General features: G+C 46.1%; 2 protein-coding genes across 12 annotated transcripts; one reads left to right on the top strand and one right to left on the bottom strand.

Moving 5' to 3' along the window:
• Positions 1–10,941: 10,941 nt before the first annotated feature.
• On the bottom strand, positions 10,942–47,178 carry Sfxn1 (sideroflexin 1). Of its 8 annotated transcripts, none has more exons than XR_015640920.1 (11): positions 47,091–47,178; positions 33,227–33,401; positions 30,114–30,284; positions 28,222–28,320; positions 27,174–27,249; positions 26,527–26,612; positions 25,580–25,707; positions 22,718–22,767; positions 14,536–15,368; positions 13,627–13,674; positions 10,942–12,917 (listed from the first exon to the last, which is right to left on the bottom strand). XR_015640920.1 is itself a non-coding variant. In XM_087591239.1 (11 exons), exons 1-11 carry the CDS (start codon positions 46,833–46,835, stop codon positions 12,821–12,823), a joined length of 1,062 nt encoding a protein of 353 aa, XP_087447365.1. In that variant the 5' UTR covers positions 46,836–47,178; the 3' UTR covers positions 10,942–12,820.
• Positions 47,179–64,778: 17,600 nt separating this feature from the next.
• Drd1 (dopamine receptor D1) lies at positions 64,779–69,533 on the top strand. Of its 4 annotated transcripts, none has more exons than XM_087589766.1 (2): positions 64,779–65,168; positions 66,107–69,533. In XM_087589766.1, exon 2 carries the CDS (start codon positions 66,545–66,547, stop codon positions 67,883–67,885), a length of 1,341 nt encoding a protein of 446 aa, XP_087445892.1. In that variant the 5' UTR covers positions 64,779–65,168; positions 66,107–66,544; the 3' UTR covers positions 67,886–69,533.
• The last annotated feature ends 2,191 nt before the right edge of the window (positions 69,534–71,724 follow it).

Consider the following 71,724-nt stretch of genomic DNA (forward strand, 5'->3'; position numbering starts at 1 on the left):
ATGAATTCGGCCAATAACTTCTTTCTGCATGCACAAGTCCTGGTACAAAAAACCATGAGTAATGTGAAAACCCAAGGCAACCAAAATTCACCTAGAATTCAATAATCTTACTGTAATGGCCCCCATTGAGAGTGAATTAGATAAAAAAACATCTAAGAAATTAAAGGAAAGAACCCCCCAAATAATTATAAATTTGTTCTGTTAATTCCACTGAACAAGAGTAAAGACTGCCGACCCATTTTGTGGTGGATTGATCAAGCTTTCCTTAAGTACAGGTCTGTCTCCCTAAAGCAGGATTTGAAAGGACAGTGAGGGGAAACTTTTTAGGTCTCTTTTATAGGGAAAAAAAATAAAGTGCAGGCTGGGGATTTCCAGAGGAATTTGGTAAAGTAAGGGCTTCACAATCGAATTACAGAAGCAGACAACAGATAAGATTATTGGACAGAACATCTTGGCAGGACACGTCAAGATTCCTTGGCAGAACATCTTATCAGGGTAGAGTTCAGGGTATGGTCAAATTCTACAGGGTAGGGACTCTTGTTATCTTTTCCATGTGGGCTTTTTAGCCCTTTCCCTTCCTTTAATTCATCCCCTAATCTGAGGTGTACAAATCTGAGCTTTCCGTCTGGGGACCTGATAGCCTAACGAGCCAGAGTCCTTAGGAGTCAAGTAATCTCTAAATAGTCTTCTTTACCCTTGGCAGCCAATAATAAGTCATCCACAAAACCAAGTAAGGCAACTTCTGAGTACTTACTGTGGAGACAGCTTAAATCCTGGTTAAGGGCCTCACCTAAGATGGTGAAAGAATTGTTGAGCCCCCAAGGTAACTGGATCCAGGTCACTTGTCCAGATCTTCACAGATCAAGGTAGACCCAGTCAAAGCCAAAGATGAGATGACTTAGTTTTGACAGGGGAATGGAGAAAAATGAATCTTTTAACTGCATCCCAGTTGAGACCTGATGCTCCAGTAACCGTATACTCAGCAGCACAGGAACTGGGAAGAATTGGGTGAATAGTCTGCATGTTCACCTCCCTTAAGTCCTGTACTGGGTTCTCATCTTGGGCTCCTGACTTTTGAAGGGGTAATGAAGGAGTGTTCCAGGCTTGGGTTGAACATGCCTGCCTCGAGGAGGCATCAGATGTGGATCCTGACCCCCCCTCTGGCCTCTGAGCTAATAGGGTACTGTTTAATTTGGATGGTCATAGTCCTCGAGGTCAGATTGTAACTGTGGGATATGTGCTTGACTAGGCCAGGGAATATCTTCAGCCCAGGCAGTGGAAATATCTTGTGATTGTTCTTTTAGTTACTCCTCTGGATCTTGGGTGGGCCTAGGAGGAGGAGATATTTCTCACTTAAGGGGCAGGTGATAGTCAGGCCTGTGGATAGGCTACCTATTTGCAGCTTGGGCTTGTAATGAGATGGCTTATAATCTAAAAATGGAGTCAGGTGGGTCCATCAGTTCAAAGAAAAAAAAAAAACCGAATGTGTCACAAAGGGACACACATGGCTAATGAAATAAGGAAGTCAATGCAAGATATGAAAGAGGAACTCGATAAGGAGCTAGAAACACAAAAGAAAAATCAAACTGAAATACTGAAAAATGTGTTGTGAAAAGCCTCAGTAATGCCATGGCTGGGGGAGAAGATGGAACATTTGAGCTTGAGGACGAGGTTGAAGAGTCAACATTCCAACAAGGATAAATGTAAATTAATTTGAAGATAGTACTGAGAGCTTTTCAGATGGTTGGAACACTTTTAAAAGACCACATTTAGGAATTACAGGATAAAAGGAGTAAGGCATTCCATCATAAAGGCACAGAAACAATTTCAACAAAATTATAGAAGAAAAATTCCCTAAATGAGGGGAAAGGATGCCAATCCAGCCACAGGAGTCATTTACAACACCAAACGAACAGGACTGGAAGAGAGCTTCCCTTGGCCACATTGTAACTAAACCACTAAATACACAGTGCAAAGAAAGATACTGAAGAAAACAAGAGAGAAACACAAAGTCACATGTGAAGGCGGCCGCTCAGATTAGCAACAAATTTCTCAACAGAAATGTCAAAAGCCAGGAGGGCTGGGAAGGAGGCTTTCCAAAATTTAAAAGACAGCAACTGCCAACCCAAATTAATATAGTCAACAAAATTACCTGTCATAATTTAAGGAGATAGCAGAGCCTGCTATGAGAAAAGACAGCTTAAAGATCTTGTGCATTGTAAGTCAGCTCTCCAGAGGATGCTGGGAGGAATTTCTTGGACTGAAGAGAAAGACAAACACATTCACGAGGCACAGAGAGGAACCAACCACTCTTGAATAGTAGATAATCAACAGAGGACTCGGGAAGACACCAAACACTGCAAATCAACAAAATGACAGGACACAATATACACCTTTCAATAATAATTGGTTGGTAAGGGTTGCATTCCTCATCAAAGGACGCACATTAGCTGAAAGCCCAACTATCTGTTGACTGCAAGAAATGCATCTTACCATAAATGACAACATCTTATGGCATTAGGCGAATCCAGCTTCTTGATGGGTTGTCTCAGCCAGGTGATTAACAGCCCAAATTGATTAACTCTGGGTAGCCTTAAGGCCAGAAGGAAATAGCTTTTCCTTAATGAGCTTCGACAGAGCTCTCTGGTCAAAGCTACTGCAAAAGGACAAGTAGAGTCTAGCAAAGTAGAGACAATGAGAGGCTCTAGATGCTATCTGATAACTAGCTACTGGATTGGTGGACTCAGGAAAGTTAGCACATCTTAAAGGTTTAACTGATGGTTGAAAGAATGTTAGGTTAGACACAGAGATGGGCAGTGAATGGCTACTAAGGGGACTAAAGATAGACCATTATAATCTGGCCCTGATCTGTAACACTCCAACTCTCCAAACTAACAAAGTTCTAATCAGTCAACCAGTCTTGTAGAATCCTTAACATATAGATGTGGTTCTTCCCCCAAACCCCCCACTGGGAACTTCAGTTCATCGGACCAAGGACTTGAGAAGATGGTAGTCTCTGGGAGGTACGTACCCAGAGGTCTGCACCTGCAAACTGGTTCTAACATCGAAACTTGAATCAATGTCAGGTATGTTTTTCTTGGATTTCCTGAATAAATGCAAGTTTATTCAACAAATGTTAAGTTTATACTTAGATTTGTTTGAGGAAACTCCCTAATGGGAATGGGGAGACAGACAGACTCACAGACAGACAGAGAGACAGAAAGGCTAACCAGCCAACCTAGGAATTGAGTCATTTCTTTCTTTGGCTATTGCTCTTTACAGGAAAAGTAGAAGAAAGACTTACTGGCCATAAGTCAAATTAACCCCTTTGGTTACCATGGCACCTTCTCTCCCTGAATTGATATCTCTTCTTAAGCTACATTTCTTACCCTTTTAGAAAAAAAATGGCCAGAAATGATTAGAACGGAGACAAAGAGACTGGGTATCTTGAAAGGTAAAGGCATCGCAGCACTGAATTCAATCACCCCTTTTATTATGCAAATAGATTCCCATTGAGTCTACCTTCCATGCATAATTAAACGAAACCTCTCAGGATAAATGGAGCTCTGAGGCAGAAGAGAAGACACAGCATTTCTCAAGTCCCCTCTCCTCAGAAGCCAACGAGCTGTCTCCCCCCCCCACCCCCCATCGCTTCCGTTGTTTTCTTTAAAACCTGGTCCATATTCCCTGGGGAAATTCTCTTTTCGATTATTGTTTCTGCCCAAGCTGAAAACAGAACCAACCAATCTTTCATTACCACGAACTTTATCATTCCTGACCGGATGGAGCTTTGCTTCCCACGGCTCACAGGTTTACCTATCACTTCCTGTGTGCCAGGCATGGTGGCAGGCTGTCTTAACGCAGTACATCGTCTTCTCCTCCCCACAGCTGTGCAAGGTGGGCTCTTGCTCTGACCGTTTTTCCAGGTGAGCAGCATTAGACTTGCCCAGGACAGGCAGTCACTCAGCTGATGCCAAAACCAGAACTTAGATCCATGGTAGGTTCAAAGTGCTGACTCACAGTACAGCAATTCGTAGAAGCCTGTGAGCGTCTCTCCAGAGCTCAATCAACTCAAGGGGAAAAAAAAAAAAAGGTTTACTTGAGGAAAAAGGCCCTGAGCCTAATCTCCATTTCTGCAAACGTACAATGCAAAATGCACATGCAAAGGTGGAATACATTCAAAGTATACTTCGATAACGTTGTGGTATGTATGACTGTGTCATCCCATGTCTTTGTTTTTCTGGACCCTGAGCTTCCAGAAGCAGAGTCATACACAGGACAACTCAAACCAATGGCTGACTAGATACCACTCCAAGAACAGGGTAAAGAGATGAAGAGAGTCTGTGCTTTGGCATCTAGTCCTTGCCAGGACTTGGCTTTAAAGTGGACTGTTTTGTAATCATTCTCCCCACTGAGAAACATTTCCTCCTGGGCAGAGAAACTATGAAGTGATGGCCAGCGGGCCGTCAGAGATCTTTCCCATCCTTGGAACAAAACTTTATTACATAATGCTACCTACCCCTTGAATGTTTTACAGACTTAGAAAAGCATCTTGACAAACTAGTAAAAATAGTGATTGAAGAGTTGAACGAAAGAACCACATGTGAGCAGGGGGAAGACATGGCCAAGAGACATACACGACTGTCGGGTAACAGTTTCATTGGCAGGGATGGGCTCCCTCTTTATAATTTGTTAGCTGGGGGAGTCCCCTCTCCTCACATAGGCTATCACCACTGGTGTTGGGTGCCTCTTTGAACTAGATGCTACTGATGAGGTCACTACGTTTTAGCATAGTGCTACAGGGGGCTCTGAATTCTGCTGGGGTTGAGTTGGCATTGACAACCCTTCTCAAGTATGGATCCTGTCTGCTGCATCATCAACAAGCAAGGCAAGTTGTGCCTGACGGTGCAGTAGTGGCACAATTGTTATGGCTGTAACTAACTGCTTTCTTGCTTAGTGTGAGATCCACTCTATAGAAAGAAACTCACAACTAGTGCCACAAGATAAAGACTTGTGGCTGGGAAGGCCATAGGCTCTGATGTTTTGTTAAATAGGTGTGGTGTACGGTGGGGGCGTGGTGGTGATGAACCAGATAATTTCTGGATGATTGTGATCTATGAGTCAGGAATCCAGGATCTTGAGGTACAGAAGAAACTGGGATTCTGGGGCTTTGAGAGCAGGCCATTAGCATACATGCCAGTGGCATTTCGAAACATGATGAGGCTTCTGGGTGACATAGTGAGATCCTGTCTCAAAAGAGGTGAGCTCCTACACACCTCCCTCCATTGTTCTGGGGTTTAGCTGCAAGAGTGATTTCCTTTGGACATAGACAAGTGCAGCGCAATGAGGAGTGTGGTGAGGACTTGGAATGATGAGGTCCAGCCTTACAAATGGTGAGAGACCATGGGGTGGGGGTACTAAGGTGCCCTAGCCAATACCTTGGCTTGACTACCAGGCATGCACATGACTGAAGCCACGTCTGGTTTCCCAGCAACCACATTCAGCTCCTCGCACGAGTCTGGGTGAGACCAGGAGAGGCAAAGCCTGGCCAGCTACAGGATCAGAAGTAGGAGCTTCTTAAAGGAAGTGATTGTAGTAGAGCGCTTGCCTAGCAAGCACAAGGCCCTGGGTTCGGTCCTCAGCTCGGGGTGGGGGGGGGGAGTGATTGTAATGGTTTGTTATGCAGCAACAGACAGGGAGCTTCCATGTAGCAGAATAGGCACCTTACTAGGAGAAAAGAGACTTTGCTGAAATCTTACATTGGAGTCCACAGCCATTGTGCAGCATGACAGTGAGCTATGGCCTTAGGGACATCTGCTGCCTGCCGTAGGCAGCTCTGGGATGTCTTGATCATTAACATGGGGACAGAGACTAGTCCTGTCCATTTGGACAGTGGCAGAAGGTAGGCTGAGGGCTGGGTGGGGAAGGAGGTGGCTGGGGCAGACAGCGCTGTGTTGGGCAGGGTACCCTGTCCAGAGGTCTCTCTGTCTCAGGGTGGCTGCTGGGTCTTTCGAGTGCCATGCCCCTCCCCCACACCCCCACCTGTGAGGTGGCGATTTCTACAGACATTCACAGGCTTGTGAGGGATGAAATGACGTGTTCTCTAGAGAGGAATAAGCTGACTTTCTGCAAAATGGGGCTCATTGATGGTTGAGATTTACATGAGAGAGAGAGAGAGGAGAGCTCGTGCCAGGAAGCTCTCCACAGTGCTGGGCTGAGTACAACTGTGTGGGCCTTAATCTGCTTCCTAGCATTGCCAAAACCACCGAGCGATTTCTGATCTGTTCCTGTTACTAGAAGGTCTCAGCCAGAGATGCATCTTAAAATAGAGTCCCAGAGCTTAAAATTCTAGTCCGAAGCCCAAGCTCTCACTGAGAAGGGACCAGAGCGAAAGACCCCTTTAATTCCCTCTCAAATGAGCTTGGAATTGGGATTTGGGGTAAAGCCGTGTGCTGACTGTATACTCAAACATCAAGTGCTCTAATGCTCAGTCAGCTTTCAGTGACGTCCCATTCCTGCCACTCTCTGTCCTTGTCCCTCCAGAACAGCACCCCTCACCCCTGCCCCAACCTCTGGCTCTGTTCTCAGGTGAATGGACTCAGACCTGCCTCCTCCAGTTTTTCCTGGGAGGCTCTGCTTAAGCACCTAGGGATTCCTTTGTTCCTTGTGCTAAGTTCAAGACATTGCCTTGTCCCACTGTAGCAGACCTATTTCACATGGTGGCTTCATCTTCCTCCCCCTCTTTCTCCTCCCTCCTCTTTCTCCTCCCCCCTCTTCCTTCCTCCCATTCCCCTCCTCCTTCCTCTTCTCCCTCCTCCTCCCCTCTCCTCTCTTCTCCCTCCCCCTCCTCTCTTTTCCCTCCCTTCCCCTCCTCCCCCTCCTCTCTTCTCCCTCCCCCTTCCCTTCCTCCTTCCCTCTTCTCCCTCCTCCTCCCCTCTCCTCTCTTCTCCCTCCCCTCTCCTTCTTCCCCTCCTCCCCCCTCTCTTCTCCCTCCCCCTTCCCTTCCTCCTTCCCTCTTCTCCCTCCTCCTCCCCTCTCCTCTCTTTTCCCTTCCCCCTCCCTCCCCCTCCTCTCTTTTCCCTCCTTCCCCCTCCCTCCCCTCCCTCTTCCCCTCCTCTTCCATTACCACCACTACCAGCTCCCAGCACCAGCACCGCCATCACCTTCTCTGATGCCTCCTGGCCCGTGACTCACCCACACTCTGCCTTTAGAGCTTCCCACCCTCCCTCACCCTAGGTGGCTCCTCTCTGAAAGTGGATTCCCAGCCATGCCTTTCTCATCTGAAATTATTATTCAGTTTGTACCATGGGGTTGGGCCCGTCCTTGTTTCAATAGAACTGGTATTTTCCTCCCTATTTTTAGCTTTAAAAGGCTGTTCTCTCATATTACCATCTTTGTCAGAGTCGCTACTCCTGTAGTCAGCATTTTCATTATCAGAGTGGCACACCGTCTACTATAAAAAGGGAAGAGAACAGAGCCTGGCTCCTCACTGCTGTCAGCCCTGTCGGATCTGCGCTCCTGGCCCTGAAAGCAGCTGGATGACTCTCCAGGACCACCCGAAGCTCCCAGAAGCAGCAAGGGAGCTTTTCCATTTGGAAAAGGGGCCGAGTGACATAAACAGGCCACTGGCCCAGGGTTCCCTGGGAATCTGAATGTTCAGACTGCTCAGTGGAACGGATTGGCCCACGTTACAGATGAGGATAAAGGCTCCGAGAGCCAAACTGACACGACTCATGTCGCAAAAGCAGTTCTAGCACTGGACTTTGAAGGAAGGTAGCCCAGTATTGAGGCCGAAGTCATGCTGTCTCAGGTGCTCAGAGCTCCCAGGACTGGGATCCGTGGACTCTTCCCAAAGTTGCTGCATGCTGCTCTCTGGGTCTTCGCACAAGTGGAGTTCCTTCCCTTCCTGGTGATTTCTGTTCCATTGGGGATGGCTCACTAGTGACAACTTGGGCTTGCTGGGGGCATAACTCGTTCTCTGTCCCCTTCCACAAAAGGTTCAATGCTCCTGAAATACTGTCAGCACTGGTGACACAGAGGGCAAGGGCAGGGCCCAGCCCACCTTAGTCTGGAGTGTGACCGTGCCTTTCTCTTACTTCTACTGAGACCCTCTTTACAATGTACCTTTAAGAAATGTGCACAGAGAAGAGTCCATTCTGCCCACGCTACAGCAATAGCTACTGCTGGAGGCGTCCTGTCTTTTCCGAATCTCCAGGACCATCCGCTTACCAGACCTGGAATATTGGGGGCCCATGCTTGGGGCTGGCCTGTTGCCGCTGGCCACCAGCAGACAGCTGGAAGCATCTAGCATCAGCCTTGAGATCTTGTAGGCAATGCTGCCCTCTGGTGTCACCTCGAAGTACTGCCGTTCCTTTCTGGTCCAGAGCTGGGTGGGATCTCAAAGCCTGGCTTTGGCCTGACAAGGGATGTGAGAGACACATGTCTCTCATTGGCCTGTGGCTTACCTATTAGGCCAGGCTGGCTGCCAGAGAGCACGAAGATATCTGCTGGTCTGTGTCTCTCCAGTTCTGGGTTACAAGTGATTATGGGCTAACACCCAGCTTCTTATGTAGACACTGGGGATCGAACTCAGGTCTTCATGGCTTTATGGCCCTTTTTCTCTTCAACCTCAGATTTACAGAGATCACCTGTGTCTGCCTCTCAAGTGCTAAGAACAAAAGTATGTACTACTGTGCTCTACCGTAGAGTTATTTTTCAACAGCAACAAATATGTCCTGAATTCAAGAAACAGAAGAGGGGAAAAATAGACCTCAGGCCACCATCAGTCTTAGTGCCCAGTGGCAGCCTTTCTTCCCAGCTTAGTTTATACAGTGACAGTCAAGTGTACCTATATGTCTATTTCACAAGACTTTAAAAAATACTAAAGGACTTGGGTTCTGATATCTTCAATTATTCCTATCATAGTACATGCCTATTAGTTTTTGCTAGGAAATATCTTTTTTTTTCTTTTTTTCGGAGCTGGGGACTGAACCCAGGGCCTTGCGCTCGCTAGGCAAGTGCTCTACTGCTGAGCTAAATATCTTACCACCCTTGGGGAACATCGTCCAACCTCTCCCCTACCCTGACCCCTTCCCCTTCCCTAACATACTCCGTTCACGCGGCTGGCATGGGAAAAGCCAGAGGGCATGAGAATGGTATTTATTTGTAGAACTGAAATAATTTTTTTTTAAAAAAAGGAGGCATGCAAGTTTTATTAATCTTGACAGATATTGTCAAACTGTTGCACTCTGTAGTCAGGAACACCCATTTTCCAATAGGGCCGCAGACAAAATGCCTAGAACTCTAACTCAAGAGTATTGAGCGTGCACCATGCCAGGCAGAATGCTACGTGAGCCCTCATTACCACGCAGGGAAGGAAGCCAGGCTACATGCCACCTGAACCCTCCTTACCACCCAGGGAAGGAAGTGCTGTCTTCGCATTACAGCGGCAGGAACTGTGGTTTAAAGAGCTTAACCTGCATCCATTTAAGGACCAGAGCTGAATCCAAGCCAGCAGAGTCCAGCCACAGCTTGAATTCTCCCAGCCAGTGTTTCTCAGGTCTGTGTCTGTCAGAACCACTCAGGGATAGTGTCTGACGGGAAGTATAGAGTGGGGATGAGAACGGGTAGTTCTCAGTCTCCAGTGAGGTAACAGGAACCACACTGTGTTTAGAGACCACCTAGCTTTGCCATTGACTGGGGTGATTTCAAACTCTGTTATATAAACTACGTGCTTCTGTCAGAACAGAAAAACAGACCCTTTCATGGTCCTCTAGGTGTTTCAGGAGAGGTCTGTGGTGATTTTTTTTTTTGGCATGTTATACATACTTGTTACTGTGTAGTGTGTATGTGTGCACATGGAGGTAGGCTTCAAGTGTCTTTGCTTGGTTGATCTCCTTTTTTTTTTTTTTTTTTTAAGGAAAGAGGGTCTCTCACTGAACCTAAAGCTCTCTAAGCTAGGATGGCCAGCCAATGAGACTCAAGGAGCAGCTGTCTGTCTCCTTTCCACTGGAGTTATAGGCATCGCCTACCTCTCCTGGTTTTTCACATGGGATCTGGGATTAGAACTCAGGTCCTCTGCTTGTGAGGCAGGAACCTTACAGGCTGAGCCATCTCCCATCTTTGGGATCTTTTCTTGATTCCTGACTTCTGCTGTCATTGTTCTTTACACTTCTTTATGACAATTCTTACTTTTAGTGGAGAAGATGCTCAGAGGAACCTTCGGGGAGTTACTATGGAGATGGCAGACAGTTACACTGTAACTATGGGGAGTTACTATGGAGATGGCAGACAGTTACACTGTAACTATGGGGAGTTACTATGGAGATGGCAGACAGTTACATTGTAACTATGGGGAATTACTATGGAGATGGCAGACAGTTACATTGTAACTATGGGGAGTTACTATGGAGATGGTAGAGTGCTGTGCCATGGATGGTTACATTGTAACTAAAGATGGGAAGACTTAGACTGTGTGAGGCCAGGGTGTGGCCTCCATGTACAGCAGGCTCTTTGTACATTTGTTTTCCCTGTTTTTCCTCATTATCTACCATAGTCCAAAAAAGATTACACAGAAAAGTCCAGAAGTAAATAATCCGTGTGTTTTAAATAACATCTTAGAACACTGTTATAGCTCACCTCTCATCATTGTAGTTACCACTGTTAAACTTGTGTCTAAGTTATCAATGGTATTTTACTACTAGTATACATATACTGGACAAAACCCTACTCTTAGAGGGCTGTTTCAGGTTTCCTTTGGGCGTCTCTGAGCACGTTGGCTGTGGAGAGAGGGGTGTTGCTTCTGTGAGGTTTAAGAGGATGGAAGACAGCAGCCCAAAGCAGAAACACACTGTTAAGGGACCGTTACTAACAGATGTTGCAACTGGGTTATTTGTGATACTCGGACGAAGGCAAGTAGGTTACTACACTCAAGCCGCATGCTTCACGGACAAATAAGAGTCGTTTATTTTCATTCTGCATTTATTTGACAGTTCATCCAGTTAAACTGAAATGACACACTGACTCTGATATTGGCAAGAGACCTCGCTAATACTGATATCTGCCAGCCAGTCACACACACATAACTATCTCTCGTCAGAGAACTATCAACAAGTCACCGCACAACATTATTGCACTTCATGTGGCTTTTTTCTTCAGGAAAAAAAAGTATTTTTAGAAGATCAGCAAAGATTGCCAATTTTCATTCATTTGTTCTTTTTTTTTTATAAATCATGATTAAACCACACAGTGAGTATCACTATACAAAAGCAGTAAGAGGCCGACACTTCACAAAACAAATTCAAAAGAGCCCAGCTCCATGTCTACTGCGCGTTTCTCACTAACTGGGCCGACACTTGGTGAGTTGGACCATCTTCCAACTGAGTCTTCACATTCTCAGAGCTACACACGCACTGGGGCAAGGACTCTGAGATTGGCTTGATGAACAGACCTCGAGGCCTTCAGCTTCTTCTGAAAGTGTTCTTTAAGCACCTGTGGACTCTGCCTTGAGCTCCAGGCTCTCACCACCGTTTAAAACAGAAGCACTGAAGGCAGTGAGGCTCGTCCGAGGCCAGAGTGCCACAGGGAGCCACTGCATTTCAGGTGGTTTGGCGGTCATCGCCACAGAAGATTCTAGCAGCATGGGGGAGGGCTGGGGGCTTCAGATCCATCCATCCTTTCAGAGGAAGGAGAAGCACAGACACAAGGCACACCATATTTTCTTTATGAGGAAATTCAATCTGGAAACATTGGGAAAAAGAATCTACAGAAACTAGATAGTCTCTATTTTTGTGGGGTTTTTTTCCACGTACAAATATCTGAATTAACAATGATTTTTCACTCAGCGTAACAAGTGGCTTGTCTATGACGTGGAATAGCCACAGACTTCCAAAGCAACCTCAGCTACACCCAATATGTCACATGTAAAAATCACCATAGAAATGTTGACATGCCACAAGACTTCATGGTCTTCAAACAGGGTGGAACGCAGCACAATGTGCACAGTTGCTGGACTAGTTTGTGTGGTTTCTGTATATCTTCCTGAAAGCCAAAGAAATTCTACAAGGATGGGGGGAAAAAGGCATATAGGGACTATGGTTTCACTTCTGAAAAACCGGTCACCCAGTCAATGTCACATTGTACTGGTACTGAATAGACCATTTCAGTTAAGTATTTGATGGAAATTCATGATTATAAAGTACCTGTGAGGTACAATTAATATTTTAAGAACACTAAACACATTGAAGAGTTGAAGAATCCAGGATGGCAGGGAAGGCATCCTACCCTGGTCTATGGCTGACTTCAGGAAGGTGTATGGAGTGTTTATGCTCTGAACCTCAATTTTTTTAATTGAGGTTCTACTTTGGACTGGTCCATTGCCAAACTGGAGATATAGTTTCCTTAGTATTTAAATTTGGATATTTTGTCTTAGACCTTTTGTGTTTTCCCAATTCATTGCTGAGACCCCAGTGGGAGAGAAGTAGAAACAGAATGTGATAGTTGAGCTGGTAACCTTTCCAATGATTGATAACCAGTGTTTGCTGAGTGTGTAACTGGAGCATATATGCTATGCCCACCAGAGCTTTTGAAAGCTCAAGGTGGGGGCTTTGGAAAAAACGGCATCATTAAAATCTACCAGAAGGGTATTTTTTGTAAATTACAACATGATTCAAATGTCAGGCTCCTGACAGGCAGCTTGACTCTAACACAGATTTTGCAGAGGCTTTTGTAGCGGGGAGTGCCCAGCACACGTATTTCCTCACTGCTTGGCTTCAGGAGGTTCACAGATGGCAGGAGGTGCCTCCAGCACTTGATCTTGGCTTCACAGGCCCTTGTTAAAGTACACACGCCGTAATTCAGGATGACTCTTTTGGATGCTGGCTTGCAAATCATCCTCCAAGCTTGTCACAGACATGGAACTGGGACAAGGTAGAAGGAAGAAGGTTACCACAGGGGTAAGTATGGGAACCCCTCCCCCCCATGCTAGGAAATGCAGGGAGAGGACACAGGTTCAGAGACCCAGGGTTGGCACATGGCATACAGCAGAAAGGTTGCACATGGGCTACAAAAACGAGCATCCTGTTCTCTTCAGAAAAACAGTCGTCACTAACGAAGAACTGTAAGAAGCCAGTGGCTAAGCCTGTTTACCTCTTATTTCTAGCTGAAACCGTCTCACTGCTGGCAAGAGCACAGGGCAATGACATTCATAGACCTGGATGACCACAGCACTAGGACTGTAGATGGCTACCCAAGTGAAGAGCTATGGGCAGGGAATCCACACTAGTGGATGAATGCTCAGAAATGCCTGCCCATGGCTCCAAAGAAACGAGTCACACTAAAGGTTATAGAAGCCAAAGCAACCCTACAGGAGGTAGACTGATTCTCACAAAGGCTAAAAATGTTCCCAGAGGTAACAGTAGGGGGCAGACGAGACCTGGATAGACAATCTTAAGGCCCCACAGACCAGAGCTGGCTCTCCAGCCTCTTCCTTTCAGAGGCTTGGTCTGTCTGGCCCCTTTAGAGAGACAATTTCTTGTCACTGAAATCAAATAACTGCACCTGTGTCCCCAACTCGTTTGTAGGATCAAAATTGACAAGAATTCTTAAAAAAAAAACATCACCACCTACCTCTTCTGAGGAAACAGAGCACAGCACAGGGGGGTGGCGAACACCAAACTTAAAAGACAAAACGAAATGGCAGGTCAGCAGGCTGAAGTGGTCACTTCCGGCTTCCTTTTCTCTATATAAGTATTTTAATAACAATCTCTTCCCTTTCTTTAGAGCACAAGATTGCCTTACAAATGTTGACTGATCACCAAAATGACAAAAGTAGCGAAACCATAGATAGGGTTAGCTGAGGTTTACAGGACGCCTAAATATGTAGGAGGTTCCTATACAAACAGTTTCCACCTTTCTATTCACTGGAGTCACACATTCCAGGCACTCCAGGTTGGTGCCATTTTCAAAAGTTTTCTCTTGTATCATCCAACCTTCCATAGGCATAAAAATTATATTCCTACTGGCTGGTTTTGTGTGTCAACTTGACACCAGCTGGAGTTGTCACAGAGAAAGGAGCCTCTCTTGAGGAAATGACTCCATGAGACCCAGCTGTAAGGCATTTTCTCAATGAGTGATCAAGAGGAGAGGGCCCAGCCCATGGTGAGTGGTGCCATCCCTGAGCTGGTGGTCCTGGGTTCTATAAGAAAGCAGGCTGAGCAAGCCAGGGGGAGCAAGCCAGTAAGCAGCACCCCTCCATGGCCTCTGCATCAGCTCCTGCTTCCTGACCTGCTTGAGTTCAGTCCTGACTTCCTTCGGTGATAAACAGCGATGCGGAAGTGTAAGCTGAATAAACCCTTTCCTCCCCAACTTGCTTCTTGGTCATGATGTTTGTGCCGGAATAGAAACCCTAAGACAATATACGTGTAATTTCCGTGTTGGCTATCATAATCATATAGAATACACACACCTATTGAACAAATACATGTATGACACGTAACAGTAGTAGTCAATTTTTTTAAAAGGTTAATTTCCACTTACCAAAAGCCAACCAGCGTGACTTGAATTGGTGCGCTCATCCACGGGAACCTCTGTGTTGAGAAAGACACAAGCGTGAATACTTTCCATGTGCTTCTTCAAGGCAGTGTCCTCTGCTGACTAAACACCATGCACATGGTGGCAGACCGGATGCATTGGGATTAGTGAGATCCAGGGCAGCAGTGCCACTCGGGTTAGTCCTGACTTCAGGGACACGTGCGATGACCAGGCAGCAGCCACCACACCCCCAAGTGTTATTTGTCTCGGTGCACGAGGTAGGGGACCGGCTCATTAACATTTATGATTTATCTGCTGCTAGAGAGGCAGAGGAGCCCAACATACAAACTTGAAGAGACATGAACTCGCACTAAACTCGCTGCCTCACCACCACTGACTAACTGTGGAGAAAGCAGGGAGAGCCCAGGGTTTGTTAGGATGCAAACTAACAGGTCCCTCTAAGGGTGAGGATGCAGCCAGGAGCCCAAGACAGTGTCCAAATGTGAGAGGAACCCAGCAGACACCATATTCCACATTCTTTCTCAGATTTAGTTGCTGTCAGTAGGTTAAAATCCTTTCCGGAGTGAACTATCTTTGTAGGCCAATGAAGGTGTAGTTTGGTACTTGAGAGAATAAACACTGTTAGACATTTAGCTTTTAAAAGGGGAAAAAAAAACAACACAAAGTGCAATAGGATACAGGGTTATCTAAGTAAGACCACAGAAATCCCTGCGAGAGCTGTGAGTTGGCTGGGATGTAATCAGACACCTCGGTTCTGAGCCACGAAGTTGTTGCCAGACACGTGCATAGGAGGCATACCCTCGTGTCCAAGGAGACTCCTTTGGTGAAAGGGATCATCAGGAAAGTCAACATGGATGGAGGAAAAGGAGGAAGGAAGATGAATGTCATCAAAATGAAACCAATCCACACAGGATATGCCTTAACCAAAATGATTGAAAAAGCAACCTATTGTCATGTGTCACTGAAAGACAGGATGCATTTTGAGAAATGCATCCTGGGGCCAGGCTGTCTGGGTACTTACTAGGACCCACTCCTAAATTCAGGTCACTGGGCCATATGGTCTCAACACATATGGTCTTCCTACCTCTATACAAATGACTGGCTGTTTAAAGAGGGATTTTCACAGGGAGATGATACATTCTTACCCAAGATCCTCTTGGACATGAGACTCCCAGGATGGCACCCAGCCATAGGGATGGGACAGCAGGTTAACTGGTGGGTGAGCTCGTAAGGGCAGATAAATTAGATTCTGTAAGCTCAGGCTTCTTGTGGCCTCTTGTCTGCCTAAACAGAGCCAGACTTATCCAAGACAGCGCACTTGTATGTCACCTCAGGATAGATAAACACAAACTGAAGGCCAGCTTACGTTGAGGGTTCTTCGTAGTGACAAGGACGCTGGAAAATTGTGACTTGCTTGCAAAACGGAACGCATCATCATCCCTGTCTCCACTACCTCATCCTGCCTGTGCCTCAAAGAGAATTTGGCCTGAGGCCCAGAAATGAAAGAATGGAGGCTATTGGATCTCTTACTACACACACACAATCCCTCAGAGTAGAGACAAATCTCTCTTAACAGACTGGAAAAGGGGGTATATTACACACACAAAAACCTTCAGATGAATCAAAGATAACAGTAAGTTTAGAAGATCTACTATCTTCAGGCTGATATGGGTTGGGACACATAGTGACGTGGATGGTTTTCGATGTTAATGTGAGTTTCAATTCCTTTCCCCTAACAGCTCCTTTTCCATTAAATTTATCGGCACACAATCAACATTATCAATCAATTGATGGGTACAATGTAATTTGTGACCTTATGCACAGCGATGCCATCACACTAAAAAATAATAACTCCATCTATCATCTTAAATGCCTTCCATATTCCCCATGCCCTTCCTCTCTTTTCCTAGTCTCTGTTCCCTGGTAAAGTTGTCACTTTGATCTTACTATATATTAATATTCCCTAGCGTTTGAGTATACTATTTTTTTTTGTAGAGTCTCATATAGTAGTCCAGAGTGGCCCAAGCAAACTCATTACAAAGTTAAGAATGACCTTGAACTCCTCCTGGTCTTCCTATCTCTACCCCTCAATGGCCGGCATTACAGGCATACATTACCAGGTCTGAATCTCGGGCTTTATATACAATGTCTACGTTTTTGTGTTGTTACTTTGGGAATTAGTCAGACTGCTGCAAGTGTCTATAATTCATTGCTTTTCACTGAGGAAGTAAGAAGTGTTCCTCTGAACAGGTTGACACACTTTCCAGTTGACTTTGGGGCCGTTTCCAGTTGGAGGCTGACATAAGCAAAGCTGTGATAAACTTGCTCCTTTGTGGACGTTTGCTTTCATTTCTTTCAGGGAAACCATTAGAAACGGCTGGATTGCGCTGTATGTTCGTATAAACGGCTAGCACGATTTCCAAAATGGCTGCCCTATTTCACACGGCTCTGAGAGCTCCAGTTCCTACACAGACTCGTCAACACGTATTACTGTCAACTGTCAACTGTAGCCATTCCAACAGGTATTTCATGTGGAATTTCATTTGAATTTCCCCAATGACTACAAAAATCCAAGAATTTTCTATGTGCTATTTGTATGTGGGTATCGAGGTTTCTGCTGAACTCTTTTGCCTGTTTTTGCATTGTGTTACTTTTCTTGAACGAGTGTTTTAATCTTAACAGAATTCCTGATTTACTTTCTTACCAAAGAGTTCCTTGTTACTTGTCTTACCCCATGGGTTTTGAAAGACAGAATTTAAAAATGTGTTGAAATAGTCTAATTTTTTGTTTTTTTTCTCCCTTTGGCCTTGTATTCAAGAAATCTTGGCCCAAACTGTTGTTCAATGATATTTTCTCTTTACAGTTGAGTTTTACATTTAGATTTCATAAACTGTGGAGGGGTAATTTGCATACAGGATAGAATCAATTCCTTCTGTACGACCCAACCACCCACAAGTCCCCACGAAGCCACGTTCTCTTCTCAGGAAGTTACCGGACATGTGCCACCAGGTGGTCCTCTGTAAGTCTACGCCAACTGCAGTTCCTCTGCTTTCTCTGTTACCCCAAGCTGAAGTCACCCTGTGCTGTGGCCTCTGGTCCTGCACCTTCTTCTTGCACCGAGAGCAAGGCTCATGCCCTGCTTGTCTGATTTCTACTTCTGTGATTCTACCACCGAACACTGCTTACCACAGGCTTCTAGCAAAGGGCCCAAGACTAGATAAATACTGCCTATGAATAAGTAAAGAACGCCCATGTCCAAGACGGTCATGTCCATTAGCAAACAGTCCCAAACAGCTACTGAGCACACACAGCATAGTCTGTTATCAAACATAAAAGATCCAGAATGAAAAGTCCTAAAAGTGACATCAGGACCCAAATCTATCAGTTTTACCCCCAATGAAAAAAGTACCAGGCAGCTGAGGCCTCTCCTTCAAGACAACTCTTCAAGGATACATTGTAATTTAGGCAGGGAATAGCTGTAGGGATTTTGATGAGTCACCAGCCCATAGCTGGTTTGTTTTCCCAGCCTTCCACTTGGAAAAGATGAGATGTGGGGGAGGATGAGTCATGTTGAATGTTCCCTGAGACTTGTTTAAAAAGCCGAGAATGTTCAATTCGGTTTCACATTCTTCGTAGAGGAGTTTGGTCATCACAGAAAAAAAAAATCTGCATTTCCAAAATAAACGATGAAAAAATGCTTCAAGCTACAAACAGGAATGCTGATGTAGTCTGTGGTGAATGTTTGCATAATGGTCACACTATTAAACACACCCCAAGTGCAAAGATAATATGTAATAATGTGAACTTGGGAGTGTTGGGGGTGTGTGGGCCAGCTTTGAACTTGGGAGTACTGTGTACATGTGGTTCTTTCGAGAACACGTGGCTTTATGGTTTCAAAGTAGCATGTTCCCTTGGAATGGAAACAATTCAGCTACAACCAGATTCTCCGTAGCTGCTCATGGAAGGATCCAGAACTATTCTAGCCACATCTTTCTAGCTTGCTACTAGGACTCCAAAGCCAGTAGCTCCTTTGGGAATTGTGATGGAGGATGAGTGAGGTGGGTTACTTCCAAATTACAGAAGACTGTGGACACAGGTTATGCCACACACTATAACGTAAGATGGGTGGAGGGCAGCGATGGCTCAGTGGGCAAAGACTGAGACCAATCCCAGGAGCCAACATAACGATCGAAAGAGAAGCAACTCTAAAAAGCTGTCTTCTGGCCTCCACATGTGTGCTCATATATACGTACACAACAATACATTTTTAAAAATTAAAAAGGGCGAGGTGGGGTGACCATGACATGTGTGTCTTTGACAAGTATAAGATGATGTGGACGGTGTGGACGATGTGGCTCCGATGAGCAGAGTGCTTGTTTCGTCTAATGTCTTTCATGTAAGAAATTGTCAGGATATACACATCCAGGAACTTTGTCTACCATAGCCAGAAAAATATGTGCAATATTAGATCTTCTGTCCAGTGCCTGCTTTGGTAAGATTAGAGTTACCATGGTAACTATTCCAACATCGAGATCCCAGGACTTCAAAGGCATGAGTGAATTGGAATACAAAGAACTGACTTCACAAAGAATTGACTTCATGTCTTACCCCCCCCCACACACCCCCACGGCCATTTGTCCTCCATCAGAAAGATGCAAACTTTCTTATGAACGGATGCAACTCCGAGCCATGATATCAGATCTACACCGGCAGCCAGCATGCTCTGTGTCCTTGGCCAGGAGTCAGACTCTTCTGAATAATGTCCTTCCTAGAAGTGGTGAGATTCTCAGCTTCTACGCTACTGTCAAGTTGTGCATTATGCACTGTCTGTGGAGTCTCCCGTTTAATATGTTTGGACTGCGGGTGACCCTATAGAACTGAATCGTGGGTGTTTACCGCTAACTGGGTGTGGGGTGACTCCAGGAAAGCTTACCCGGACTGATGCTGCGATTGAAGGCAGCCTGCACACTTTCCATAGTGACACAAATCGTGATGACCGTGACCTGCAGGTCAGACTATCATTGGCTGTTCTTTCCTTGCAAAGGCTGTTACTTTTATGCCAGAAAATGAACAGAGATAGCAATAGTCAAGAAATCTAGACACACACACACACACACACACACACACACACACACACACACACACACATATATATTTGTGTTTATGTGTGTCTGTATGTGGGTAAATATACATGAATATAGATACAGATGTCCCAGGAGATCAGAAGAGGGCACTGTATCTCCTGGAGCTGGAGTTAAAGGATGTAGGTGCTTGGGAGAAGAAAGTGAGCCCTTAGCAAGAGAAGTCTTAACCACCAAGCCATGCCTCCAGGCCTAGCCTTGCCTTTAAAGGCTGATATCACTTGCCTTTGACAGGAGCGGGTGTTTGCCTTCTTTAATATGTTCTCGATTCTCCGTTAACTTTCAAAGTTATCTACGCCAGTGCCTTAAGATAGGACCAAGCAAGCTAAAAGGCTGATTGGGTCAACGTATATCCTCAGTGTGGATGGTGAAGATGGGGTGCCTTCCCAGACCGAGCCGGCAGAGAACAGCTCAGGACACTGACTCCGTGTCTGCCGTGTGGATCTGTCAGGAGGCTCCCTCGCCACCCCACTCCCTCAGCGTCTGAATCCAATTCCTGTACATCAAGCAGAGACTGACAGAGGAGGGCATATGAGTTTGTTTTCAGATTATCTGAAAGCTATGGAGATTTCTGACTGGCAAACTGCGTACGATGCCACCATTCGGTGATTTATAGATAGAAGTTCTATTCACTTAATATATAAAAGTATATAAAATAAAAAAGTTCCTAAACTTTGTACTAGAGAAAAAGACTTTAGTAAAAGTTTTTTTTGGGTATCCTCAAAATAACAATTTATTGAAGTAGATTAGTGGCAAAAGAGGACACAATGTCATTTTGTTCTAGATGTCAACTCCCCTTACCCAAGCCCCCCAAGTGGTTGCCTGGAAGCTTGGATAGCGCCAAGCCGGGCATGTACCACATTTCTGCTTACATATAGTTTCCTATGACCACATTTAACATAAATCAGAGATACTGAGCTAACAATAACAATATTGGCAGTAGCTAATTACACAGTTATTAGTTCTAAGAATAGGAATTATTGCAATACAACATAATGAAACTGCCAGGAGCACAACCTGCCTTTGGGGCCGTTACTGAATAATTGAGGGACACTCAGAAGCAAGCACTGTGAAACTGTGGCAGCTGACACGAGCAGAGAGGTGGCTGCCAGGTGACTGACAGGCAGATAACATGAACAGCATGGACACCCTGCACAAGAAGCTAATTCACACTCTAGACGGGATGCAGAGGACCATTCAGAAAGGTCCATTCACTATTTAAGACATATGCATCACTGGTTCGTGGAATTTTCCACTTAGTATTTCTGGACTGTGGGTGACCCTAGGTAACTGAGGCCTAAGGGATCCACTGCCGTGTTGACAGGCTCACTGCGTAAGTATGAGCTACTATTTTGCCTTTTTGTTAATTTGAGGCTAAGGCCACCAGCAGCCTCCCGGGTATGGTTTTCCAGAGAAGCAGGAGGGCTTCCTCTGACAATGCTCAAAGAGAGAAGAGACATTTTGTCAGTACCTAGCAGTCTGACACTATTGCACATTGCTACATTAGAGTGACAAAGCCTTGGTGTTTCAGAAAGTATAGCTTGTGGGTTTCAATTCTTCATGTCCCCAGGGGTTCTGGGAGCACGGCTTAGAGTTCCTTTCCCTTACAGGGGCCCGGTGAGGTGCTCACATTGTCTCCTCACAGCATATTTTCTTGGCTTATACAGAGAAAGTTTCACCTGTCATTTGGTCTTCCTTTCCCTAGGTGTCCAAATGGGGTCCATGAATCTATGAATATTCTTAACAGCCTCATCCAGAAGCACCTGGTCTGAGACAGCATCCCGTTTTCTCAGCTTTCTCAGCTTTTATGAATGACACACCCTTGTTCTCACAGTTCTGCTTTTAAGACTCAAATGGTCCACCCCAAGGGAGCTGCTGTGCTTACCCACCCCTCCAGGGAGGGCCAGGACCTCAGTTCCTGAGTACCCTCCACACACAGCAGGATACGAGAGAGCCATCCCAATGGGGTAATCCTTGACCCCATAAACACAATCTGGGGGACACAGAGAAGGTGCGCACAATACACACTTCCTTGCGGAACATTTCTAGGCCTTCAGGTCAAACAGTCGATGGATTAATAAACTGTTAGATGTGCTGACTTCCAAAGAGAAATAAATGCTAAATCCAGTATTCCATGAAGCTACCTCTCCAGACCTTTCCATTACCAATGTAACTTCGCACACTCCAGAGTCCCCGCCATCTTCCCACTTCACCCAGCTAGGTATGCAGCAGACACAGCCGAGTAGAGAGACCTTCTCAGAAGCAACTTGTAACTTTCCAAGGGAAACTGACCTTCAAGCTGTCACTTGGGAGCAACTTTGTAACTTTCTAAGGGACACTTGTAGGAAGGCACAAAGTTGGCCTGGCCTAGCTGCCTAGAGAGGCGTGCGCCATAGGTTTTTCAGGTTAGAGTCCCTGGTTCCTGGGGCACTGTGTGCCTTCAGGTAGTGAAGTGTTGTGTGTCTCTGTGTGTTCCCTTAGAAGCCAAGGAAGAAGGGAAGCTGGCCAGGACAGTTTAGATATTAACCTTGTGTACCCTGTATGGCTTGCAAAGGCTATTGTATCTGGGCAATTCCAACTGTATCCATCACGGAAACTGTCACTGTATTCTGTCTCTGAGAAAAGTATAAAAAGTCTGATTATGCTCAACAAACTTGTCACCGCCTCAGTCTTGCGGAGGTGCCTCCAACCCAAGCCTGGCTTAATTTCTCGCCGGCCACATCAGGTAACTTGGCCTGGTAAGTAAGCACAGGCACCCACAGTCGCTCAAACCATTCTGTTCAGTGTGAAGTCTGAAGAGAACCGAAAAGGACTCACAGCCAGGCGCGTGGTGCACACCTTTAGTCCCAGCACTCGGGAGGCAGTGGTAGGTAAATCTCTGTGAGTTCAAAGTCAGCCTGGTCTACACAGTGAGTTCCAGAATAGCCAAGGCTGTGTAGAGAAACCCTGCCTCAGAAAACACAGAAACAAACAGAGAAAAGAAAGAAAAGGACTCATAGAATGACAGCAGACGGAACTCGTCTTACCTTCAAAAAGGCTTTCTTCTCCAAGGTGTTCATGATAAACGGAGGGATGGCTGTAATAAAGACAGGGCCACTTAAATCTGCACTTATTGCCTGTTTGCAGTGGAGTTTCCCACAACAATTTGAGAGGAAGCTGTGTCCCTTCTAGGCTAGTTTTACCCGGGCAGAGAAATCTACTGGAATAATCTTTAAATGATTGAATTTAGGTTTGCTGATTGTTATACATCAGATGCAAGTTGCGTTATCCCAGCACGCCTCACAGATTTAACCAACGGAAATAATAACAAAGAAGGGAATGGGGGCTTAGAGATGGCTAAGTGGTTAAGATGAGAGCCGCACGCTCTCAGAGAGGATCTGGTTTGGTTCCCAGCACCCACCCACACCCAGCCACTCACAAATCGGCTGTAACTTTAGGTCGAAGGAATCTTTAGCCTCTACACACATGACCGCATGCATGTAGCATACATACAACATACACATACATAAAAGTACTTTTTTGCCTTAAATTTATAATATTAGACACCAGGAATGTTTTTCTTTCTTTGTTAGCAAAATAAATGTCATTTTCCTTGGGTGTCTACCATGCAGGGAGGGCAGCTGGAAGGGTCCTGCTTTGGCTCAGATGAAAACTGTTCTGGACATTTGAGGCACCTTGTCAGCTGGAGATCCTGGAGCACTTACCCAGTTTCTCAGAGCCTGAGTTTCCTGTTTTCCCACTTATGAAACAGGGACCACTACATTAACCTGGCTGTTCTGTGGGAGACAGCACCCGTTCGTTAGCTCAGAGCCTTTAGCGGTGTAAAAACATGTTGACTGTTTCAGCATGCCCATGACTCTCACAGATGCCAATGGCACGGAGAGACTGGGTCTTCTCTGGGGAAGAAACAGTGTGGAAAATAACCAAGCTTCTGGAAGCACAGGTGCTGACTTGGCTGACTGTGGCAGGAAGGCATCTCAGAAATGGGAAAGCCTCAACCCAAAGCACATGCGGAGCTGAAGCTGAGGGGACACTGAGGCACGATGCTGTTTTAAGGAAGTCTGGAAATCAGGGCTCCTGAGGTGTGCTGGGGGCTCATAGCCTTCTCTTTGGCAGTGACAAGCATTGGTCTTGGACTCAATGGAGTCTCTGTATGTTGCGGGGCTGTAGTTTCCTAGATACCTTCACAGACCACACTGGCATCCCGCTAGAGTACAGAGGGGTTCTTCTGTTCAGTTAGACAGAGGTGAGTTAGCTGAAATGCAATATCGCTCATCTCTCAGTACTACAGGGAAAGGCATCCAGGACTCCTTATCGGGACAAAGTGCATGGATATTCAGCCTTCATGGCTGGGTCATCTCTAGGTGACTTGCAGCACATAGTATAACATTATACTATGTTTCATTGTATCCCCGAGGGATAATAAGAAAGTGGGAGTGTGTTCAATCCACAAGTGTTTTCCTTTTTGAAAGTCGATTAGGTCTCTGGATGCACACAAGGTTAATGGGAAACTCCTCAGTTTTACTTTCTGCACTTTTCTTCTTTTGTTGCTCATTTGGACTAGCCAGTTCAGCACATCATGTGACAACAGTCAAAATATCAGCAAGCAAACCAGGCAGCAGCTGACAACACCCATCATGGGAGAGCATCTCCTAATAACCAAGTGCTGTTTCCATGGAGCTCTGGCGAAGAAGTTCAAGCACATTTACTCCTGGCTTTCTTCCTTTGTTTTTCCTGCAGAGGTCGCCACTTCCATTCGCTTCTGTCAGAGAAGCATCTCTAGGCCCTCTAAGCAGCCCACTGGGTAGACAAGAGATTCTCCAAAGGTCTTAATATGACACAGATGTTCTCTCAGTGTATGCTGACCCCACACCATGTAAATACCAGAGTAGGGGTCAGGCGTGCATTTTCTAAAAGCTGTCCCCAGCATGACATTGTCCCATGCTCCGGGGAGAACTTCAGTAGAAAGTATTCTCCACAGACTTTGGACACATCTTCATAACATTTAGATAATCCACAGCTCACTCCACTTACTCGCATCCCCACATTGGTCTAAGGAGGCATGGTTTGCTGCCTGTGGTGCTGAGACAGCTTTCTGAACAGTCTCCACTCACCCCTGCAGCCCCCCTTTAACCTGATCTCACATAGCACCCATGTTCACATAATTACCACGTTCGAAACTGTGCATGGTCCTCTATTGTGCAGAGCTTAGAATGTCCCAGTCGCCAGCCCCACAGTTGGCCCGAGGAGCCTCCAGTCTTTGAGGTCTCTTAAAACCCTCTCTCCTCCAGCTAAACCTGCCTTTGCACAATGCCTCCCACACAAACGGCAAACTCCTGCTTCCCCAGTGATGGCCGCTCTACCTCTGATGCATCATGTCTACCCTGTCCCTTGCCTGTGGGCCATGCTTCTTCTATTCCCCACCATCCCCTTTTCTTAGCTCTTAGCTCTGAAATATTCTCAGATCAGAAACTTATCGAGAACCAACTAATGTCCTAAGTAAATGGTCAGCCACTCTCAGGTCACATGACACATCAGTTGGAACACACACCCACTATATCATGAAACCATTAGCAAGATTGCATGAAATTATGTTTCGACCCCATGTACAAGACGCGTATGAATCATGGATAAACTTCGAATTTAACTTTGGGCCTTATCTTCAAGACAGCTTGTTTTATGTTCCAAAACCCAAACAAATTCTAAATCTGGGACATTTCTGAAAGCCCCAAGCATTTGGGTAAAGGCTGTCCCGTTTGTAGTCCATATTTTCTTTACTTGGTCATTCAGAAGGTAATTTCCACAAGGGGAATCGTGCTTGCTGCCCTGTTTACTGATACATCAGCGCTTGGTATAAACCACAGGGCAGGAGCACCAAGCTCACTCACCCATGCCAGGGGCCGCCATGAGGATCCTGGAGATGACCACCTGCGTGATGGCTTGCTTTGCTGCGTTGGTCGATTCTCCCAAGCGTGTGCCATTCTCATCAGTGACAGGAATACCAACCTTGAGTTCCCTGAAGGGTAGAACACACACAAAGCGGTTCACAGATGCCTTCGGGGAGGATCCTGAAGGAGGACTCTGTTGAGAAAGATCAAGTGCCTCCTTCATCCAGTTTCCCACTCGAGTGTCATTTCTGGCACTGATAAGCCTATTTTTAAATACCATTAACAGGTTCAAGAAGCCACCCGTGATAGACACAAAGGGAAAATAATACAAGGACCCCACCTCCCCACCCCAAGGATGTACCTTTCCAGTAATGATATGATTTGAGGGGTGGATATGCTAGCTCAAAGGTGAGGTTAATTTCTATGCTCCTATACAGATTTGAACAACTTTCTAAATCAGAACTAGACACAGCACATAGCGTTTTTGAGTGAACTCAGGCACTGAAGTCAGTGCAACATAGCCCTGTTAGATATTCATTAGCTACAGTTCCCAACACTGGGAGCCCAACTCTTATTATAGCTCTGGTTTTAATACTCTTCTTTTATTTCTATCCATTCTAAGAGACTGAAATCACCTTAAGCTCCATAAGAAAATTCCAAGGAGGGAAAAATAACCAAGAAACCTTTGCTTTGCTCTCTGGTCTTGATCTTATAGAATTCTTTCTTTGCAGAGAGTGTAGGCTACAAACACACCTTTGAAATAGGAAGGGCAAGATTCTAAGCCTCTAGGCACTTTTAGGCCCACTTCAGTAAGTAAGAACCCAATGGACTTGCCCTTACAATTCCCATCCCAGAGTATTTCAAAGCAGAGCTCAGAATTCATTTCCTTTCTAAACTCTATTGTCAGGCATGAGGGCGGCCTTGCCCGGCCTAAGTGTTCATCTTACCTTTGTCTCATCAGCGGGATGTTAATGCAGTTAGCAGCAGCTACAGCAGCGAAGGGAACAAAACGTCCTATCAGCGGCGACACATGCTATAGAAAAGATAATTCCGGAAGCATTGTCTTACTTTTCCTAGATGGCTGAATGGAAATGCTTATGTCCTAAAAGCACGGCAATCCTGGCTGGATAGAGCCAGGCCAAGAGGCCCTCAAACTTTTGGCTTAGAAGCATTTTTGTATCACTGGCAAGGACGCATAGAGACAATGTATCCATCTCAGACACTTGGATAGCTTAGTTTAAGCGCTGAAAGCACACGGATGTTAGAGTCCTCAAATTCCAGAACTAAGATTTCAGATGCCAGCTCTACCTTTTCAGGGCACATGCCCTGACTCCCATTCCAGTCTCAGGGGGGCCTTTTAGAGTTATTAAAAACATTTAATAGTTACTCCTCAGAGCTGGGAACAGACCAGTCTTGGATGATGTTACTAAGTACAGCCCTTCCTGGATCAACCAGAAGATACAATTAAAATATGCAGTTGAAGATGGCTACAAGAAAACCGAGTGACTGGAATCCCTGAGAAGTGACAGAGGCACCCAGAGTGACAGATGAGAGTAGGTTAAGACATGTTACCATGGAAATAAAGCTACAGTACCTTGGTTAGGGCATTGAGTCCAAGGGCTGTCGCCACGGCGCCGGTTGTTGCAGAAACATAAGCCGTTCCCAGCTCACTGAAAAGAATAAGCCACTGTGTAAATGACAGGTAACATCAAGAAACAGAGAGCCTGTAGAGAAAATCTGGGGTCACTCCTTCAGCGTGAGAATCCAGAAACAAAGCAAACACATCCCTAAAAATGGGCTACAACCCCAGACAAGCAGACACGCAGATGAGGCACACACGGAAGGTGAGAAAGGAGCAGAGCTGGGAGTGTGAGGAAAGCCACAGACTCAGGGAAGCCTCTGGGCTAAGTGTCCGAGGCACATTTGCACAGATCAAAATTATTGCTCAAGATCTGAACGGACACACAGAAAGCAAAGGGCAGAACTGCCACTCTTACAGTGTTAACTCACTGTATAAAAATTCCAATCTCATCTCTAATGTGCAGCTGAGCCTGAACCGTTCTGCTCAGCATGAGAAACACCACTGGGTGGCAGGTTTCAGTGTCCTTTGCTTCTCTTGATGATAGGAAGTATTAGGAGTCAAAGGCAATTTTCAAAAATAAACAGGGAAACGATTTCTCTTTCAAATATTGTGCGAGTGATGTCTATGGTTTTATTTATTCAGTCTTGGCTTGTCCACACCTCCCACCCCCACAGGAGACAAATTCATAAGCCCATTGCTTTCTTTGGAATCCAGAAATGAGGCACTTTTTAAAAGCAAAGCATCTAGAAATGTCGCACAACAGCAAGGTCCCTTCATTTTGTTTTGAGACTGGTGGCTTTGACTCATGCAGCCCAGTGGGGAGGTATTTCACAGAGGCAGGGCTGAGGGCTGCCTGGTAGACATTCTGCAGGGCCCTGAGCTTGGGGTCTAAGGCAGACAGCATTATACAGCTAAGAGCACAAATGACGTCAGAGAAGGCGGGACAATATTGGACAGAGAGGGAGGAGAAGAGACATTGCATGAGCAAGCCCTGTGTATAAGTGCACAGCTAGGTAAGATGCAGGGGCTCATGGAGGGCAGGCTGGCTCCGTAGACTTACTTTACAGTGAGGGGAGCGTCACCACTTCTATTGGTGTAGTTGACCACGGCATTGAAGGACTGGTTTATCCACTGCCAGAAAAGCACAGCCGGTGTGGTCCTAAAATACAGCAAGTTATCACGTACCATGAACGTCAGTGAACATCTCTCAGTATGTAAAGAGATGTTAACCATCAACTACCAGCAAGGAAAAGCACTATGCAGGGGGATAGCCTGGGATAAGTCTACAGAGCATCTAGCTTGACACTTTGTTTCCTTATTATCAAGCTCACAAGACTCCTGACTTTGGGTTTGTACTGCTGTGGTGAACATGGTGACTAAAAGCCACTTGGGGAGGAAAGGGGTTTATCTCAGCTGATACTTCTACATTACAGTCCATCATCGAAGGAAGTCAGGGTAGGGACTTAAGGCAGGAACCTGGAGGCAGGAGCTGATGCAGAGGCCATGGAGGGGTGCTGCTTACTGGCTTGCTCCTCATGGCTTGCTCAGCCTGCTTTCTTATAGAACTCAGGACCTCTGGCCCAGGGGTGGCATTACCCACTGTGAGCTGGTCTCTCCCATATCAATTATTAATCAAGAAAATGCCTAACAGACTTGCCTACTGGTCAGTTTTATGATAAGATTTGCTCCATTGAAAGCCTCCCTTCCCAAATGACGCTAGCTTGTGTCAAGTTGACAAGAAGACTATTCAGGACGTCTTCTATCACAAATAAATAAAACTTATAAAAAGACTTGCAAAGAGTAGATAATAAATAGATTTCTTCTCTTGGGTAAAACAAAACCATTTGCAAGCAAAGCAGGCTTGGCTCTTCTTATGGATTTAATCCATGAAGACACTGTATCGTTGTGCCTAATCCCCTCGGAATCTACAGAGAGAAAGAGCAGAAGGATTTGTTTCTGGATTTTTTTTCCCATCTCTATATTTATTTTTATCTTTGGTGTATGAGTATATTGCCTGTATAAAACACACACATGTTTGTGTGTGCACCGTGTGTGTACAGTGCCTGTCAGAAAGTGCTAGTCCCTTGAAACTGGAATTGCAGACAGTTGTGAGCTGCCCGAGGTGCTAGGGGCTGAGCTAGGGTCAAGAGCAGCAAGGGAGTGCACTTAGTCACGGGGCCACTTCTCTGGCCCCTCGCTTTGCATCATTCGAGGCAAAACACACATTTAAATAAAATGATTGAGTTATTTATCATCATTATAATTAATTTATTTTGTTTGGCATGAATGTCAAACTCGTGACCTCTGAGCGCCTTAGTGTCCTGTGTGCTAAGATCCCAGGTACGAGCCTCCGTGCCCAGATAAAACGGATGTCTACTTGCACATTTCATGCTAGAGGCTGTTGAAGAGAGCGGCAGCATTTTTGTTTGCTGTGCTTGTTAGTCTGAGACAGGTGTCAACTGCATGGCCAGGCTGGCCTCACACTCAAAGTCTTAGCCTCCCAAGAGCCGTGCTTGCAGGGGTGAACCGCTCTATCCACCTCTATCTTATTTCCGGCTGTCATATGTTCCACTTTATTTTAAGTTTTTAATTCAAATTTTTACTTATTTCGTATGCACGTGCGCATGCACGCACATGGGGGTCAGAGGATGACTTAGAACAACCCGGCTCGCTCCAAGTGGTTCCCAGGAATGAAACCACGTGTTCAGGCTCGGTGGCAAGCCCTTTGACTCAAAGAGCCATCTCACCCGCCCTACACCTTCTTTTATGTTTTTACTGACTATATTTATGGGGTACAACATGCTCTGACACGCTGTAGGGATGAACTCATCATTCGTGTCAGCATAGTCACTGTGACACTCATTTCAGCAGAACTCATATTAAAATGCTCTTTGGACGACTGCAATAGGGCACCGACTAACATGAGACAAACACCATCCTGCAAGAACGTACCGGTAGAAGGTCATCATGCAGCCCGTGATGGTCATGTTCATCGGGACCTGAGCCGACATTCTTCCTATCAGAGTCATCTTTTCACCCGTGTCGGGATGGAAGGCCGAGTCATACGCGTACTTCGCTCTCCATAACTCATTTTCCGTGAGGCCGGCAGGAACGATTCCTTGCCTGGAAGATGAAAACAGTCGGTCCAGCAACTGCCTGCCCCTTTCGGGCGTCGCCGACCATGAGCTACGTGTTTTTCGACACTTTACTATGCCTATGGGACCTGGCAGGCCTATTAGAGCATGGGTTGTAATCATTGTCTTGTTAAATATTTATGTTTTGGATACTCAGGATTGAACCCGGCGGAGCATGCGCCCTGCCTCTGACCCGCCCACGCTCGCAGCCTAGAGCACAGGAACGAAACTGGTGATGGCGAACTTCTCAAACCCACTCTTCTCAATTATCCGTAATTCGGAAAATGACAGGAAGTAACATGCCTACCGAGGAGTGTTCAGCTTGAAGACATTCTTTGTTTTAAATGACATGTCAAAAGTGCCATCGGAATTCGGCAAACTCCGAACCACTTTCAGCCAATCAGACCAACACTACAGCACTCAAGGCTACTTTTAGCCTGTAGTTGGCGAACAGGTCAGGGTCCCTTTGGTGCACATTTTGTCATATTTTATCATCAATGGAATACTCCTCAGAAATTTAGAAAATATTCAAATTTAGTGGAGCTCTGAAATTGCCCACAGCGTATCTACTGTTTGCTACTGGCAATGTTTGGGCAAATACAGTCTTCCTAGGTGTTTAAGGTATGATACAAACCAGATGTTCACTAACCACTGTGGGGCAGGGAGCTGTGAAAGGTATCCTGGTTCCCCGTCGGGATAAGGTCAGAACCCCGGTGACCCTAAGGGACAGTAGGCGGTTCCCTAAACTCCCAGGAGGCCAGACCCCTCTAGCTACAGCATCCCACCCCACCCCCCTGTAGAGAGGCTTATGGCTATCAGACAGTAGGAGCAGGACCACGCCCTCCCATATGTAGATGAGGTCTTCCCAAGCTCTCAGACCAAGCCAATAGGGAGTACCTGCTGTCAGACCTTGACCCAGCCCAAAACTGTATATAAGAATCCTATCCAGGAGGATTAAAGGTATTCGAGAACTACTCCATCCACTGAGAACTTCTGCCATAAGAGCCTAACACTGCTGCCTGGGGAAAAGATCTGCTCTCCCGAAATCAGATGGGATACAGGAATACATGAGGGAAGAGTCGACCTCCCCTTTTCTCTGTAGTAACCATGGAAACCGTGAGTAGAATGAGCCTTCTTTTGGGTTATTTGTCAGGTATTTTGGTCAGAAAAATCACCAAGGGAACTACTAACGGAACAAAGACATCCTTTCACTCCTTACATTTTTGTGTGTCAGGGAAGGGCAAGGACAATCCCGAGCCTGATCCGGGTGATCAGAGCAATTGTCACAGTTTCAGAACAGCCCTGAGAGACTATCTCAAGACCTAAAAACGCCTGCTGGCCCTTTCGCTAGGCTTTGCTGACCTCTCACGCTGGGCTTACTTCCTCTGCTGTTAGTTCCTGAATGTTGTTTCCAGCGGAGGTTTGAACTTTTCCATGGGATTTTAAAGTTTTTGGTCTCTTTGTCTTGGCATCTTCTGTCCAAGTGGTCAGCCTGCTATCTCTCTGTCTCGTGTTTCGGTCTCACAAAGAACACTGAACTCCTCAAATTCCTGCTTATGTGGGAGGTCTTCCTCTGCACTGTTTCTGAGTATGTTTCCAAAAGGATCCATGACCAAGCTTCCAACCTACCTTCCTTCCTCCTTCTCTTGACATACTGCAGAATCCAGTCAGACTTTACTATGTGCTGGTCCCTTTCTAACTGCCTCGCCAAAGGCAGACACCTGAGGCATGCTATTCCTGGAAAAGCTTCTGATGGTCCAATTCCCTCTATCTGATTGGCTTTTCCCTAGAGCAGAAGTCAGCCAATGACTGTCCAGGGTCTGGGTGTTCCTTGGATCACGGGGCTCTTACATTATAAAAAGAGCTAACACAATTGTGATGTGACTGAGGCTCCTTGAGGTGAACGAAGCCTGAAGAATTTATTCTTTCAAAACATTTTGTGTGTGTGTGTGTGTGTGTGTGTGTGTGTGTGTGTTTATAAGAGCATATGTGTGCACACCACATGTGTGTCGGCCTTTGGAAGTCAGAAGGAGGCATCAGATCCCCTAGAAGGGGACTTACAGGCAATTGAAGCTACCGTGTGAGAGCTGGGAGCTGAACGCAAGTTCTCTACAAGGACAGGAGCGCTCTTAAATGCAAGCTACCTCCAGCCCCATACAGTATTTCTTATCCAGTCTCTTATAGAAAAATACATCTACTGCTGAATTAGCTGTCCCAAAGAATACAAACTCTGAGATTAGGGTATTTGCTATAGGATGCATGATGTTTATTTGCATTTAGTTCCATATGTTCCTTATTCATTTTTGAGATGGGGGTCTTACAACGTTGCTCAGGTTTGTCTTGGATACTGGCTAGACGAGTCTCCTGCCCCAGTCTCCTGAGTAGCTGAAATGGTCCCTGCGTGGGTGGCGTCCTCTTAAACTCCTGTGCGGCTCTCTCAGTGACCGGGTGCATCTCACATCTGCATCCCTGGACTGCAGTCAGATTCCTTCCCATCTGAACACACACCCAGAAAGTCTCTCTCACTGGAGCTGTGTGTCAGCAGCAGTGGCCCTAGCCCACCCAGGTCTCGGGAGCCAGTTTCCTGAATGAGGCTGTTTCTATGCAAAGACAGAAGGATGCTTGACACAGGTGTGTTAGAGAAAAGGATACAGGACTCTGGGGGAAGAGACCTCACAGCTACAGCGAACACCGGCTCTTTGTGGTTCTACTCAGTCTTTCTATTTATTGGTTGGTTTTAGTAAGCAGCCGTTTACTGGGAAAAAATGTTCTGCAAAATCATGAAGCAGTTTGAGAACAATTAACTTGATTGATCGTCATCTTATGGTAAGCCAAGAAACGCACGGGGGTGTTTCCTGCAATTGCGTACCACGCAAGAGTGGGTGGTGTTACGGTAAGCCGGGAAGCGCAGCCTGGGTGGGGTGGCGTTACCTGTAATCGTGTACCACTTTCCTCGCATTCTCTAGCTGTTCGTTCGTTAAAAGGATGTTTCTGGGATCAGTAACCGTGAAGAAGTGACTGGCTCGGCCAATGAACGTGCTCTGGTCCCATCGAGGCTCCTTGATGTTAATGTTGGGTGGCACTTCCCCAGACATTGTCCCAGATCCTGAAAAGGGAAAGACAAGCCAGGTGAGGTTACTACAAGCCATTTTCTTTTTTTTTTTTTTTTTTTTGGTTCTTTTTTTCGGAGCTGGGGACCGAACCCAGGGCCTTGCGCTTCCTAGGTAAGCGCTCTACCACTGAGCTAAATCCCCAGCCCCACTACAAGCCATTTTCCAGTCGACGCTTAACCCGCATGTAAATAAACTCGGCCAGCAAAGGCTTATCATGCTAGCAGGGTGACCTGCTTTCTACTCCTGGAACCTACATCAAAGGTAGGAGAATCAACTCCACAAATTTGTCCCCTGATTTCCATTGCTTACCCCCTCCCCCACACCGAGCACGCACTTTCTCTTCCACATATACCAATAAGCAGTTAATCAAAAAAACCCAAAAACCACAAAAAAAAATTCACGTTTAAGTCTTGATTTGTTTGGTCACATTCTTAGCTATCATGGGGTGCATGCAGCCCATAATCGGCACGCTGGAAACTGTTCTGAACCAAAGCAAGCAGTTTATAGACCTCAATGTATTTCAGCCAGATGTCAGAAATTTACGACATCATCCTCCTCTCTAAAGGACATAGTGTTTCATCATTGTTTTCCTGTAGGAAAGTCAGAATGACTGTAGATAAGACAGAAACACACAAAGTTTTAACATAGCGGGAACTGGGGGCAGGGAGGGGACGGCTCACTTAGTAAACTGCCCGCCACCCGGCACTGTGGACCAAGCCTGGAGCTCCCTGGCCGGCGAGTTGAGCCAAACCGGCCAGCTCCAGGTTCAGCAGGGGACCCTGTCTCAAAAGATAGGATGGAGAATGATCTAGGCATGTGTCCTGGAGCAAAGCAGCTGATGTCGAAGTTACCACATTCTGGCCTAACGAATGTCATTCCTGCCGGACGTAACGGACGACACAACAAGATTGTAAGATTATCAATAACGAATAACGATAACGGATGCTGACGATTATAAAACTGAAAAAGACAGGTTCTCTCAGCCCGTTCAACACAGAACCACTCGTCTAAAATTAAAGATCATCTTCTTTAATTTACCAGAAACACAGAGATTAGCAATACAAGCTGACTGCCCCACAGACCAAAGATGGCGCCTTCCCTTTCCCTCACAGCATGCCTGCTCTCTGGTCCGTGACTGCTCATTTACTTCTGAAGAATATTGCTTACTTCAGAACTGCACCGTAGTGTTGTACCACACGCTTCTGGTTTGCTGAAAACCACCACCTTACTATGCAAATAAAGAAAATTTCCCACAATCCAGCCTTTCTGCCATAATTGATGCTGCCTTCAGACATTCCTTTCCTGAAAACTTCTACAAGTATATAAAGTTTTGATATGCTATCTTTTAAATTTTATTTATTATTTTAGGATTCCATACATGAATATAATGTTTTCATTGTATCTATCCCTCCCCAAACAGTCCTGTGTCCCCTCTACATCCCCCTCTCAAATTTATAACCTGTTCTAAAAATATGTATTACATATGTATATATGTATATATTACATATATATGTATACACACACACACACATACACACACACACACACACACACACATATCTCAAGTCTAGGTATGTACATAGGTGTAATACTAACCACTTCAGCATGGGAGCCTATCAGATGGTTCACCCTGAAGAAAACTCCTTCCTTAGCAGCTGACAGAGTCCTTCCCTCAATCCAGAATATGGACTGGCATGGTCTCACTCAGGCAGCCCATATTGTTAAGAGTAAGTGGGTGCAGTTTGCCCATTCCACCCGGAGGACACTGTTTCCTAGCAGATCAGCCCACCCCCGCTGCCTCTTACAACCTTTCCACCCTTTTCTTGGATGTCCACTAATAGTCGTTTCATAAAAGTCCTCCAGCGGTGTCAGCTCATCACTGTGGGCCCTCGATAACCCTTTAGGCCTGCTTTGTGCTAGTTCTCTACACAGAACACCACAGCCTTGTCTGGGGCTCTCCTCTGTCCTATCTGGTGATTTTCTCAGCTGAATTCTCTGGTGACCGTGGGTCAAAGGATCCAATCACTACGGAGGCCTCATATAATCTTACACCTTTTAATTTCTGTTTCTAACTTTAGTGCTAACCACAACTTTCTTTAATGCTTCATGAATTCTAGGGAGCACCAAGGCATCAGATGCAAATGTCAGGTCGCCCTACCATTTGTTCGTCATAATGCATCACTGACCACTGGGTCAAAATCGAACAGGTCAGTCAGGCACCCAAGCCTGAAGCGGAGCGGCGGTGAAGCGAGAGAGTAAAATCCCGCTATTGATAAAGCGGGCTGGGACAGCAGGCCCAGATGAAAGCAGGCGCAGAGCCAATAGAAAACCACTTTCCTCCCATCTGTGAAGAATCCACAGCTCCATGTCTGAGTGACACCATCCTAGCGGGCAGACTTGGCTCTGTATCATCATAGATGCTCACAAACGTTGCGATTGGAAACAGAAGGACCAGCCAACCCCGCCCTCCTTTGCTCCCAGCACGAGAGTCACTGAGTTCCCAGCCCAGGCACAGGGCTTCACATTAGGGACGTTCTGGACTCAGATCCTAAGTCCATCTCAACATTGTCGTTTCCAAGGAAACAGGGATATGGGTCCACTTCACAAGTGCAAGCTTTTTCCCCAGTCATGGTTTCTGCTCATCCTAATGCTGCCACAATAAACTCCACTGTTCTCCACAGTGCTGAGGTAGACCTTCCTTCTCTGCTTGGCTCAAGACCACACAACTCCCCTGGTAGTGATCTCCCTTACCACGGTGAGCCCGGAAGTACACCTCCACTGGACAGCAGCTGACTGTTCCCTGATAAGGTTATAATACAGAACAGACCCAAAGTATAAATTAGAATAAACAGTTGTACATGTTAAATCCAGGGACAGAGACACGTAGTAATTCCCCTTATCTGAGGGATTCCGCAGTGGATATCTGAGACTGTATGGACCCCTATATATTTTTCTATATATTTATAATCAGAATAAGGTTAATCAATAAATTAGGCACAGCAAGAAGTTAGCACGACTTACAAATGTTACAATACACATGCAATATAAGCTGTGTGACTATGTTCCCTCTCAAAATATTTTACTGTTTTTTTGAAATTTTCCATTCAATGCTTTTGGACCATGGTTGATCATTGGTTGCTAGCAGGTAAATGGGGCTCATGGACATCTAAAGGCTGGGTCACTGTGTGGGAACATGGATTATTTACGCAACCTACAAACAGTAAAATCAAAACTGCAGTTCATATGTATGGAAGCTTCCAGATTTGTCCATAGAGTTAGCCAAGGCATTTCAGCAACTTCCGTAATGAAGGGGAATCAGGAACGTGAGTCCTGAACCCAAAGGTTGTCTGCACCTCAAGCTGGTCTGACCTGCCTTCGGTTTGCAGATGACGGTTATTAAGGAATTTTTACTGCTTAGGCAAATAGTATTATTATTATTATTATTATTATTATTAGTAGTAGTAGTAGTAGTAGTAGTAGTAGTAGTAGTAGCAGCAGCAGCAGCAGTAGCAGCAGCAGCAGTTGATAACGACTGTCAGAGTTACAGCTAAGGATGGAAGGATGGCTCACTAAGCCCAGAGAAACTCAAAAGCAAAGATGGCCATCACATCAAAGGCTTGGTTTTTTTCCTACAAAGGCCCCGTCAAAGACAAAAGCTCTAAAGCACAGGATGCATCAGGTGGAGGTGAGCTTTTAAAAACACACACGTGCCTTCAAGAGATACTCACACAGTAGGCCCGCCCGAGGCTGGCAGGACATGTGACTAGGCACAAACCTTCAGCTTGATGGGCGGGCTCTGAACCATGCTCTACACTCGGCTATATGGCTGATGTCCTCTTCCTGCCCTCCCTCTGATGTTCCTCAGGCTAGAGTAAACTCTTCCCCAGGGGCCACAGGATACCTAGGTTTTCTCTAGAGCATTCTTTCTCCTTTATGCTTAATACAGATAACAGGCAACATTTTAAATGTAGCCTTTATAAAACTCCAGTTAACAACACACTTTGTCCAATGAGTCAAGCGAAAGCACCATTTTGGCTAAATTGTAACCAACACTATGCCATTATAACAGATTGGATACCTTGTGGTAGTATCACATAAGAACCATACAGAACCTTACAAATGCATTATCCAAAAAGGTCATCATACAGACAGGAAAACAGAGACCCAAGGGAAAGAAATACTGTCAGGGGACATGGCTGAAGTTGAGAGGGGACCCCAGCATATCACCTTTCCTCTCTGGTCTTTTTAAGCTTTTTTTCCCTTAAGGATAAAATCAGTTACTATCTATAGAGAGCTGGATGGAGTCTCTGAGGTCCCCTTTTTTCTCTAAATAAGAGAAAACTTCTTAGAAAGAAACTTCTAGTACAATGGACATTAAAACTTCATAGAGCATATACCAACAGAGCCACAGGAACACTTCAGAGGCCTTATGAAATATCCCTTCTAAGGGACAAAGATGGCCAGGAAGTGAACAGTTTTCTATTAAACACAGGGATACCTTGGATCCTTGAGAGGACGTGCTCTCCCCTCAGGACAGTGCGGAAGTAAGACAGCCCATTTTCCACAACCACTGTGTCCTTTCTACACAGCAGACATCTTACCGATGAGGAAAGATTTTCGTTCTTTCTTCCTTTCTTTCTTTTTTAAGATTTTATTTATTTATTGTTTGTGAGTACACTGTTGCTCTCCTCAGACACACCAGAAGAGGGCATCGGATCCCATTACAGATGTTGTGAGCCACCATGTGGTTGCTGGGAATTGAACTCAGGACCTCTGGAAGAGCAGTCGGTGCTCTTAACCGCTGAGCCATCTCTCCAGCCCCAGGAAAGATTTTCAGAGGCCATTCCCAACCTATAGAGGAAGGAAACAGGGCAGCTTTGCCTGCACAGAGACCTTCATACCCCAGGCTAAACTGTCAAACCTCAGAAACCACAAAACCCCACTGGAAGGCCTTGTCCTCGGGGGCGGAAAAATGATCTCCCACCCAAGATGTACACACCATGTACCCAGGAGCTGGGGAAATGCTGTATGTGATTATCCGAGTGGGTCCAGAGTCCCGAGCTGGAGCCCGAGTGAGGCTGGGCGGACAGCTGAGCAGCTCAGGAGCTTCCAGTGACTGGAAAGGCAAAGGGACTCTTCCCAGAGCCTCCAGTCAGGCGTCTGACTTCCAGCACACTAAGAGAATAAATAAACTTGACTTAGATACTAAGTGTGTGGTTTGTTAGTGTGGCAAATGGAACAAACAGGGCTCCATTCCCTCACTGTGAGTTCAAGTGGCTCTCTACTGACACAAACTGGATGCAGTAATCTGTGCCTCCCACGCCCAGGCCACCAGATTCATCAGTAACGGGGTATCAGCACCCAGACTGACGCTGCTGATAGCAAGCCAGATAAAATTTAACTCTTTACTGCGATCAGTTGCCCAGACCCTTTTTAAAGTATGAATCTCCACCGGCAAGCCAGGCTTTCACTTTCTCCACTTTTGATTTCTTCGGGAACTGACTGGTTCTATTTAAAAAAAAAAAAAAAAAAACCAGACAAACAAAAAGAAAACTAGAAAACCTACCTCCCCTCCAGCCCCTCCTCCACCCTGATTCCCAAGTTCACTTGGGTCAGCCATGGGCAGGAACAGGGTTGTTCTTGTACTGGGTACTCAGGAGCAATGTGTGTGTCAGGTGGAGGAAAGACAGAGGAAGCAAGGCTGAGAGGATGCTTGGCCAGCTTCACTTTGGGTCAAGCATGGGGCCAAGGAAGGGGCTGCTGTATGGGACTGTGGGCAAACCGCCTTCCTCCCACTCATGTGGTCATTTTGTTCCAAGTCCTGCTGCAACGTGAACAAAGCAGCAGCTGGATGGTGGTGGCACTGGTTACCAGGGTTACTGGCCTGAGTGACATACAGAGATGGGGTGCCTGCTTGGCACAGACTAGTCAGCTTGCTGGGAATGCCACACACACACACACACACACACACACACACACACACACACACACACACACCTTAGATGTGAGGTTGTGGTGGGGGGATGGGTGAAGTAACAAGGATGGATTCGGGTTCATGAATGTCTGGTTAACATGCAGAAAGCAAGCAGGCGTCCAATGGCTTTAGTGACAGACTCGTCCTGAAGGTTGAGAGTGGGCAGAGTTCAAACTGACGTTTTTTAGAGATTTTCTTGAGGCAGGAAAGAAAAGAAGAGCCTCGTGATAATCATTGGTGTGGGTCCCCCATCCGATGAGTCAGCTGGGAGAGGCTGCTGCCTGCCAGCAGAAAGGCCTTCCGGTGCTCTGCCTCACACTGATACTGGGGAAGGCACCGATGCTCACACGGCCACAGATAGTTCAAGATGTCGGAGGAGACCCACACCTTCCAAACTGCAGATGGAGGCACGGATAGTGAAAAATGCCATACGTTAGTGGCACACAATAGCCAAGAATGTTCAAGAACATCTCGGCTTGGGTACACCAGAGGCAAATGAAACACCAGAGAGAGACAGGAGACAATGGGTTGGGAGTACCTTCTCGTCACGTCTCCCTGAGGCTTTGACCGTTCTCCAGACAACCAGCAAAGGTGCTAGCTCGTCAGGGTCACACCCCATGTCGGTCTACTCGATACAGCAGCCAGAGGAGGCATCCACAGCATCACCAGCTGCAGGGGAGCGGTGCTGGGGTTCACATAGCACATGGGCAGATTTCTCCCGTTTCACAGACGAAAGGGGACGAGTGCCACAACCACATGAGCCTGCCCACAGCTGACACACCAGAAACCAGACCTGGGGCAAGAGGTCTCCCTGTACATTTCAAACACTGAACTGTAACTCCTGGAGTTTGGGCCAGCTGGGGGTTAGTTCTGAACCGAGTCTGTCCCGCTGCTGCCTCATTCCACAGGTCAGTTGGGCTATGGATTCCTATTAAAGGATCTTTTTTTTTTTTCTGAGCGATTTTAATCCTTAGAGTTAGCACCGTGATTTTTTAAAAACACCTGCTTTTGTAAGAGTCCAACCAACAAGAAGAGGAGGTAAGACGTACGCATTTTCTACAGCTTACTAAGAAGCAAAGTGATTTAGAGCCATTTGTCTGCGAGTACTCATGAGCTTTTCCCAGTCATCCACTCTCGGTCTCATAAACAATTTAGGATGTCGGCCACTAGGGTCATTAATAATTATAGCCCTACGCTGCCTTGAGAACTGGAATTACGGATGGTGGTGAGCTGCCGTTGTGGGTGCTGGGACTCGAACCCAGGAGCTCTGCATGAGCAATGAATTGCAGGAGGCACAGAGGTCCTTGAGAGAGAAGGTCCAGAGGGAAGCACCAGGGAAAGCCAGGAATGTGAAACACGGGTTGGTCTCTTCAAAAGAAGAGACTGGAGATCCTGTTTTCTGTCCAGAAGGCAGATAGTGGGAGTGGTTTACGACCTGGAGACTTTGCTCTCTCTGAATGACTGAGACCACACCAGATCCTCCCCCCATCCCCCCCAACCCCCGACCTTTAGGGTGGCACATATAGTCAGGCTATAGAACTCATCTTTACGGAAGATGTCATATGTGCGTTACAAAGAATCTTGATGTAGTCATTCCGCGCCTTAAGCTTTTCTGTGCATATGGGATTGAGGTCATTGTCACCAGGAAACTTTTCCCCAAATTGTGCTGTCCTTAAATATGCCTGAAAAAAAAACTGCCTGGTATCAGACTTGCGAATTTTTTTCCTTTTTTTAAAAAATTCATTTATTATATATAAGTACATTGTAGCTGTCTTCAGACCCACCAGAAGAGGGCGCCAGATCCCATTTCAGATGGTTGTGAGCCACCATGTGGTTGCTGGGAATTGAACCCAGGACCTCTGGAAGAGCAGTCGGGGCTCTTAACCGCTGAGCCATCTCTCCAGCCCCAGACTTTCGAATTTTGAACCAACCCTGGGTACTGAGCTGTGTTGAACCAATTTCCTTCTAGGCTCTCACTGACCATTACCCTGCTGTCCCTGGTGTTAGCAGAGACCCCCATAACAAGCACTCTTATCCATAGAGGCACCCATTTAAAAAAATTTATCCATTTTGCATGTGTGTATGTGTGCGTGTGCATGCGTGTGTAAATGTGCATGTGTACAGATGTGCATGTGTGCCATGACATACAAGTCAGAGGAAAACTTGCAATAGTTGGTTCTCCCGAAGGTGGAGATCTTGGAGATCTACCTCAGGCCCAGCACCAGGTACCTGATGAATCATTGCGTCAGACCTCGAAACAGCTTTCAAAGAGGACAGGGACACTCTGTTAGTGCTAACATTTGATCTCTTGGCCAAGTCTCAGGGAGCCTCATCCAAACACATTTCTCTAGTCTCTGTAGACATTCATTAACAAACATGGCCAGTGCACACTAAGGCGGTTTCACTGGCTTAGGCTTGTTTCCAACATTCTCAACATGCAAAACATCAGGTTGAAAAGCAAACAGAGTATTGCGGAACATATCCTGCATTAGTCTCTTCTAGTGCGCATACAAAGACCCTTCACACAACAAGTTGTTTATGCACAGGCCTCATCCAAGCTTGCTGGAGGGGCATTGTCAGACCGCTAACCCAGCAAACCCTGTCTGGGATTGGGATGGCACTGACTGGTGTTTGAATCCGCACATTGGTCAGAATAGTCTTTATTTCAATGGGCTCAAACTGCTTTAAACTTCACAACAGCTAAGTCACATGCAAAGCAAAACAGGAAGACGGTATCTCCTCAGAACATTATACCGTAAGGCCAATGGCTGGGTCGGCTCCCTCCCAGCACCACATACGGTAACTGAAGTGATGACTGAATTAACTTGCTCCTGGAACTTAGAAGCTTTAGTCTCACATTTCTGTCAAGACTATTCTCTCCAAAGAAATTATAATTAACCAAGAAAACCATTCTTACATGAAAACAAGAAAATATCAAAGAACAACACTCCTCATCCCACCTGACCATGTTTCTTTAGGTGTTGGGGAACCCCTACTCCCACCCCCACACCAAGCATCAAGGATCCCCGAGGACTAATTGACAATTCAGAATCCACATCGAGAAAACTGGCTAGTGGAAGATTTAGCGACCACTTGGGCACTCGCCTGGCTGAAAAACTAGACCCCTTAGAAATGCCAAGTAAGTCTTGTACGTGAAGCCCCTGGCAGGAAGGCCTGTGTGTGGAAACTTACTGCTGCTGCTAGTGAGGTCATGCTGTCTCCTGGTCTTAGCCTCACTAGGTAACAGGGGAACCAGATTGCTCATGCTTACAACACAACATGTCCTAATCCTCATGAGCAATTCGGTGAGAATACCATAGCCCTTCCTCTGGCAGGGAGAATCCTCCCTGCACCATACAGCTGGGTAAGGGAAAGGTCCAGCCCTTGACACTTAGGCCCTGGGGTTCTTCCTTCTCAGCAACTCCTCTGTGACTCCAGGTTACGTTTGTTATGATTGGGCACTGTTAACCAGTGGGCTAGTCACCTGCATTGACCTGAGATGCCATACCCACCTCGGCCAGATGTTCTGTAGCTTGCGATGGAGGGGCGTGGCATATGCGTGAGAGCTGCTGCAAAGCTAAAGGCAGAAACTTATGCTTGTGGGCAGAGCCAGCCCGAGCTCAAACCTCAGCTCTGCTAACTACTTGGAGAACTGTGCTACTCAACGTCTTAGAAACATTTATAAACATGGATTTCCAGCTACCATTAAGTACTAATATTTGCTAATCACTCTAAAAGCTGCCCTCACAGCATCCCCATCTAAACTATCCCTGTCACCAGCCTCATGCGGCACAGGAAGGTAGTTCCTTAACTCAGCCAGCACCCAGATGTGAGCCCCTGTCACTTGCTGCCAAAAATCTCTGTCCCCTTGAGAAATGCCTGTGACTGCGGGACAGCATCGATGTAGAGAGTCTGACAGAACAGCTGAGGGAAAACTAGTTTGTCAGAGGTACACTGGGAATATTCCTAAGACCAGCAAGCTGGCAAACACGGCTGGAGAAAAATTAAAACAACAACCAAGTGACCCAGACTTAGGGAAGACCTTCAAGGCCTGAGCTAGAGCAGTCTAAATATTCCAATGATGCCCTGCTCTTTGTACCTGCTGTTACTGGCCTGTTTTTTCTAGGCTAGCTACCATCTAGAGAGGACCCCAAGTTTGTGACCTACCCTGGGAGCCGGATGAACTCTGATAACTAACAGAATGGGAAGTGAGCCAAACGAACATGACTTGGATCAAAGTGTGGACTTTACGACCCCACCAAAAAGGAGTTACTTTTCATCCTGAATCTCATTTTTCTGATGAAGAAACCGGACACCGGAGCTATTTCGCAGAGCCTGTAAGAGCGTCCCATGGAAGGCGGTATTGACCATAAACGGAAAGTGGCAAAGGTAGGGTCACTGAACAAGCCATGATGGAGAGCGGAAGATGCTGTCCTCACTGGCAGTGGCTGGCAGAGAATGAAGGGGGAGCTGCACTCGCTTTCCAGAGATCCTCACACGTTCCTAAGCAAAAGAAGCTTCTTCAAAATAAACCAAATTCCAAACCTTTAGTTACATGCCAGAATATGTCCAATTACTGGCTTAGAAAAGGAATTCTTAGAAATTTCATAGAAAATGAACACGGAATGAGCTTCCTCAGTGATTTGTGACAAACCTTTAACCCTGGCTAACGATTAACAATGGTAATTATATTATTAAACCAGAAGGCAGGTTGTTGGTTAAAACAACTGTACTTTGGAGAAGCTAAGCAAAGGTCTGGGGCAGGGACATAGCTCCCTGGCTGAGACTTGCCTTGGCTCTAGTCCCTGTACTGAAAGGGAGGTGGGGCTTATTATCCAGTTTGGCTCTGTTGGGGCTGAGCAGGTGTGAAGTAGCCCAATAGAACCACTGTGGTCCACTGTTTGGGGCTCCTCAGGTTCAGACACTGGGGTTTCCACGCAGCATCAGACTGCTGAGTCCTCATGGCTTCCTAAGGTATCTCCCCACGTTCTGTACTTACCACAGTTTTGGATGTAAGAGGTGAAGTGTCTGCAATGGATGATCACATGAAATCAATGCCAATTAGTTACTAATTTCTGTTTGGCTTTTTTTAGCTAGTCACCTGCCCCACAGTGGTCCCTCCTTATGGTCACAGTCATTCAGGAGATTCAACCATAGATATGAAAATTATAGTTTGTGTCTTGAAAGCAAGGAGTTTGTAGAACAAACCCATTGTAACTGGACATGCTTTTATAATATATATTTTAAAACACACACACACACCTATATATAAATTAAATTTAAAATAATATTCTTTAAAATTATATATATATATATATATATATATATATATATATATATCAACCAGAATAGGGTGAAACCATATGAAAATTGTATTGATTTGCCTTTGAGATGGTGGCATTAGCCTGCAAAAATGGTAACACACTACTCAACCATGAACAGAATATTATGGACATATTCAGTCCAATGTTTGCCATTCAAAAGCAACAACTTGGCGTTGGGAGTTTGGCTCAGTGGTAGAATGCTTGGTTAGCAAGTTCAAGGCCCTGAATTTAGTCCTTAGCTCCGGGAAAAACAAATCAACTCATAGATTGTATATAACAAAGTCTATAAAATTATGTTACCAATTAATAGTATCAACTAAACAATAAATTTGAACTTTGTACAGATGAAAGGACCTGGGTGTTTTTCCTCTCCCTCATTAAGTGATATATGAAGTTTGCACAATGATGGAGTCCTATCAATTAGTTTTTACTTTCAAATGAATAGCTAGGAAAAAAAACCCCGAAATATACTGTTACAGACTACTCTAGATGTCTTACCTTGGGCTCTAAACTGTAAATTGGACTTTTCCACAACTTCACAAAGCTAAAGGCAACTTGTTTACACAGCTGAAGTGGCCATTTCTGCAGTGACACTTTGTGTCTCATTTCTGCAGTGACACTTTGTTTCATTTTCAGACTTCAATATTAACAAGGTGAGGGTCTGGGAGGCCGCCAAGTGGTCAACAGGCTGGGCACTCTTTCAGAGGACCTGAATTTGGTTCCTCAGTCCTCATCTGGCAGTTTGCCACCATGGGCAACTCCAATTTCAGAGGGAGCTGATGCCCTCTTCTGGCCTCTAAGGGCACTTGCACATAGGCCATACCCAGACATATACTACACACACACACACACACACACACACACACACACACACACACACACTTTAGATAAAAGAGAGTGGCCCCACTGCTTGCTTTTAGAGTCCTTTTGGCCTGGCTTTACAGCCTTCTTGGCAGGAAGTTAGGAGGGGAAAGGGGATGTTTCCTCTTAGCCAACTTTTGCTGCAGACCTGGGGTGGGGGTGGGAGGTGTTTCACCAAACTTTCACAGAAAACTAAAAAACTAAGTGCACTCTCCATTTTGCAGACCTCTGGCTGCACCCTTCAGGTAACCCTTGAGTACACATATGGAGCAATTCCTTATCAGAGCTGGGTGGGAACTGACAAACTCTTCCCAAACACTGTCATCCCTGTGAACGTGACAGCCTCAGTCCAAAAGGGAGGAAGGGGCACTGGGACTTCCTGCCGAGCTTCCATTTGTCCTCCAAACAGCTCTCCTTCACACAGTAAGCCTGAGTCCAACATTCTAAGAGCCACAAAAATCACCTTGTTTACCTGAGTGCTTGCCTCCCTAACTCCGGCCTCTGGCTGGAGCACAGACTGAAAGAAAAAAAATCTAGGCAGTGGGTTTCAACCTCCCTAATGCTGCAACCTGTGTGTAATACAGCATCTCGTGGTTTTAGTGACTCCCCCAACTATAAAATTATTTCGTTGCCATTGCACAACCATAATTTTGCTATTGTTATGAATCGCAATATAAATATGATATGTGACCACAGTTGAGAGCTGCTGTCTAGAGGCGCCCAAAGTGGTATCAGAGGAGGAAATCAGGAGTATGAGAAAACTATAAAGAGTTCTGGGTAAGTGCTCAAACTCTGAAGTCCAGCAGAACTACGCTTTTCCATGAGGTCTCTCAATAAATCTTCAGTAAGGGCACACAGATGGAAACAATCAACTGTGACACTTCAGGCAAGTGACTCAACTCCAAATCTGGATTATGGAGACAGTACTAAGGATTTGGCGGCATTGGTGAACACAAAAGTCAGAGATCTAACCCCGGAGACACAGACCTTAGAGTGGTCATTGTCATTCTGGGGCGGTTGGACCTGAGATGATCAGAGGTAACGGGATGTAGGAGCTGAGGGTGCGGGTCCCATGGCCCTACCTGGGACACTTCGGTCCCTAAAAGAGATTAAGAGTTGGAGGTCAGCCACCAGGTGGTCTCCTCGCCGACCTCCGAGTCCCAGCTACCAAGAGCCACCTGGTCACCTGGCAATTGCGCGCGCCCATCCTCGTGGAGACAGTCCCCTGGCAGCCATCTTGGCCGCTTGCACCCAGCAAGTTTCGTCATGCGGTGGCCAGGGACGCGTGGCACGGTGCGTGACGCGCCCCTTCACATCTGTTCCACAGGATCAGTTCCAAACTGGGGCCTCCCTAGCCCCAGGCGAGAACTGCGGACCCACGAGGTCCCCGGGCTTAGGTACCCGCCCCAGGCACACTCCAGGGCGCACAGCAGACCCTGCTGTGTCCCCTGCAGTTCCCGAGACCGCGCCAGCCCGCGCGTCCCCGGCTCCCCGCGCGCGCTCCGCAGCCCCCCGCCACTCACCGCCTCCCCGGCCGCCACCCGCGCCTCTCGGTCCCGCTCCGTGCCGCCTCCCGCTGCCGGAAGCGCCACGGTCCCGCGCGCCGCCCCCAGGAGCGCGGCCCCGACGCGCGCTCACGACGCGCGGCCCCGCCCAGAGGTTCCTGCCTCTGCCTCGGTGTCACTCACGGCTTTGGCTGCTGAACTCCGCAGTCTGCGCACGCCCCTTGTGCCTGCGTCTCTGCTTCTGACCCCACCGAGAACGCCTAAGTTCATCCTAGCGGCGGCCCAGGTCAATGCCACTGTTTTCCAATTTGGTTTCCCTTAGACCACCCGTCATCACTGCTCTCCATTCATTTGGGCTAATGCTTCTTAATGTGGCGCTTGGCACAGCCAGAGCTATAAGAAAAACTAGACCAGTGCCACCTCCGAAAGAGTAACAGGACAGAGACGGACCACAGGGGAGGTGCAGATTAGAGGTCTTTTCTGGAGGATCGTGAGCTTAGCCAGGTTGGACCTGGTTAGACCAGGTTGGACTATGTGGAGAGATGCATAGAATCTTGAATTTTGAAGGCCAGCACAAAACAACAAATAACCAATTACATTCTGGGCATAGGTAGAAAAATTCCACTTTTTAAAGACACAAATTCTCCCCCAAATAACCTCTACCAGCAATGAATTTCCGAAGTGAATTTGGACTGTGTGCGTGTATGGCTTGTGATGTGTGGCGTGTGCGTGTGTGTGTGTGTGTGTGTGTGTGTGTGTGTGTGTGTTTCTGTCTGTCTGTAACCCAACAAGATGACTGTAAAATGTATTTTAGAAAATAAAGAGTGAAACAGTGAAAACCCTTTGAAGGAGTAGCTCGTCCTACAGTTACAAAAGGTGGCACAGAGCAATGGTAATGGAGAAAGGATGTGTCTGTACTAGGATCGATGAGGAGCTCCATTCAGCCAGCCAGAAATGCCAGACCAGGCTGAAAAAGGTCACCTCTTGTTAGGGGCTTCTACTGTGGGAGGCCAGTCCAAGGCGGCCCAAATAACATTGTAAAGAAAAGTGGTGTTCCTTCTCAGTGTGGAGGGGAAAATGTGCCCAAGCCCACACTGATCAATTAGCTACTAATAGGTAGAAAAGAGATGCTGCTTTGAAGCCTACTGAATGCCATGTGACCCACTGCTTCGGGCTCCAGCCGCCTTGACTTCCCCTGGATGATGGACTGTGCTTTTGAACCGTGACCTAAAACAAACCTCTCCCGGAATGTTTTATCTCAGCAACAGAAAAAGAAACCAAGGCTGTCCAAAACTAAGCCAAAAAGATTGCCTGTTACTGTTTTGTCCCATTGTACTATGCTCATTAAATGTGTCCCTTCTACTTAGAACTGGCTTTCATGAATTCTTTTACTGACCACCAATCCCCCACCATATATGTAGCTCCTGAATATACTGTATCACAAGGCACTGGGATACAGGCTAGGTATGCACTCAACATACTACCTCAGACAGCATAAAACTAACTCAATTGCAAGTGAATTCATAAAACAAACTCGGAGAACAAAACTTTGAGCAATATTTCCCAGACATTTTGAGTGGTATTCATTATATGCAGAACTTCCATGTGTCCCTAATCTGATTCAAAAACAGACTGAAAAAGGACTGAGAAGGAAAACAAAGACCCAACATCCTGGCTAGTTTTCTGTCAACTTGATACACATGAGAGTTATCAGAGAGGAGGAGCCTTAATTGAGAAAATGCCTCTATAAGATTAGGCTGCAAGCAAGCCTGTGGCACTAATTAATTTCTTAATTAGTTATTGATGGATGAGGGCCCGCCCCCACCTCTACCCCTCCCCATTGTGGATCATGACCTTCATGGGCTTCTGACCCTAGGTTCTTTAAGAAAGCAGGCTGAGCAAGCCATGAGGACCAACCCAGTAAGCAGCACTCCTCCATGGCCTCTGCATCAGCTCCTGCCTCCAGGTTCAAGCCCTGTTTGAGTTCCTGTCCTGACTTCCTTAGGTGATGAACAGTGAATAATGAGGAAGCGTAAGCCAAATAAATCTGTTTTCCCCCAACTTGCTTTGGTCCTGGTGTTTCATCACAGCAATAGTAACCATAAGATAATTAACAAAACACAAAAGGACTCTACAAAGTGCTAGTGGGGGGAAACGGACATTGTAGACAACTATTTAAGATAAACTGTATCAATCCACTGTGAACTTTGCAACAGTAGACTATCTAACTTAACATCTTTGCAACAGTATTTGTAACTAAGTGCTATGCAAGTCACCCCGTTGGCAGCAGAACAGAAGGCATAGTAGATACAACTCATCCGTTTCCTGTTGCTACAGTAACCACATAATATCGTAACTCTAAAACCCCAAGCGGTACAACTGTAACTGTGTCTTCTGTCTCCCAGTCTGTGCTGGCTGGGCGTTTCCCCTTCTTTAAGCTGCTCTCTGCATCCTTAGATGACTGATGACTGTACTCATCTCTGCATCCGAGGGAGGCCTTAGGTAAAACAGTTGGGTGACTTTGCTCTGCCCTGGTTTCTTTTTTCCTATGGGCTGTGCTGGGCATGTTTGCATAGCAGGGAAACAGATGGGATGGAAGACAGAAGAAGTCAAAACTTAGAACAGGCACACTTCCATTTCTGCAGCACTCTGTGGGTCCAAGCAAGTGACAAAACCATCAGTCATCAGGAGGAAGAGATCACATCCCTATGGTCAGGAGCTGCCAAGCAGCTTTGTGCAGGTGAAGACTTGGGTGTCCCCCAAATTCTGACATATGTGTCTTTGCCCTTTCTCCTGGAAATAGACTCTCTCCCTCTTTCCATTTGATCTGATGGTCTGATGATCACTTATCCTCTTAGATCTGCCTCAATTACAGGTACCTGACCCACAATGGGTCAAACAGACTCCTGGGTTGAATTTGTCAACACTGGAAAAGAGACATTAATCCTATCTAGTTCCTTTGCCACACACAGATTGAGGGTGCTAAGCTAAGAGGATTCCAGTCAAAGAAGCCAAGTAACCCTTTTTTGCCAGTTTGCAGAGGTGAACTAGCAGAAAGATAGAATTTGAAGGGTATGTCAATCCTTGAGCCTAGCCAATCCTGAAGCCAACGCTGGGCTTCTAGTTACAGGGACAAGGAATCTGTCCTTTCCTATCTTAGTTTGGATTTTATTGCTATGAAGTGATCCCATGACCAAGGCAACTCTTACAGAGGTAAACATTTTATTAGGGCTCATGTCGGGAAGAATAGCAATGTGCAGGCAGACATGGTGCTGGAGAAGCTGAGAATTCTACATCTCGATCTAAAGGCAGCCAGGAGATGACTGTCTTCCAAGCAGCTAGAAGAAGGGTCTTAAAGCCACCCTCACAGTGACACACTTTCTCCAAAGCCCACACCTCCTAATAGCTCTAATCTCCAGACCATGCATATTCAAACCACCACAACCCTTTGCCCCAAGCATATCTTTTGAGCTGGATTTCCAGACCTGGTTGACAGGAAATTCATGGCAAAATCCAAGTCGAATAGAACTATTGAGAAAGTAGAAGGCATAGGTGAACAAAGGAGGAAGAAAAGAGAGGAGGCCTTAAAAGAGAGAGTGGGTTTGCACCATTGCTTTAAATAGATGGGTTTTGTCATTATTGTTTGTTTTGTTTTTCCCCAGGGCAGTAGCTTTCTGGGGACTGAGGGGCCTTTGTTCCATATTGAAACAGAAAAAAACAGAATGCTTGGGGAGTTTTGCTCCCTAACCCTGCTGAGAGCTGTGAGGACTTTGCATTTGAATGTGGACTTTGAGTCGTTCAAGGAACATAAGAACAAAGCTACAGTGTAGTTAGCAATAGTCCCAGCACGCTTCTGAGCATCCGGAAAGTTTGGCGCTCTGAGCAAAGATGTTGCTGAGCGCTGAGCCTGCGTTTGCTTTGTTGATTGGTTGGATGTTTTCCCTTAAGTGACGGGGAAGCCTAAAGCTTCTGGGTTCAGCAACTCAGCAGAGCCTTCCAGATGGGAGAAGACCAACAATAACTGGATGCCCGCCATGAGCTGAGCATGTGCTGTAATGTGCAATTTTCTTTAGTTGTAACATGGCTGTTTGCCATGGTAAAAAAGATTGAAGAACTGGTCTATATGTAGAAGTGGCTTTACACTGCTTCTGGGCTTTTCTCCACAGAAAATAGATGCAGATCTTGTCAATGTCAAGATAGGTTATTTTTTCCTCCAGGAATGATAAAGTTGTCACTCATGTTAATCCAGTGCTATTAGACTATGCATTTTGTTATCAATGATGCCACGAGGCTAGATGTTTTAAGATATAGGTTGGTATGCACATATATGCTATAAAATTATTAATGTGGAATCAGTATTTTTCATAAAAATATCTCACAAAGATAGTTAAATTTAGAGTCTCTATGTCCACTGACTGTCAGACTTAATATTGCTATATAATCTATATAATGAAGTCTCTAACATTCAACATAACCCATAGTTTGTCAGTATATATATATATATATATATATATATATATATATATATATATATATATGAAGCTAGGTCAGTAACAACCAAAACATAAAGATGTTTTAAGTGCATTGATTTAAGGAAATTTGACTTTCTGAGAAGGTTGGTCTGTGGTAAAGTTTAAAAATGCTTGTCTCATTGTGTTAAATGTCCAGAGCAGCACAGGGTAGCTTTCATATTAATTAACGCACGTAAGTTGTGAAGTTAATCAATACCATGGATTGGAGGTCAAAGGCTCAGAGGCTGGGAGGGTCATAACGAGAGACACAGAGGAGCTGGCGCTTAGCCAAGTAAAGATGGCATCCAGCACATCCACCACCCACAGGCCAAGTCTGCCTAGCTTACTTAGCACATTGTCACAGTGGGGGTAAGGGGTCCATGTGGTCCCCTCTTCTGATGTGTTCCAGCCAAAGCCGTAAGTCATGATTTTTAATGCAAAATTTTCTAATGTTTTGAATGCTGGCCACTGAGTTATTATTAAGCAAAAGGTGTGACAGCCCAAAGTTGTCACACATTAGGCCTGTGACCCTCGGCACTAATTTGTTCCTTGCTGTGACTGCGAGCTTTCCCATCTATGCATAAGTTCCCTGACATAACCACTCTGGGACTCAACTGTGTTTACAAATACCTTGGCCCTAAGCTTTGGCTCCTTCTCCAACTACGTCATAACCTAATATTCCATTTATTCTAATCTAAGTTCTGCCATGTGGCTGGTCAACTCTGCTCAGCCTTCATTATCTGTCCTCCATCATGTCCCAGGGTGAATCCTCCAACCCTTGACTCTATCCCAGAATCCTTTCTGTCTACCGGAAGTCCCACATTCTACTCTACCATTTCCTATAGACCACCAATTCTTTTATTGACAGGTGATGTATCCATACACTACACAAGAGAGTCTCTCTACACTTTGCACATAGAGCGTGACTGCATAACATGTGTATCCTGATAACTTTTTACGTTGGAAGATTAAGAACAAAAATTTGTGAGAATATGACTGCTTATAGTTAAATGGAGACTGGTCTACACCTCTGGCTTCAGACTCTTGGTTCCCTGTGTCCCATGGCAATCATGATGTTCTCAGATGTGTATCTTAGGGAAGGCTGAGTTCATCGAGGGTACTGGGGATACTGGGGTAAGTTTCATAGTATCCAAATCAAGATCTTCAGGTTGAAGGAAGAAGCAGGTCATCTCAGCAACAGACAGGCTCTGAGGAAGGAAATTGGTCCATTTGGGGTGTGTAGGCTTCAGGGAGAGGGGACAGATTTCCTGAGGTTCAAAGGGTGAATTGGGAGAAGAGGTGTGGGGAGGGACCAGTGTGTGTGACTGCGTGAACCCCCCCCAGGCAGTTGTGGGTGGGAAGCTGCAGCGGTTGGGAATGGTGAGTGTGAGGTGGACCTGGGTGGTTGGGAGGGCCGGGTATAGTTCTGCCAAGCAGGATAGCTAGAAGACAGGTAGGAATCCTGCCTTCAAGAGGGGCTGGGGTAAAGGATACTGGGGTGCCAGTGTGGGCTCCTTTACCAATGAAGGTATAAAGGGGTTGGAGCCATAGCTAGGGTCAGAAGGAGAGCTTGAAACAGAGAGAAAGAGCAAACTGTCGATGTGGCCAGCAAGGTCATTCTCCAGGAGAAGTGTGGACACTGGGACTCTATTGTTAGTTGCACAGGTCCACACTAGCTCCACTTGCAACCAGCTAGGAGACGCTGAAACACTCCCCTTTCTTCTCCAAATAGAGAATCTAGAATCTGGATTCTGCGTGCTCTGAAATGAAAGGAGCCCGTGAATGGCAGGGAATCATCCCTCTAGAGTTGTGAGTCTTGGTTTCTGTACTATCTTGGCAGTAGTGGCCATGCTGACCTGCCATTTTTCCCTTAGTGGTATCGGAGATTGGCGAGCAAGCCCTTTGTTTGCCAAACACACAATAATCTGACACACAGTCTTGTGTTCAAGTGGAAGTCTAGCAGGGCTCCTGTGCGAAGCCCCCAGAGTGGCTCTTTCTTTAAAAATAATTTGTCGTACTGAGGTTGAGTCCAGCATGAGCTCATCATCTAGCACTTAAGAGGCAGAGGCAGGAGGATTTGCACAAGCTAAAAGCCAGCTGGTTCACACTGCAAGTTGCAGGTCATTCAGGACTACACAGTGAGACCCTCTCTCTGAAAGCAAAAGTGACAAGAAGAATAAAATAAGCTCCCTGTGTCTTTTAAACAGGTTAGAGGCCAAACTGATGGTGTCTTTGCCAAGAAACTGAACCCGATCCATTATGGGCTCTGAGGGAGCTGATCTACCAGTAAAATAAGTTGCTAAAATTGTTATATATGTGCTTGTGTGTGTTCATGCATGTTTGTGTGCATGTATGTTTATGTGTGTGCATTTAGGTGTATGTGTGCATGTTTGTTTATGTGTGTGTTTGTGTGTATGTGTGCATGTATGTGTTTATGTGTATATGTGTGCATTTGAGTTTGTATGTGTTTGTGTGTATGTGTGTGCATGTATGTTTATGAGTGTGTATTTTTGTGTGTATCTGTGTGCATGCATGTTTTCGTGTGTGCATTTAGATGTATGTATGCATGTATGTTTGTGTGTATGTATACCTTTGTGTGTGTATGTATATGCATGTATGTGTTTGAGTGTGTGTGTATCTCTGCATGTCTATGTCTGTGTGTATCTGTGTGTATGTGCATGTACATTTGTGTGTGTATGTATGAGTATGTGTGTGTACCCACATTAGCATGTGCATGTGCCACAGGGCACATAGGAAGCAGGTTAGAGGATGACTTGTGGGAGTGGATTTGGTTCTCTCCTTTGCCATGGGGGACTGGGAATTGAACTTAAGTTGCCCAGCTTGGCAGCAAACTAAGCCATCTTTGCTGCCAGCCAAATGAATCTTCATGTAATTGGGTGAAATTCCGGTAACCCGTACGTCAGATTTTTTTGTTTGTGGCTAACTAGGCACTTGCTGCTGTGCTTCCCTAACTCTTTGGAGAATGCCCAACTTCACTTGCTGTTTAGATCCAATCCAGTCATTCTGTTAGTCAACATAATGGGTGGTAGGGTGTCCCACCTTGGTGAATCAGAAACCAAAGTCCGTACAGCCATGGCACGAAAGGGCAGAGAGTAATTCATTACCTGCAGCAGGCATGGGAGCAGGAAGTCCTTTTCAAAGCAATGTTCTCTCAGAAAAACAGGGAGGACGGAGACTTTACTCAGGGGCTGAACGTGTTCCTAGAGAAGGAGCCCCGAAGCTTCTCCTTACCAAATGGCCCTTCTGAGTCTCCTGCTCAGCGTCCTGCATCTCATTTTCCCAGTTCCAGGTCCCTAACGATGACCCCATGAAGCAGGATTCAAAAGGCCCAAGGAGGGGACAGGTTCACTCTAAGGCAGTCGCCTTCAGCAGTAGGGCCAAGACCCTCGCTCAGAGTTCTCTGTTAACATGAGACTTGCTGTTATTGCTGCCTTCCTGCCCTACTGTAGCCCTAAGTGCAAGGGATGTGTCTTAAGTAGCCAAGTCAAGCCTGAGGGGTCAACTCCTTCCTTTTGTCTGCTCCATAGGGAAGTCCCTGAGGTACTGGGTTTGTTTTGGCCTCTTAGTTAAGGAAGAGAAAGGAAGAACAACTTTTAAAAGAACAAAATGGGGTTGGGTATTTAGCTCAGTGTGGTAGAGCACTTGCCTAGCAAGTGCAAGGCCCTGGGTTCAGTTCCCAGCTCCGAAAAAAAAGAAAAGAAAAGAAAAAAAAAGAACAAAGTATCCCTTCTCCCAAGAAGGGGGGCTAAAGGAGCTCAAATTTCAGTTTTCCTAGGTTGTCTCTAAGGTAGTCAACACGTCCAATGGTGTCTAAGCTTTGCTGGAAGGTGACTGGCTAATTTACATAATGCTGGGGAAGGAGTCTGGCTTTTTTCAAGCCATCTTCTAGGTAGACTTGACTGCCTGCCCAGTGTGTGTGTGATCCATTCCCCACCCCTCCACACACACACACACACACACACACACACACACACACACACACACACGTACATGTTGCAGAGGCTTCTAGAATGTGCAGGGCCACGTGAACGTGTCTTAGTGATCTGCCGTTTATTTTGAACACACAGATCCATCGGTTTTGTCTAGTGTCCTCTAGCCTATATCACCCTACAGAGTTCTCTAGTACAACAGTAGATTCTTCTCCCAAGGTAGATACAATGGAGTTTGCTGCAGGATATTTTTGCAAACCTACATAGTGATTAAGAACCATGTTCATACAGGTGAGAGAAGCAGTTGTATCCAAGCTGATACCTTGTATCCAAGCTGATACATTGTTTCCTCATGGAAACAATGCTGCTGTCACCATCATCACTGAGCACCAGGTGTCTGGCCTGTCAGCCTGCATCACTGAAGAGTTTCACATTGGACCAGGATTGCTCAGGATCACATCCCAGTTTCGTGTGGATAAAACAAGCTAGAACTAGTAGCTCTCCTGCAAAGTAATCTGGGGAATGTGCTTTGTAACTCGGATCCCCTAAAGAACAGGGGAGAAAACCAGGAGAGGCTTGGAATGAGTATTTTCAGTTAGTTCCTGATATAATTCCAACATGCCCGTGGCAGACAAAACCTCCATGTTGTCCTGAGTAGGCCAGAGCTTCAGAGTGATATTTTGAGCCTGTTTTCTTCTTTGGCTACAGATCCTATTACAGGTGTGCAGAGCTGTGAATGTTCTCTCTGATCAAAGTTATTCCTAGTTGTGTCTTCTTATATTTTCTTTTAAGAAATTCACAGCAATTGCAATCAAGTTATAAATATCCACACTTGTGTGTGTGTGTGTGTGTGTGTGTGTAGATTAATAAAGGACCATAGAGAAAGACAGCCCCCCCCCCATCCTGCCTCTTATTAGTGAGTGATGTCAAGCCAGTTGATAAATATTAGTGTCTTCCTGTTTGAAACAGGCTGATAAAACGTGCATCAGAGTTGGCCCATAGAGGGCGCCAATGAGACGATATTCACTTCCTTTTTTTTTTTTTGATTTTGCTTTTGTATGTTTCAATTTAACAAATTCAAACAGTAATAATGACACTCATCACACTGAAATGAAAATAAAGCATTTTTATACTGACTTTGATTCAGAAACCCCCATCCTTTGGGAACTGGCTTTGCCTCGACGTAGTTTGACACAACTAATTAATTCTATAATTCATAAGTTCACTTAATGACCTCTTGTCCTGCCATTGAATATTACGCAGTGATTTTATGCTCAATATAGACTTAAGAAAAATATGTGGTGATATGAAGACTGCTTTGTTTTAATTTATGAATTTGTTTTCCACACTTTCATTTGTCAGAAAATTCTATTTTTTTTTTAAAAGTAATTTTGAGTCCTTGTATGAATCCATTTGAGGAGCCAGCTTTGACTTGCCAGTGCCTGACAGAATAGTTACTCTGTTATAGTGGATGTTAAGCTTTGCATAGAGATGGCTTTATTGTGTTCCCAAAGGTTTATGTGTTAGAAGTCACCAGTGTGCTGTGCTAAAACGGTAGCACCTTGGGGGGATGAGGCCTAGTAGAAGTCAGGGGGTCCTAGGCCATCACCCTGGGAAGGATTAACATGGCTCTTAGAAAATCCCTCTAAGTTTCTGCAAAAAGGAACATGAAAAAGAGCAGGCCTGGGTCTCGGCTCTCTGGCTTCTGTCTCATCATGTGACCTTTCTTTCTTGTACACACTCCCTCTTTCACACCTTGTCACATTGTGATAGAGTGGGGGGGGTACCCCTCCCCAGAGCCAAGCAGATAAGCGCCCCATGCTCCCGAATCTCCAGGACTGTGAGAGGGATAGATCTCTGTCCTGTTTACCAAACCAGATTGTCCCGATTTATCGTAGCAATAGAAGATGGACTGACATCCCCACTTCACCAAATAGAGATTGTAGCCTGGACAGTCAAAAATGACTAGACAGGATGCAACCGGCAACTCCATTCCATGCATCCAACACATCCCCCTTTCTTCTCCCAATCTTTCCGTTTAGGCAAGATTCATATGGAATATTACATCTTGGCCCAAACCCAGGACTTTGCCTGTTGGTGGTTCTGACTTGTTTCCGGGGCATGCATACCTGTCACCTAGGGAAAGAATATTGCAAAGAAACCTAAACAAAACTGTAAGTGTAACTTCCGAGAAATCTTAAGTGTGTAGCGACTGAACAGATAGGGCGACCTGGAGTGAGGTACCAAGCACTCGTATAAACGGAACCTGGGAAGAGTGCACACCGCAGAAACTATTTGTTGCACAGAGTGAAGTAAGGGTGCTCCTTGCTTGGCAGCTTCCCACACACCTTTCAGCTGATGCTCTTTCAGGGGAATGAGCTCACACTGGATCTCTCAGGCCACAAGAGGGCTTCATTGTGCAGGTGATGAGCAGTCCGCAGGCAGGATAGGAGCGCTGGTCCACCAGGCCTTTCAGACTAGCAGAAAAGCATGGGTATGCATGTGGAGGGGGTGGGCTGCAGCCACAAAACCTGGCAGGGGGGTGTCACTCTGCAGACCACTGTTGCTGGTTCAGATCCCACATCCTTTGTTTGTTTGTTTGAGACAGGGTTTCTCTGTGTGGCTTTGGAACTCACTCCGTAGACCATGCTGGCCTTGAACTGCCTGCCTGCCTTTGTGTTGCTTTTCTTATTGTGATAAAATAACACAGCATTCGCCATGTTAATGTTTGAAGCACATTCATGCCACGGTGGGCTCATCGCTACCAGCCGCCACAGAACTCTGTTAATGAAAACTCTTTCCACTGTGGTAGCTGTGTAAGGGGGTCAAGGGAAGGAAACAGTGCACTGCTTGGTTGTTTAATCTACTGCATATGTTTACTGTTAACAATGGAAGTTTATAAATGAGATAAGTCATTGGGAACATGACTTTTATATTTACTGTGTAAGTTACATAGGCTAGTCTTCAAGGGGAAAACCCTGGGACCCTTTCTTTGCATTTGATTTTTTTTTCTTTGCTGCCCAGGCAAATCAAAACTGTGTCTGCAGTTCATTTAAATAAAATTAAAGCATGGAATGTACCCTTCTCCCTCCTCCTTCTGATCAGAGAGTGCTTCCCGGGTAAGAGTCACAGATTTCACTTCAGCTATGCTAAGCACAAAGATGGCCACCCTGGCTGAAGGGCGTGGCTTGGGAGTGGACAGGAAGCAAAGCACACAGAATGCAGAGTGCCTGTAAACAAGCCACAAGCAGATTCCCCAAGCAGACACAGTCTGGTCAGGGTGACATCGGTAGGACACATGGCTTCTCATTCAAATTTTTCTGTCTCCCCTGTTCTTCTCATGGGGGAAGCACCTGGTTATAAAACCTCAGCTCACATGTCTACCCTACAGCGAGGCTAAGCAGGCCACTTTATCATATCAAGAAAATTTATTCAGTAAGGAGCATCCAGATGCCCCAAACTCAACGAATGGTCACTTGAAAGTAGCCTTTGCTAAGACAGGGTGTTAGGAAGTGATGTGTCCCGGCTGGTCCCCACATCCTTGGTGTTCCATGGACAGAACTTCATTTGCTCCTCACAGTCTTGTGTGGTAAATAGCATTTTCATAGTATAGGTAAAGGTACCAGAAGGATGAAGAAACCTGGCTTCTCACAGGCAGACGGTAATGAAGTCAGTCTTCAACCCTAGGTCTGCCTGTTCATTGCTGGTCCATGTCTTAGTGTCTTAGTTAGGGATTTACTGCTATGAACAGACACCATGACCAAGGCAACTCTTATAAAGGACAGCATTTAATTGGAGCTGGCTTCTAGGTTCAGAAATTCAGTCCACTATCATCATGAAGGAAGCATGTTCAGGCAGGCCTGGTGTAGGGAAGCTGAGGATCTACATCTTGATCTGAAGGCAGACAAAAGACAGGCATCCTTGGGCAGCTAGGAGGAAGCTCTCAAAGCTCACGCCCACAAGGCCACACCCACTCCAACAAGGCCACACCCACTCCAACAAGGCCACACCCACTCCAAGGCTCTGCTTCCTAATAGTGTCACTCCTTAAGGAAAGCATATTCAAATCACCAAAGCTAGTTACTTTTTTTTTTTTTTTTTAAAATCACGGTAATTAATTTCTCGAGGAGAAGCAACTTGAGGAATGAGAGGATTATTTTGGCCAGTGGTGTCTAGGGACATAGTTCATCTTGGTGGGAAGGCAGGGCAGTGTGAATGTGAGGCAGCTGCTTGCTCCTGTCTCAGGGACCAGGAAACAGAGAGCAGACCTGAGCGAAAGCAGTTTTAAGCCCTTAAGGTCTACCCTAATGACCTACTTCCTTCAGCAAAACTCGGCCTCCTAAGGTTCTAGCGTTTTCCAAAGAAAGGACAGCAGGATGGGCTTAGGCACAGGAATTACTTCCGGACTGAAGGTTCCCTCTGGGGTCAGTCATGTATCTTCTGGGCCCAGCTGAAGCGCTTGTAGCTTTAGTTTCTCCACAGAGCAGGCATTTTCAGTCTGAAGAGTCCAGTTTAGTAACATATTTCAAAGACTCTTGCTACTATGTTGTCCATAAAATTGCTACAAAAAAACCTCTCTCTGAATATAGAGTAAATAATTTTTGTGAATTAACATTTCCTCTGGCCTGGCTTAGGCTTCCTACTCCCTCTTCCTCTCCCTCTCCTTCCCTCCCTACTTCTCCCACTTCCTTTCCCTCTCCTTCCCCCTCCTCTCCCTTCCTTCCTCTCCTTTCCCTCCCTCTCTTTCCCCCTCCTCCTCTCCCCTTCTCTCCTTTCCCCTCCTCTCTCCCTCTCTCTTCTTTCTCACTTCCCCCTTTCCCTTCCTTCCTTCCTTCCTTCCTTCCTTCTTTTTGTTTTTAGTAAGCTCATCTGTTTTTAACAGTAACAAAAAATCAACTGCACTGCAGTTCCGCACTACACAGTACAAAACACAGCTACCATTTAACACTGAAGTACCAAGTCTCTGATTATGGAGATGCTTCCTTTCTTATGGCCGTGGTCTTAGCGCATGGACTAGCAGCTGTCCAGTAACACACTCAGAAACACTTACAGACTGCACGGTAACATTCGCAATGATTGCATCTCTTATAAAGAATTAGCTATGCTCCTGACCCCAAAAAGCCAGCCTAGACCAAACAGATCCTGCACCTCTCAAAACTAAGGGATTTTTCATGGGAGAAGGGAGAACCTGGGTGCCATTACCATAGATGGGGCCAGTACTCCAACCTACGGCCTAGTAGGCCAGGATCACGAGATGGTCTAAGTGTTTGAGTAGAAAAAGAAAGTCCATGGGACAGCAAGATGTCTTAGAGGGAAAAGGTGCTTGCTGCTCAGTGAGACAACCTGAGTTTTATCTCCAGGATGGAGACTTTATCTTCCATCATGGAAGGAACAAAATTGTTTCACACGTTGTCCTCTGATCTTCACATGTGAGCAGTGGCACAGGAGTGCATCTGCATACACACATAAATGAATGTAAAGAAATGTGTTTGTTAAAAGAAAAAAATCCAGAAGAGAACCCATATACCCATATACCCATATAACCATATACCCATATACCCATATACCCTTATACCTGTATACCCGTATACCCATATACCCATATTCCTTTATTCCAGGTCCCCTTGCCTACCAAGAAGGGTTTGATATTATAGCTTTAAAATTAAAAAAAGTCAAGAATAAATTGTAAAAGTTGAGATATTTCCTGACTTCTTAACATCAAGCAACAAAGGACATTAAAGTCAGATCGAATCCAGGGTGGAGAGTGAACAGGTGTTCCTGCTTTCTGATTCCCCCACAATGGGAAACCAGGGAGATGAACTGGACAGGTGCATCTACTTCCTGTTTCAAGAGAAGTTCCCACCCATGGTGTAGTCTGGGAGACTCTCCAAATTGAAGACTTGAAGAAATTCAAAAGCAAAATAGCTAGAAACTTCGAGATGGGGGCAGGGGGAAAGAAACAGAAAGAGAGCGAGAATGGGAAAGAATGCTGATAGCTTTAGAGAATCTTTTCTGAGCTTGTCAGAGAACTAACCCCTCCCCCCGTTAAGAATGAGGATATGCAACTGAGAAGAATCTGATGAAGTAAGGGCCATGGACAGTACCTGTTCTCACCAGCCAGACGAGAAAACCCCATCACTTACTGCGCAGGGGGCAGAGGGACACAGATGTCCTTCTCAGTTACATTAAAATAGCCTCAGGTCAAACATTGTCTAATTCTACTCAATAAACTTCCAGTGCAAGGTCTGAAGAGATCACATGGTTTCTGGGCAGCTCTACAGGACCCCGGAAGTTAGAAAAAGTCCAACTCTTCAGGTGTAAACCTTTGAGGAGATCTGGAGGAATACCATTATCATGTTCCTGGGTATATACGGGCTAACCTATCACTTGGAGGCAGGCTGTGGGAAGATCTTATCTCTGAGATGCAAACCAGGAAGCTATCATGAACTTAAAAGGTTAGAGAGAAGTAAAAGGATAAGTGGTAGAGGAGACGCAGTGGAGTGCGGCTCAGGGGGTGGGGCAGAGTGCTTGCTCAGTGTGGAGAGGTTGTAACTTCAACCTCAAAAAAAGAAACCCCAAACCAAACCTTACCTAAGCCCATAAAAGAGGAAGAAAAACAGAAGCATAGTAAATACAGTGGGCACTCTAGCTGTCAGCTTTTACCCAAAGGGGTACGCATTGATTTCAAGTTGTATGGTAGCTACCGAAGGCGAAAACGGGACACAGGGTTAGGGATTTCAGGGTTACTGTCTGTACAGAGTAACGCAGTCCCTTGCTGACGATCAAGCTCTCAACACTCTTCTCGAACGCTGCAAGCAACCATTTTAGGGAGCAAGCCAGTTTTAATAATCCCAGAGGCTGCCTACATGCAACCTCTGAGAACACTTGACAGTGCGCTTGTCTGACAGTGCCTTCTATATTCACTGACGTTTACAATCCTAAAATAAAAAAAGAAAGTTATTGAAAACATCTTTTTAACCTTTACCTCCTCGCCCCGCATAAATCACAGCATACCGACAAAAGACATGCTGATTTGGGAGACAAAGATGCTTTTGTGTTTGTGTCTACATTTCTGGCGTGATCAAATGCTAATACCTGCTCGCATTTATATTCGTGTTCTCACCGTTTGTAGGGAGAGTTTTGAAGAATAAATTGGAAGGTTTTTGCTTCACCTTGTCTCCAAAGAAGGGGGGAGGGGGGAAGAAAACAAAACAAAAACCAAATCTCTAGCCAAACTTTGAGATCCCCCTGATGTTCACACTGTGCATGGTTGAAATCCTGAGAGTTGAGCTACCCTTTACCCTTTCTGGACCTCCTAGTGACTGTGCTCACATGCCAGTGAGTATGCCTGACTGTAAAGGGTCCTGAGTGTCTGTTTCCGGATTACAGAATCCTAGCGAAACAATCCAACAGTCCTGTTTCCCACAGAGGAGAGATAAATCGACCCTTTAGGAGTTCATCTCATCCTTCTCCCGTCTCTGCTGTTCACAAGCATCTTCTACTTGCCCGTCAGCTTCTTTCAGGAAAGTAGGCAATCAAGATGGCTGACATTTTCCTGGGGTGGAGAAACATCTCGAGTAAAATGATAACTGACAGCGAAGAAGATGAAGACGGGTTTGGGCTGGTTTTAATAACTTAGAGGCATTTCCAATCAGATCTCTCTGTTTGAGTAGCTGCCAGTGTCGGAAGGAACCAAGGTGCCCCACGATTAGCCTTTCCTCCCACTTTATATGAATTCTTTTGCTGGGGACTGGCACTGCAGGCAAAGCCATGCCACCTGAGTCAGCCTTCGTATGGCTGGCATCCTACTTTAAAGAGCAGTGGCCATTGCCCAGAGGCTTGGGGACACCTCTCCAAAGCAAAAGTCACTAGGGGAAGTTTCAGTCCTCAAATCGCCCTCACGGTCACCCCCAGGTTCCGTGGCTACAATCCTAAGTGCTACTGTATTGTTGCCTCTTTTAATTTGTGTTTGCTGGTGAAAAATGAAGAAGTATGGTGAAATAAAGCTCCAATCGCTTAGAGAGCAACTGCCACACTGTGTGTGTGTGTGTATGTGTGTGTATGTGTGTGTGTGTGTGTGTGTGGTGAGAATCCCCTCAGGTTTTACACTGAACTGACTCTAAAGCAGATGTTCTCAACTTGTGAATCTTGACCCCTTTGGTGGCTGGGGGTGGGCTCATATCAGATAGTCCGTCACACATTTACATTATAATTCATAACAGTAACAAAATTAGTTATGGGGCAGCAACAAAATAACTTTATGGTTGGGGGTTCTCCGCCTGTGGAACTGTATTAAAGGGTCACAGCATTGGGGAAGTTGAGAACCTCTGTTCTTAAGGCATGGGTTATATGTCTGATCACGAGTCTGTGGAACTTTGTGTGTGACAGCAAGGCTGTCAGTGGGAGGGCAGAACTGGGAGAACGGGCGGAGGAGCATCTGTGTCAATCATTCGACTAGTACACCCAAATCCGAGATCTGATTTCTGCTGGCTAATTAGGAGAGCTTCTTAGGCTATTTAGAGAAAATTCGAGCATTCAGTGCGGTGTATGGTTCGCATGGAAACAAAACTACTATTTTATTTTTTATTTTAAAAACTGGTCCTGGAAGAAATTTCTGGCCACCAAGGGCTGACTGAGTCCATATCTGGTGCCCGAGTCTTAAATAAATATCTCATTTAATTCTTAAGAAGTTCTTATCAGTAAGCACGGGAGTCCAGGCAAAGAGGTTCACAAGTTCCATCCTCAAGCTCTTTTCACAGGGATGGGAAGAAGGTGTTGTGTCTATGCTCTAAACGTTTCCCGAGGCCACACATTCCTGTCTCTACTTTACCCCCGTGGTAACTGTTTAGATGGCGGGCTCCGTTCTAGACATGGTCGTACAAGCGACAGTCAGACAGACAGGTCACCATCCTCATTAGCTACTGTGTTAGCGTTGAGTAGACCCCACACTTTTTCTGAGCATCATTTTCCACTCAGAGAAGTAGAGCCGTGCAAGCCTGTAAGGAAGGGGTTTTGCAAGATGTCGAAGGTGTGTGTGTGTGTGTGTGTGTGTGTGTGTGTGTGTGTGTATGCGCGTGCGTGCGCGCTTCGGGGACACAGAGCCTGCTGAGTTTATGCCAGGTCTCTGTTCACTTGCACAGTAAGTTGACCTGTTGTCCCCACTGCTGCTCCAGCCTTGGCACACAGGGGACACAAAAGGAAAATCCTGGCTTAACGAATAAAATGCTAGCCAAAGGGACTTCCTACTCTTATGAGTTTTTAGAAGTATTTCAAGCGAGGGAGCTCAGAGAGCGGAAGACCCGCCTCTAATCATCCAGATTCTGGCAAGCAGGGACAGGGAAAAAACAGGGTCGAGGCCCTGTACTTTGGGGTATACACTCACTGGTTGAGGCTTCTGTGATCTGAACCTGCAGGGGCGCAGACGGGGAGCAGGAAACCACAGGCACCAGCAGAGGGCGTCGGGTACCTGCTGAGCGTGCGGCGCCGTGTTTGGGGTGCTTGTGGGGCGCGGGTCACGGGCTTCACTCGTGAGTTGACCGCAGAAGCGCCCTGGCGGGCGGAGTGCAGAGCGCAGAGCAAGCGGCCTGGGAGCTGGCGCAGGGTTGGCAGAATCCAGGAGCGTGGCCTCCCAGATCGGTGAGCACTCTCCAGCCGGGGCTCCCCGTACCCCTGTTGCGGGGCACTCAGAGAGAGCGCAGCGATGCGGGCAGTGTCTTGGGTTAGCAGGGCGTGGGCGTGGGGAGGGTCGGCTCTGATTCCGAGCTTTGGGTGGAACTTGAGGTTGGCCTGAAGAGACGCTGAGTTTTGGTTTACTTGATTTGAGCATCAGGATTTGTCCCTCGGGTTCTGTCTTGTGCTGGGGTCCCCTGGGGGGCTGAGGTAGCCAGAGAGGGCACGGAGATTTGGTAGGCGTCCCACACCCCTGCTCCAGCTGTGCCTTCAGTGAACCACGTGTGGCTGTCGCCCGCCACTCTGCCTGTCAAGCTCAGCCCACCACCAGGGCCGGGAGGGGACGCGGAGGCGGGGTGGGCTGTGCCCTGCTGGAACCCAGCCGGCCGGTGCCCTCGCCCAAGCTGCTGTGCTTGCCTGGAGCGCCTGCCACTGCTAACAGGGAGAGGGTGGCGCCACGGGGAGGCTCAGGGTCCTGCCCTAAGAACGAGGAACCAAAGTGGGACCCAGCGCTGGGCTCCCTCAAACAGGACAGAAAGCTGCCCCAGTGACTAGTCCTGGAGGTTCCTCTCCCCAGGAAGCTCTGAGAACCCTCCCCGGGAGAGGGGACAGCAATCTGTAGGTGGGCAAGGTAGCAGGAAGGGTACCGCTTCCCTGGATGCCTGGTCTGGGATTCCTTCCCCAAATCCATCCCAGAGATTTTTCTGCATCAGGAGGGGAACAGTTGCTATGCTGACTGGGCTGACTGTGGGAGCTCCAGGGGTTCTGGGAGAAGTGACCCTAAAGCAAGGTAGGTGGTCTTGATGGACTTGTCCAGGAGATGATGCGCTGGGGTTGTGTGTATCTAAATATGCGGTGTGCACAGAGTCTTGGTGAACGACGTTGTCTTTCCCTTTGCTTTTTAGGGCATTTGGAGAGATGCGGTGCCAGGGGCTTGGAGGAGAAATGCATGTATTTTAGGCCGTGTCTCAGAAAAAGAGGCAGCATCCCTGAAAAGTGACTAGAATTGACCTGGAAGAGGCCATGGACTCAGAGTGTGCTTAAAAGCCAATGCTCTCCTTGGGGAATGTAGGGACCAGCCGATGTCACAGGGACACACTGTCACAGGGACAGTGACCTGGAGCACCAAGCCCAGAAGACAGATGGGAAGCAGGAGAGTCTTTACCCCGGCATGGCTTGGATTGCTACGGGGAAGCTCCTGATGGAACCCTACCATCCTTTAGTCCAGGCAGCAACTGGGGCTGAACAAGAAGGGGCTGGGTGGTGAGTGGTTGGGGGAAGTCTGGCTAAGCCTGGTCAAGAACTTGAGGGGCAAGTCCCCGGAAGTGTGTTCCTTCTGGAAGATGGCTCCTAACACTTCTACCATGGATGAGGCCGGGCTGCCAGCGGAGAGGGATTTCTCCTTTCGCATCCTCACGGCCTGTTTCCTGTCACTGCTCATCCTGTCCACTCTCCTGGGCAATACCCTTGTCTGTGCGGCCGTCATCCGGTTTCGACACCTGAGGTCCAAGGTGACCAACTTCTTTGTCATCTCTTTAGCTGTGTCAGATCTCTTGGTGGCTGTCCTGGTCATGCCCTGGAAAGCTGTGGCCGAGATTGCTGGCTTTTGGCCCTTTGGGTCCTTTTGTAACATCTGGGTAGCCTTTGACATCATGTGCTCTACGGCGTCCATTCTGAACCTCTGCGTGATCAGCGTGGACAGGTACTGGGCTATCTCCAGCCCTTTCCAGTATGAGAGGAAGATGACCCCCAAAGCAGCCTTCATCCTGATTAGCGTAGCATGGACTCTGTCTGTCCTTATATCCTTCATCCCAGTACAGCTAAGCTGGCACAAGGCAAAGCCCACATGGCCCTTGGATGGCAATTTTACCTCCCTGGAGGACACCGAGGATGACAACTGTGACACAAGGTTGAGCAGGACGTATGCCATTTCATCGTCCCTCATCAGCTTTTACATCCCCGTAGCCATTATGATCGTCACCTACACCAGTATCTACAGGATTGCCCAGAAGCAAATCCGGCGCATCTCAGCCTTGGAGAGGGCAGCAGTCCATGCCAAGAATTGCCAGACCACCGCAGGTAACGGGAACCCCGTCGAATGCGCCCAGTCTGAAAGTTCCTTTAAGATGTCCTTCAAGAGGGAGACGAAAGTTCTAAAGACGCTGTCTGTGATCATGGGGGTGTTTGTGTGCTGCTGGCTCCCTTTCTTCATCTCGAACTGTATGGTGCCCTTCTGTGGCTCTGAGGAGACCCAGCCATTCTGCATCGATTCCATCACCTTCGATGTGTTTGTGTGGTTTGGGTGGGCGAATTCTTCCCTGAACCCCATTATTTATGCTTTTAATGCTGACTTCCAGAAGGCGTTCTCAACCCTCTTAGGATGCTACAGACTCTGCCCTACTACGAATAATGCCATAGAGACGGTGAGCATTAACAACAATGGGGCTGTGGTGTTTTCCAGCCACCATGAGCCCCGAGGCTCCATCTCCAAGGACTGTAATCTGGTTTACCTGATCCCTCATGCCGTGGGCTCCTCTGAGGACCTGAAGAAGGAAGAGGCTGGTGGAATAGCTAAGCCACTGGAGAAGCTGTCCCCAGCCTTATCGGTCATATTGGACTATGACACCGATGTCTCTCTAGAAAAGATCCAACCTGTCACACACAGTGGACAGCATTCCACTTGAATATTGGGTCCTCATCTCTGAGGCCACGAGTTCCCTTGGGCTTGCTGTTAAGGAATTAACAGGAGATCCCTCTGCTGCTTTTGGACAATTACGAAGCTTCTCAAACTCACTGATTCCAGTGTATTCTCTAGCTTCAAGGGAAATGACTTCGGCTCTGAAATCAGTTTGGGAGTATTATCTTAGGACATTATAAAACAACAACAAACAAACAAACAAACAAACAAATAGGGCCAAGAGTCAACTGTAAACAGCTTCACTTAAAAATCGAACTTTCCAGAAAGGAAGGGTAGGAGTTGAGTTTGCTGTCCAAACAGGTGCTAAAACTGTCCGAGCAGTTTTCAGATTGGAAAGGTAGGTGCATGCCTTTGTTAATTAACTTCTCCAATAATAATTGAGCCTTACAGCAGGAGTGGGATTCCTTTTTCTCAGAATTGACAGATGCATTGTTGATGACGGTTTTATTTATTTATTTATTGTACTATATGAATATTTTAAATTTATCATAGTGAATCTATATTTAACATATTTAACAGAGCAAACCAATGTGTTATCTGAGACTGACCTCTCCATTTGTACTAGCACTTTATGAGCCAATGAAACATACGCGTAGACTCTGAGATTCTGAATTGTGAGTTACTTCTGGGAACACAGCAAAGACTGATGTGGTGGCTCCTTAACTCGACAAGGACACAAAGAAACGCAAGAGGAGAAGTGACTAATGCCACCAATGCTCCCCCTAAAAAGATTTTGAAAAGATTAGTTTTTTTTTTTTTTTAAAAGAAGCTACTATTGTGTTCTGAATGTTTTAAATGGCAGAGGCTTTCCCCGGGGCGAATTTGCACTTCTGTAAATATCTATGTAAGAACCAGCTCAAGAGGAATACAACTTTATATTTCCGCTTTTGGATGGCGAGGAAGAGCATATGCCACTTTGTATTTATGTAAACTAATTGGCCCTCCTTGTCATTTCTCATTTCATGCTTGAAATAGCTTTCTGAAACAAACAAATGACTGTCCAGGCTGGAGATCTGCAGGGTGGAGAATGAGTTGTAAATTCACAGGTCACAGCAGCCCCTCCGATAGCTGGGCTCATCATTGGTCCTTTATCTGCCCAGGTCTAACCAAGTCGGCTGCTTAAGGGGCTACTTTTGTAGTGCTTTAATCCGAATTTAGTATCCTCTCTTTTAAAAAAAAAAGCTCTTTAATGTTAGTGGTAAACTAGCTAATGAACGGTACCTCATCGCTGCATAATACACTTCTGTTGGTGGGGGCGTAGACGAGCCCCTTCCCGGTGCGAGCACCACAAAGCCATCTGCATAGCTAGTCACAAATGCTGTTTTTCTTTCTCTGTGGGTTTGAATCTAGTTTCCTTGTTATCATAGCCTGGACTGCAAAAAGATCCATCGAGTCCCCTCTTGTGGGGGCATTGCAACAGTGTTTCTTTTTGTTTTTGTTTTGTTTTTGAAATGTTTACAAGGTGTTCTTTGGAAGCAGTTGCAACACGTGGATGGAACTGAAGAAAAGGCTGACTGGCTTGCTAACGGTATCTCCTGCAGGGGGTTTGTACTGCGGACTTTGAATGTTTTCTCAGCTCTAAGGCTTGTATGCTTTCTTACATACAATAAACTTATTTTGTGAATTCAAATCAACCCCAACGGAGCTGTGCTGCGTTTGTTAAACCCATTTTTAAAAGTCAGACTGTTTCAGGTTCTTAGCTAAGAAAACCAGGGTATCTTCAGATATTCCCTCCTCTTTTAAGCCAGGGGTTTCCTGGGTGCCCTTAGTTGCTTTTGAATGTTTGTGTGGAAAAACATCGCCTCACATGTTCCTTATATTTTAACTATGTTCTAACAAGAAACCTTTGTCCACTTGAAGAATTATTCTGCTTCTCTTTCCTTTTCCCCCCCAGATTTGAAGAAGTTCTCTCTTTTTTTTTTAGCTCTTTCTTTTTAAGATATTATTTGTAAGTGGAATAAAAATTTTAGAAAGGACCATCTTGCTCTGAGTGGTTGTGGCTTTGTAGCTGAGGGCAACTGCCGTACGGCGAGTGGTGCTTACTTCAAAAAACATGCTAGAAACGATCTATTCTAAAGAAGCCATGGCTTGCGACACTGGGATCGCCAGAATGCTTGGCAGGCACACTCGTGGATTCTGCCAGTGCCACTTGTCGGCTAGCCCAAAGAAGGAAAAGGGCTCAGCTGCTGCTGACGTAGAAATCAAGGGTTAAGTTTACAGTCTGGAGCATCATACAGCAGATGGCATCTTTTTAGAGTCTCACTCCCATCTCCCAGGCCCTGGCATTCAGAGAGCACATCTGGAATGTGCACTAGGAGAAACCTGTGCCTTTTCTTCAAATATCATGGCTGCTGGATGTCTTTACCCCTGGAGGCTCTACGTCATGGTCAATGCAGAAGCTCGGCCAGCCACAGGCTACAGTGCACAGGCAAGGTCATCACTGAGAAGACAATGAAACCTGACATGAGGGTGTCCCTTCAATAGTGCATTCAGAAGTGATTTTAAGTAAAGTTCAACACACCTTGAATAACATTGTGCTCAGGGTTTCTCTGATTCTGGATTGATTGAGGCCATCCAAAGAATGTTAGCTCTGAGAGGTAGAAAAGCTAAATTGTGGTAAGACTCATATTTAACTTTTTAACTCTTGGGTTGTTATAAATGTCCAATATATGCGAAATACGTAACTGTGATGGGGACAGTTTCAGGGTTTCTCTCTCTCTCTCTTTCTTTCTCTCTTTCTTTCTTTCTTTCTTTCTTTCTTTCTTTCTTTCTTTCTTTCTTTCTCTTTTTTTTTTCTTTTTCAGAGCTGAGGACCGAACCCAGGGCCTTGCGCTTGCTAGGCAAGCGCTCTACCACTGAGCTAAATCCCCAACCCAGGGTTTCTCTTTCTTCTTCGTGAAAAAAGCTGCCTTCATTAAATGTATACATAGTGACAAACATGACAGGAAGGAGGCCTGAGAATGAATCAGATGTTCCCATAGGCCAGCCTCTGGCTTCTCCTTAGCAAGCGTTACCGAGACTCCCACTTGAGCGTGTCCACCAATGGGAAGGGTGGAACTTCTTCTTCAGGAGAGGCTTACCCTAGCACCAGGTCAGTGTGTAATCAGCTTCAGAGACTTCCTGAGTTCTTCATTTCCTCTGGGGACCAGGTGACCTCCGGCCAGGCATGCACCAGTGTTTCTTCCAGTTCCTACTTATTATCCTAAGCCTTCTGCAGAGAGTACAGGGTCCTCTTTCAATAAGAGTGAGCATAAATGAGTATATTTGCTCCTCTGAGCCCATGTGCCTTTTTTAGGAGATGAGGTGCAGTGTGCAGGTTGTCTGAGGGTCAGAGTGGAGCAGTGTGCAGGAGCCTGGGATGCTGTCTCTTAGCATTGACCTTTAGTATAAATGGATGTGCTATTCAATTTTTTTTAAATGGAATGTAATTTTCAGCATACACTTGGTCGGGGATTCTCCCAACCACCACTGTCTTTTGCTGTAGCTATTCACCCTTCCAGAAACAAGTGACATTTTATGTCTTCCTGGTTAAGAAAATTGCCTTAAGCTGCCACTACACGATGATCAAATCTGCACACAACATTTTAATCCACCAAATCTCCTTATCTTAGAGAATTTGTCTCAGGAATCATAAGCGAGCAGCTTGCCTAGTCTGGGCTAGGAAATGTACACTTGTTTGTCTGTGTGGCTGGTGTTACAGAGGTCATTTGAAGGAAGCAGCATGGTGGGTCGCAAGGTCGTGACACTGTGTAGATCTTATGTAGCTGTACAGACTTGTTTGAAGTCCCTACATAGGAAACATGACCTGCTTTTTGCCAGAGGACT

Source organism: Rattus norvegicus, chromosome 17 (genome assembly GCF_021556685.1).
Source record: "Rattus norvegicus strain SHRSP/BbbUtx chromosome 17, alternate assembly SHRSP_T2T, whole genome shotgun sequence".
NCBI lineage: Eukaryota > Metazoa > Chordata > Mammalia > Rodentia > Muridae > Rattus > Rattus norvegicus.

Coding starts and splice junctions, on each gene's coding strand:
- Sfxn1 (XM_087591239.1), bottom strand. CDS start 46,835: ATGACGAAACTTGCTGGGTGCAAGCGGCCAAGATGGCTGCCAGGGGAC. Junction 33,402..46,753: donor TGGGCGCGCGCAATTGCCAG/GTGACCAGGTGG, acceptor TTCCCTTTTCAG/GATCTGGGACAATGTCTGGG. Junction 27,250..28,221: donor GACGCTCCCCTCACTGTAAA/GTAAGTCTACGG, acceptor TATTCTTTTCAG/TGAGCTGGGAACGGCTTATG.
- Drd1 (XM_087589766.1), top strand. CDS start 66,545: ATGGCTCCTAACACTTCTACCATGGATGAGGCCGGGCTGCCAGCGGAG.